This window comes from Gymnogyps californianus, chromosome 12 (genome assembly GCF_018139145.2).
Source record: "Gymnogyps californianus isolate 813 chromosome 12, ASM1813914v2, whole genome shotgun sequence".
NCBI lineage: Eukaryota > Metazoa > Chordata > Aves > Accipitriformes > Cathartidae > Gymnogyps > Gymnogyps californianus.
Window position 1 is genome coordinate 19627880 of NC_059482.1, and position 60948 is coordinate 19688827.

General features: G+C 39.9%; 2 protein-coding genes across 2 annotated transcripts; both read left to right on the forward strand.

The window, feature by feature from the left end:
* The first annotated feature begins 15565 nt into the window (after positions 1 to 15565).
* On the forward strand, positions 15566 to 49004 carry LPCAT2 (lysophosphatidylcholine acyltransferase 2). The gene is made up of 14 exons (XM_050904162.1): positions 15566 to 15673; positions 21937 to 22076; positions 23162 to 23379; positions 24670 to 24782; positions 27892 to 27952; positions 28966 to 29024; positions 30307 to 30341; positions 32725 to 32779; positions 36057 to 36139; positions 36691 to 36816; positions 37980 to 38133; positions 45058 to 45156; positions 46945 to 47086; positions 47374 to 49004. The coding sequence occupies exons 1-14, from the start codon at positions 15566 to 15568 to the stop codon at positions 47619 to 47621; spliced, it is 1641 nt and encodes a 546-aa protein (XP_050760119.1). The 3' UTR covers positions 47622 to 49004.
* Positions 39674 to 40736, forward strand: CAPNS2 (calpain small subunit 2). Its single transcript, XM_050904163.1, has one exon. It carries the CDS (start codon positions 39689 to 39691, stop codon positions 40433 to 40435), a length of 747 nt encoding a protein of 248 aa, XP_050760120.1. The 5' UTR covers positions 39674 to 39688; the 3' UTR covers positions 40436 to 40736.
* Positions 49005 to 60948: the final 11944 nt, after the last annotated feature.

Below are 60948 nucleotides of genomic sequence, written 5' to 3' on the forward strand. Positions count from 1 at the left end.
TTGATTTACACTTTTTTTTCTTATAATTATTTGGGAAGTCAGCAGCATTTTCTTTCCAAAGTTTCTACACCAGATTTACTCTAAAAAACAACAGCAACAAAAAGCTGTTTTCATTAAGTGCATTATAGCCAAGCAACAGAGACAGACAAGCAATTTCCTGAAGACCTGAGCACAAATACAAATACAGCCTACTGGCACAGGTTTCGTCAGTCTAAATATTTTCAATCAAAGCAGCTCTGTACGCAATTAAAAATAAAATCAGAATAAATCTAAATATTTTAACATCAAGAAACCTCAATTTTAAATAAAAAAATTAAGAAATCACATGTTCTTAAAAGTCAACTGGATGGCAACAGGAAACCACAAAGAAAAACTCACTGGAATTCTGACAATGGGATTGTGTTTCTCAGCATACATATTTTTGGTAATTAAAACCTATTAGTCTTGCATCTCTACACCAAGGAGCAGTTCAAGAGCTTTAAGTAATAATAACAACACTTTCTACATCAAGGCACATTATAAAAGTGAACTAATTAATCCATAGGGCACTCCTGGGAACTGGGGAGTTTGCTGTGGAGCTGGGGCGTCTGAACTGCCACAGGAAGAGGCATCAGATCCAGAACACCACCTTCTCTGAAGAACTGCAGAGCAACCACAGGCATCTGCTAATCCCTCCCCCTTGAAGATTTGTATGGCGAGCAACAGGCAGGGTACGGTAGAAGAAAGCATGACTGTACTCCTCATAATTATGGAGCTTCTTAATTTTGGTGCAATTATGGGCAGCTAGTGGTAGACTACTAGTGCTAGTCCAAAAGCCAGCAGCTTTCCAATCCAGCAGCACTAAAGAATTTAGCTGGTGTCATGACTGCCTTTGCAGAACGTGTAAGAACGACAGAATACAGTGTCCCTTTCAGAAAGACAACGTCAGAGTACTCAGCATTCAGAGTTATCGATAGAATTTGCACAATTATTTATTGGACTTCTCTCCAGAAAACGTGATAGGAACTTCTGCACCTGTGGCAGTATGTTCTAGCTTATTATGTAAGACATTCCCAAATGGATAAGGCAATCAACCCAGCATGCAACAGTGCGGCCCAAAATAGCAATTAGCTTTTTCTTTATTTCAGTAAGACTTCAACCCATGCTGTACCAAGGATCTGCTCAGTGGCATTTGATTAGACCACTGTGTCACAGGACATCGGTAATTCTTTACATTGTTTTTTCTCTTTAATGAAGCACAACAAGCTGGAACGCTGTTGCACAACTGTGCATGCTAAAATCCCCGGCCTTTTGTCTCGGAGTTCCTTAAACATGTTTATTCTCCCCTCAGAAGCATTTAAACTTGGCCAGAAACTTTGTGCTCAACCATGCTATGACATAGCCTCTTCATTTTAAGCTATACAAGCATATTCAGAGGTCTTAACATACCATTCAACTTATTCACGCAAAGACAGAATGTTTACTTTGAGATAGAGAACAGGAAGACAGAATCTCAAAAAAATGCTGAAGGATTTTCCAATGTTTCCATTCTTCCTTCATTAAACTACTTTCTTCTACGACATTATCTCCAAGGGACATGTGCCTTAGGTCTGTGTAAAAGCAAGCAACTTTGCTTTCATGGATAACCATTGCGATTGCCGGTTTTAGCCACAGTGAAACAGATCTCCTAAACCAGCTTGAGAACCAATCCACCCTCACCAAACAAACCACCAGCAGACTTAAGAACACTGCAACTCTAGCCTTTTTCTAGTCCGTGCAAAAACTAAGCAATCACCACAGCGCTCAATGTAATACAGGTAGCAATATTATTATTATACTACTCCCTTACAATGTTCCTCTTTGGAAAGAAGGAGGAGAAAAAGAGAAAGCTCTGCATGACAGATAACAGTTGCCTCACCTGAAAAACTACACAAAAGCTCTCGGATGTTATGTGGAAGACAGTAGTACAAAAGCATAAGCAGAATATAAAACTGAAGTGGAGGCTCTGCCTTCCATTCTGAAACTATTATTCAAGTGATATTTCTGCAAAGGATGGGGACACAAACTGGGCCTGTTACACCCTACCCTTTTTACTTGTCTTCCCGCTTGGTTCCTAAATTGGCCCTCAAGAGATACAAAAGAAACATGTTGAAATGACCACCAAGGAAAACCAGTTATATTTGCAAACATTTGTAAAAACAATTACAGATACATTTTCAAACTTTCAAGGCTCTAAGCCTGATTTCTTGGGAAACTAAAAGTGGTGACTGGGAGAGTTAGTAGAGTTACTGAGGAAGACTTTGGACAAGGACAACGCTGGCCTTGCATTTAGGAAAGGAAGTCCTTTGACACCAGAGACAGCTAGCACTGAAACACAACTGGCAGCAAAGCATGAACACCTCCAGCATCCAACTTTAATGCATTAATGGTTACACTAACCCTTGACAACCTCTGAGTAGCGTTCTAAGTGATACTTCAGGGTAAAGTAAGCGGATAAAAATGCTATCAAGGAAGAGGTGAATAGAAAGCATTCTTATGGAGAAACATAAATGCTTTCTACTAAGGAGCGATAAGCGCTCAGAAATAAATCTTGTGACATACCATATCTGCTAAGAGTGAAGCTATAAAATCTGGAGCAAGACATAAAACAAGGAAGAGGCAAAATGAGCTTATTAGCACCCTTTTGAGGGTTTTCGCTTCCTCCCTTCTCTCTTAATTTCAAAACTTGAACGTACGTAAAAACATTGTGAAAATCAGTTCTCTAAGGCATTCTTGCTCTATGGCCACAAATGGCAATCCAACAAGCACAGAGAGAGGTTTCGGAGATTTTATTCCGTATCTCATGGCCTAAAATGTGTTTTAGCTTGTTTGTAGGATTTACCATTGTGGTGAGAATACATTTTTTAAAGAAAAGGCAAACACTGCTATTTACATAGAAAACACATTTCCCTGCCTACTGAAACACAAGCTCTTAAGAAAAGTGTTTATTGAAATTTAAGTATAATAAAGCAGTGGTTCAGTAGATTTCAGATATTCATGGCAGCACATTTTCCTTCAGAGGTTCTTTGTTTTGCTTTATCATTCTTGACATTTCATATAGCATGTTATGAGCTTTTGTAGAGGAACAGCACTTTTACCAGAGCAACAAATTGCAGGGGTGGGAGAGGTTGATGCTAAACATTATTAAAAGATCTTCCTTTCCAAAATAAGAAATGAATGCAAAGGCATAAAATCATCTGGAAGTACAAATCCTTTAGAAAAACATCAGAAATAAATGAGGGATATTCTGATTTTTAATAAGAAAGTCACCTGTGCACTTGTCTGTTAGCTCTACTTACTATACAGGTCTTCCATGGTCAGATGAAACACTGCATCGTGATTTAACAAGACAGTACATATAGTTTAGAAAACTTTTCCAGATTTCTGTCATTTATATGTTGAAAGACTCCAGCTGAGATGGCTAGAGCACAGTTTTCTAAGACCAATTCCAAGGAGTTCTAAGCCCCCATCCCAAAATCAAAATCAGATTTTATTTAAAATACAGACATTAATATTCACTTTTGTAGCAACACTGAGATTAACATTACTTTTAAATCCTGATAATGACAGCTTCTGGAAATGATTTGTTGCTCTGCCTCTCCAGCCCATTTGGTGACTGCTCTGATATATAAATTGTTAGCAGATCTATACACACTGAAATTCTTCAGAGCAAAAGCCATGCTTCTTGTTTGACTTCGTAACTGTCAGAGGCATCTCCCAAATATCAATACATTTTAAACTAGATTTATGTTGTGGTAAATCTCCACAAATCTCCACAAGGTCTTTTTTGGTTTGTTTTTGTGGAGTTTTTTCTTTCTGTTGGTTTCTCCCCATCTACTGTCACTTTTTGACTTCCACAACAGTGGTGCACTGTATTTATTTGTAACTTCTTTCATGGATCATATGATCCATTTTAATGGCACGCATCCTTTCAAATTACCTTCCTTTGTTCAATTAACATACTTTATCTTATGTTCACTTTCTGCCAAAATCCCTAGGCTATTCAAATGTTCTCCGCTCTGCATGTTTTGTTCATAGACAGCAAGGAAGCTAGCAGTTTCCTTAAAATTGCCAGTTAATAAATCCCTGAGCAATTAGTTGACATAAAGTGTCTATACTGAACCATTGGACTACCAGGGTGAGGACTGGCATAATTTAGCCTTCCAAAAATCCCAGATCTTTAGTTTTGGAAACCCCTGTATTTACCTAATGCTTCCCGATAAAGTGGCCTCATCCTCTTCCTGCTGAAATCAGTGACGGAATTGCCACTGACCTCAATAAGAACAAGGTTCCAACACCACTAACCCAAGGCTTTATTATTTCCAATTGTTTCAGTGCAAATCACAGGCATTAAGAAATGTGTCTCCACCTCAAAATTAAATCCTTCGGGTGTGCAGCAGTAGATAAAACCACTTTGCACTGAGATAGCACTTTCTGTTTCAATGCATTTTACAATTGATTATGCCTTTCAAACCCTTCAGTAAGATAACCGCATTGTACTACAGACTGGAAAACCAGCACAGAGTTGCTGTCATTTACCCAGTGAAGCACGGGTGAAATTCCAACACCCGGCCCCTGCAGGTCCGTGCCCCTCTGCTGCTGGGAAGAAGTAAGCTCACAAGTCTCTGTAACTAATCACCATTTCTCTTTATGAGAACTGAGCTACAGCTCCATAATCCTTTGTTAATATCCGCATATGTGATCTGATTCCACAGAAGAAAAAGAGGTTATTGTTTTACTGTTCAAGGCCCAATCCCAGTCTGTTGAACCTGTCTCACATATCAGTGTCCAAAAGCTTCTCCAAGCCAGCTGGGTAGAGCTTAGGCAGTGTTTCTAATCCTAAAGCACATTTCCAGACTCAAACCTTCTTTGAAATAAGGAGTTCCAATGCTTGGCCAAAGCACCTGTAATCAGCATCTGAAATCTCCCTGTTACATGCGTGCTCTTCCTCAGAGCTTCCCCTGCCTTTTGGCTTGCCACCAACTTTGGCTACAGTCAGCAGAAAAAGCAGACTGTTTATTCTTAATGCACAACTAGGAGCAGGTCCCTGAAAACCATCAAGTTATATCAAGCCTTTTCCCTAGCGTTAACTCCTTTTTTGCAAGGCTGTCATTGTTTCCACTCTTCCTGTCCTTTTCCTCTAAAAAAATATTTCTTTTAACCTGTACTCCAATGCTCACAATATGTCTCTGCTATGTGCTTCGTAGCAAAATTCTAGGCTGGTCCCTATGTCATATCAACCTTGTCTGTGAGTACCTGTGTAGAAGAGACACTGCCGTGGTCTTCATGGGTGCTGACTGCCAAACAGCATGAATACTTGGTCTTGCTTTAAATTACCTAGCTTTCTCACCATCAGCAACAAATCTGCAGCATTTGAAAAGCTGGTGTGGTTCAGGGCAGATTATATTAGCATTAATTGAGCTCACACACCTGAATTTTGCTGCTCTCCTTACAATCTTGCAGCCACACCTGTCTTATTGATGGCATTAGGATGGCTTCAGTGTTAGCACTGTAAAAGGCATCCAGAAACTTGTTTGAGCAAAGCAGCTATCTGTTAACACTACAGAATGGACAATCTTTGGTCATGTCCAGACTTACATCAACACACAGGGTAAAATGGACTTCATGGTTTGACACAACCCATGCTGTGTCCTGGGCTTCCCACTGGTTTTGTTCAGTCAGTGATACCACTGAATCTTCAGCTTTCTACTGTTAAAGCAAGTTCTTGATGATTTTCTCATCCTACCCACTGTAAGAAGCCCATAGACTTCAACGAAATTATCTAAAGTTGGAGGACATCTTCCTACAGTTGCTAGATAAAAAAGGTTTATTGCATGCCTTCCTTTCCCCCCTTAATTATAGTTACCAATGTCTTACTTTCCTCAGATACCTAAGCTGAGTCACAGTTAGTGAGTTGGTTGGAAATGCCTCACTTGCTCTTGCTTTTTCGCTCTCAACTCCTCTTTATTTCTTGCAAATATATAAAAAGAATTGGCCCATCTGCATACTTGCTCTCCTACTATTGTGGTGTACTTAAAACTTCAAATAATATGACAAAAATATGACTTGAGTATCTTTCTGACATATGGATGGAGTTCTGGAGGGCGCATAGTTGTGGTAAGAAGGGTTTGTTTTCCTTAGCTGGAAACACATGAGTTATACATTACCGTGAGGCATATCATATTTACAATTGAATTTGCCGTATTAAGACTTTCATACCCTCGGATGCATAGCAGAACTGGGGCTGCATCTGCCAAGTTAGGAGACGTCAATGAAGCACACAGAACTCTGCTGCTGTCTGGACGAAAGCTGATGGTAAACCAACAGACACAGTCACATGGCTTTGTTATATAATTTTGGTCTTAAGTAAAATAGCCAAAATGCCTGACTGTACTGAGAGAATCTCTGTGAAGGAGCTTGTGTTTAAAGTGGAGCTCCCAACCTAGGAACTACTGACTGTGGCAATACACCCATTAAAACCCTTTGGCTTTGGAGCAGAGAAAAAACAGCGAAGAGGCCATAGACCTTGTCTGGTGATTAGGAAAGGAACAGGGCAGACTCTAATTTCACTTAAACAGAGTAAGCAAGATAAAGCTTTTCTCCCCAAAACTCCAATCTGCATGTCTTCCAAGCTCCACTTGTTGCCCAGTCACGCTCCTGTTTGCATTACAGTTGCCAGCAGCACAGGAGAACTGGTGCTACTCTCAAGGACAACTCTGCCCTTGCGCTGGTGCAGCCCCTGCAGAAACCAGTGGTGAGGAGGGAGTAGAGGTGAATTGTGAAGGTTGTTACAGGCAAGATAGTATCAAAATAAATAAGCTAAGGGTAGCCCTGCTTTCTAACAGCTCCCTCCTACCACAGGCCTGAGGTAATTCGAGACTGGGCAAGGGGCCAGGCAAGACTGAATCTCTGCAACCAAAGACTGCTGAAATTGTCGAAAGACAATATAAAGGTGTTTTTGTCTCAGCTATCTGAGACAGCCCCAGAACTCCATTCAGATTGTAGAAAGAGCCTCAAGAGTCATGGACTTGTCTTATTATTTAAGGGATATATTGGAAGTCACATCATTTGAGGCTCTTAAACTCAGTTGGACGCTGTACTAACACCTTGAGCAAATGCCTCAGTGCATTGCTAGAGACTTTGGGCATTTATTTATTTTTCATATTAAGACACAGAGTGAAAACATTCTTCAGAGGCCATACTATACCGTAAATTATTCAGAATTTGTTCTAATACTGACAGCTTAAAAATTGCATGGGTTGGGTCGTGGAACTTTAGAGCTGGAAGGAATCCAGCTCCTTCAAACACAGGAGCTGGAATGAATTCAGGTAACATCAACAGAGACATAAAATAATTTAGTATACTGAACCAGTTGTTCTTTTTTCTTTACCTTATTCATTATTCCACGTAAAACTCCTGAAATTATTCTTACTATACAATGTAAAACAGAAACTATTTAAGAGAGACAATGGATGTGAAAGTGAATAAATCTAAATATTTTAAAACGTAATAGTGTACTAATAAATTATAAAATTGTCTACACAAATAGAGAAATCACAGTGCTAATGGCAGCTTCCCATACTGATATTATCACCACAAAAAGGCTTAAAGTTGTGGTCCTTATATTTAGATGAAATAACACTGCATTTAAAGGGGACGTTCAAGAGAAGAGATACTTTAATTGAAGCAAACAATTAAAGTTAAGAAATGGAAAATTCTGATTACCAAAGAAACAGTGTCACTATGAGGAAGAAATAAACATACACAACCTTTAGGCTATGGGAAATTCTCCCAAAGAGTATGCTGAAAATTGCATTATTTGAGGTACTTGACATTCATCTGAATTTAATACTTGTAAGTGTACCATGAAAAAAACACTTGCACTTGTAGTGGGGGGAATATTATAAATAACTTTACCACATCTAGTTTCTACTGACAATAGGATCTACAGTGGCATGAAATGAACAGAGCCTAGCCTAAACTTCCCATAAAACAAAAGAAAAGGAGTCACAATATTTTGTACAGATCACTGTATATATATATGAGTCATCTGACAGCAAGCTGCTTTTTATGACATTTTGCAGTAACGTACTGATCACTTAATAAAGAGGCTGGATAAAGATGACTAGGGATTTATCGCCCTCTTGTGAATAGGAAAAAAGTTGCAATCTTTCAGAAAATTAACTTGCAGTTTTTGCTGCTACTAAAGAATCCTGTAGTAAAAACTTATCTGTATAATTAATAAACATAAATTTTGATTAATAAATGTAGAACCACTAGTCACTGTAATAACCTATAAGAATTTTATCAGAAAAGGATAAATTGCAAAATTAAAAATAATTCAAATCAGACCAAACAAGGTTCTTTTTCCATTTATAGAATAGACAGCAATCTAACTTCCGCAAAATCACTGCCTACAGCACTGATGTCAAATGGCACAGACTAGCTCAAAGGTGTGCTAACCCTCCGCGACTGCAGTCCCACAATATCCTTCAATTTCAAAGGGAGCAGGAGGATGAAAACATCTACTTTTGCCATGCAGGAGAAGAGGTGGCCTTTCAGCTGCAATCAATAATCATGAGTCTAAGTCCAACTTTGTTTGCAGACCCCAGTGAAGTTCCCAGAGTCAGGACTAGGTGTGTCTTGGTCCAGCACTCCACAGCAACTCCAGAAGAAAACAGGCTAACTCAACACTGGGAAGCCATTAGACCTCTACTGAGTTATTTTTAAGGATCTTCCTCTTTGTGGCACTTCTATCTTCCCTGCTGCTCTGCACCCACTCAGGGTATTGCTGCTCCTTTCCTTCTCCTTCTCCCTCTACTGTCCCTCTCCTTTCCCAAAAGACCATTGAAATCATGGTAAAAGCCATAAAATGTTCAGGCAAAGCCATCACACCTCACCTCACAAAACTCCAAAGATGAGAGACAGCAAGGGTCAGCACCAGCTGTGGGACGCCAGGGTTTCCATTTCACAACTTGCCCTAAGTCTCTGACCAGCTACATCATCCCTTCCATCTGCTTTGCCCTTCTTCATGCACCCTTTACTAACATTTGGGGGGCTGGACTAAATGGTCTTAAGAGAACCCTTCCAACCTAAACAATTCTGTGATTTCTTACTCTCACATGCTTCTCTATGTCTCTTCATAAGACGAAGTGGGCACTATCCGCTACCAGCTTCTTCTTAGGCTCAGTCTATCACATAACTGTAGGCCTTCCCAGGCAGGCATAGGCCCTTTCTGGGTGCATGGACAGCACATCCACTGTGTTAATACAAATTAATTCTGTTCTTCTATCACCACCAACAAGACGGCTTTCTCCTGTACCTCTTCAACAAAGAAACTTTACCAAAACTCTCTCCTGAGATTATTATCAAGCCATAATATCAAGAAGCCAAGTGCCATTTGGTCATGAATAACAGAGGACTCTCATGATGAGAAGCAAGAATAACACTGTCTTACAGTAATCTGAGAGCTTCTGTCTTGCTTATGCTGCCCTCCCTAATTTATAATAAACAAAGCATAAAACCTATCCAAATGAAGGCATCACCAAGTCCTACTAGCACAACATAATAACCATTTCCATGAAAAGCTATGTATTAACACCACTTAGCATAATAAATATTTAAAACGATACTGCAGTAAAGAATACAAATTTACCTACGTCTTTCCTGTTCTGAGTAGTGACACTTAATAAACACAGCTTTATAGCTACTATATTTAAATGCAATTAGTTCCATACATTTCCAGCTTAATAAGAAATAATACATATTCATTTCTGCTCATTAACAGTCAGTATATAACTCTTAGCTAATGAACATTCAATTATGTTTCCTGAATACATTGTGGGATAAATTCTCTTTTTGTTGTTCATATCAGTTCACTTCAATTCAGTTGCTTCTAATTAAAATTCTTTTGCCTCATGTAGACAAAACTGGGTTTTTTGGAGTCCCTGGAGACTTCTTTAAGAGTTCTGTTTTATCTTTATGTACAGTCAGCTCCCTAATTAATGCTTTAAATAGGGTAAACTTTACTGAGGCTCCTGGGTTCAGTTCAAAGGAAAAAAAAAACAGTTAATTTTATATCTCATTCTCACACAATTCACTGGAGTCTCTCTTTTTCTTGTAAATCTACTTTTTTCTTTTGTTTTCAAGTGAATTCAATAGTCAGGGAAGGTGCCAGTTTGAGACCACTGGGAGTTGGAGATCCCCCATCATCAGTCTAGAGCTTCCCTTACCCAGAGAAACAGAAGAGAAATTCTTGTCAAGTTGTCCAGTTCCGCAGCCAGCTCAGGTGAGGAACTTTAACAGAAGGATTCTCCAAGGGGACGTACCCAGTGGATTCCTTGAGATAATACTACCTTTATTTTCACTCAGCATCAGCAAGACCCAATGCTATTTTTTCCTAATGTGTTAACAGAGCTAGCTCAGCAATCTATCTGCCTGTCTAGGACCAAAAATCTAACACAAGTCCTACTTACTCCACTGGGACTAATAACATGCAAGCTAAGCACTTACTTAAGTGCCTCCCTTTGTGGAGGTCATTATATCAGGTATGACTTGCCAATTGCAGTGACTAGGTTCTTGCCTCTGATTTTACTTGCCTTCCGTCTGTTAAGCAGTGCAAAGAGAAAGGAGTTCAGCAGAAGCAGCTTCAGGGAACTCTTAGCATGAGGTTTTCCTCTCTGGCGCAGCATCCCAGGACATATTCTTGGACTATTTTACCTACACATATGGGCTGGATTCTCATACTTAACAGACTGGGGACAGCAACTTCCCTCTAATAAAAACAGCTACAAACAACTCTCAAATGGAGCAAATCATTTGCAAACTTACCAGGCAAACACTGTGTCAACCCTATGTGCACCAACATAAGGGATGCAACACTAGCACAGAAAGTCTAACATTTAAGGAAGAAGGAAAAGAGGCAGAGAAAGGAATTTCTGTAAGAGGAAACATCTAGGAATACTCAGGAGAAAGCTTAGCTTTAGGGGTGTTTCAGTTCTATTTAACATTAAATGAAAACTCCAAGATACACTTATCTCTGCAACTGTCTTAGAAAGAAAGACAAAGTGTGTCTGGGTTTGTGCATAAATGTATGCACACGTGTGTGCCTGCTTGGATGGATACATGTATGCCAGTCAGCACATCCTCCAGTCCACAAGTACCTGAGCACTGTGAAACGAACAGTCCAGAACTGCTTTTCTTGTTTGGAGTCACACTAAAACAATAAATTCTAGTGAGGGATGTGCAGAGCTAGATTCCCAGCAGACTGAAATGGATTGATGGAGCCCTAACAAATTACATCATGTGTTATCTAGCCCATTGAACATTCCCATGGATGATATTTTTTATTCAATGCTAAAAAGATATTAGTTCTAAAGAGTGTTAAGTAATGCTTGTTTCAGTTACCTTCTATAATCAGATCTTTTTTTTTCCCTGAAGTCTGCCATTTAATTTGTCCTTTATCAGTCCGGATCTTGAAACAGTACAGGGCAATTCTAATTCCTCTTCCACGGTAAGTATTCTGTCTACTATTACAGCTGACATTGTCTGCACAACAGACCACGTTTATCCCTGTAGACTTCATCAAGGGGACAAGTGTGTTCACGCTGCTTAGCACTAAGCCTGCATCTCCTCAGAGCCTCACACAATGCCTTTCTGATTCTGAGATACAGCTATCAAAAATGTTTGTGGCTTTTTAATTCAAAATACCTGTGGCAGCATGCCACAGAGCCATTTACATAGCGTGATACTGAGGTTGTATGTTGTATGGCCAAGGTACAAAGACCTTTGAGGGTATATGGCTTACCAGGATAACACTAGAAGACTGTCCCAGGTGGACAGAGACAAACTTGATGTGACTTGCATTACACTTTTTGGCTGCACTGGTCCCTGGAGAGAGCACGCTGTCAGCCGCGCCCAGATTGCCTCTTGGAAGACCTTGGTCAGCATTGTTCCAGGAGGGAAGCAGAGACTGAACCAGCATTAGGGCACCATGGCCTGGAAAGAAAAAAAGAAAGAAAGAAAGAAGTTAAACTGACAATAGAAACACACTGAGAATCTATTTCTGTTCTCATACCCATTTTGCACAAGTAGTTCACATTTAATATCACAGAAGGAAAGAGGAAAATCAGAATGCTACTTTGCAGGAAGAAGTTTTGTAGCTAGTCCTTGAGAAAAGGTGGTTGTTTTCCTTACAAGCAGTTAACAGATGCTGCCCTAACTTTTCTGTGCAGCAGTATTACACGACTGTGGCCACAAGATGGCGGATTTTTGTCAAATGAAAGCAGGGAGCAATTCAAACACAAAGCAGGTTTTCAATTTCTGTACCAAAAAATGCCTTTGTGAGCGTGTTTTATAAAGGTAAGACAAACAGCCCTAATCAGAGGAGTTAAATAGGGAAATGCTAAAAAGGGCAACTTCTTTTAGCTTCTGGTTCAGCTAGGAATTACTGACAGAAGATTTTAAAAAAAAGTTTGCAAGGATTTCATATTCTGCAATACATGATTTTGTCTACCCCACATTTTATAGAATTGATATATACTGGAATTACTTTGAAATTACTATAGCTTTATTAAAATCATTATGATAAGAAGATATGTTGGAGTATATTTTTACAAATGCCAGGAAGAGAAAGTAAACTATCCCAAAGGCAACTATGATGGGCAAAGATCTCAGTCCAATTTAAACTGTATACGTAATTTATATTAAAAACTATAAAGCTGTCTCTGTTTATATGAGAGAAGAATCCCTGTCTTACACTACAGAAATGTTTACTGGGTTTTCATGTATCTCTAATATGATTCACCTGGATTGTATATGGAAGCTACACCTGCTCCAGAGCCACTATTCCTACAGTTTCTAGGCAGAATCAAGACAATATAGTGTAAAGCTCTTCAGGGAAAGCATACATCTTTCCAGTGACCTGCACAACTAAAGCTGTAGCTTCAACCTAGAAAAATAATTAGTAGCAAGCTAATGCTACTGTTCCTCAATGCCTGTCTCTAGCACCATATGCGCCTTCTGGTGAAGGAAAGATATTGAGGTGATTCCAGACATCAGTTTCACAAAAGCTTGCTCGTGTTTTGTGTTAGTGGACCATTGATCAAGGTTCATTTACCATAGACTCACAGATTAAAAAGGAATTATTATTCAAAAGAGATGCTGACATCAATTTAGACAAAAGAATTACATGTGATCACACCTTCTTACGTGTTCTGAACATTAAAACTTTTTTTGCAGTTTGTTGTATCTTGGTGCCTGTGATGTTCAGCCTTTTTGATGGTGCTGTGGCTAATCGGCCTTAGAAGAGTAAAATATTTATAATCAATGTCATTGTTTTTAACAAATGTACAAGTCACCAGAAACATTCTTCTACATAATAAAAGCATCATGTCTGTAGAGCCAGATGTTTTAGTATTTCCCAGTTCTAGAGGTAGGATCACTATCACCATTTGATATGCAGTGTTTCTTAGAACTCTGTATTGTAAATGACAAGTAATTGTTCAGAAGTGGATCTAAGTGTTATCGTGAATCACAGTGTGAGTCACAGGGTCAGGCTAGCGACAAAAAAGCAGAGACTATATAGGGATTTATAAATATTATGTATTAGACACAAATTAATCCTTCCTGCCCGCTCAGTAGCACTGGTCAGTCCTCCTAGGGAGTAGTATTTCCAGTTTGGGTACTTCAATAAAGGTGTGGACTCACTGGAGAAAGGCCAGAGGAAAGCATTAAGAATGATCAGATATCTAGAAACTATGACCTCGGAGAAAAGAACTGAAAACACTAGCTTGTTTAGTCTAGCAAAGGCTTGAGAGAATTATAACACTCTACAAGCGTGCAAAAAGTAGCTGCAAAGAGGAAAGCCAACAGTTCTTGCATCTACTGAGAATGGATATAAATTGCAATGAGAAAGACTCTGCTCAGATACAGAAAAAATTGTCTCATGATATCACCAGAGAAGTGCTGCAACAGATCAGCTAGGGAAGTCGTGGGGTTTTAAGAAATGCTTGTACATCATCTGTCAAGAATGATGGAGGTAGAATTGATCTTTCTCCTCTGGAGTCCCCCCCAGCCCTACTTTCTGTGACAATTGTGCTCATCTGGTTTATACACAGCTCTTGGGTTTTTCAGAGCACAGTGCTGCCTGCAAGGACTGGCAGTCACAGGGAGACCCTGGAAACCAGCCAAGGGAAATCCTACACTTCTCAAGCTTCCATTATAGGCAGGCTTCAGTTAGCCCAAATATATCATTATGATTACTCCTTAAGCACCTGCAGTTGCAAAACACAAATAATATTTTATAATAATTAGTTTTATTAATTCTGATTATATCTTTGTGGAAGCAGTCGCGTCAAACTGGGAACTGAACTATGAGACATTTGTAATTATTTTCGTTACAGCAATACAAAGAGTCCAGCAATATACAGACTAATGTTGTGTTAGGAAGTACCAATATTTTCACGTGAAGGACAGATATGAGAAAGGGAAAAGCACCATAACAAAACAAAGCATCTGAACCAATGTCATGTAAAAGGCCAGGAGCCAGCGGTCTCAGACCAGCGCTCTCTGTGCACAGAGACTGGTGGCTCACCCCCACCGGTGTAGCAGATTACCGTGAGAAGCTAAAAGCATGTTTCCTAAATATGGTCAGGTTGAAACTTCCTTTTGGGTTGAAACCAGAAGCAGCAGCATTTGCGTTCGAAGGCACATGACTGGCAGAAGGCGCTGGAGAACAGCGTGTTTTACAGCACTCCTCAGCCTGAACTGCCCCCCGCACCCGGCCTGTGGCCTGCCCGCCTGAGGCGACCCTCAGGCAGCAGCTGTCCTTGCAGAGGCAGCTCGTGGTGCATCCCTACGGGGCAGGCGTGCGGGAAGAGATCCCGTGTGAACCCAGCACATAGGGAAAGGCTGCGGCAGATCTCTAGACCTCACCTACTCCAGACCAGACTCTCCATATCAGCTTTCCGCAGTGGTGGAAATGCATCTTTCTCCTGGAAACAACTTCAGTTGCATGCTATGACCACCTTTGCCTCTTTTCTCTCTCAGATAACAGACCACATTGATCCCGAGTACGACCAGCGCTTACAAACAACGCACTCGCGACACCGCTCAGCAAACATCGCCTCAGCGACCGGCGTTGTAGTGTTTATAGGAGGTGTACATGACTACGGTCAGCGCAGAGCAGCCGCGGAGGGGGAGGAGAGGGCGGGCAGGGCTCCCGGGGCTGCCTGGCCATCGCAGCGGGCAGGAACCCCCAGCGCCTCCCTCGGGTTTCCGCCTGGCAGCTCCCGCCTCAGCACCGTCTCCTCAGGAGGCCGGCGGCGCGGCCGGCGCGCGGCCGCCTGCAGCCGAGCGCCGAGGCGGACAGGCTGTCCCGCCCTCACCTGCCCTGAGGGGGCCTGCCCCGAGGCGGGGCTCCCCGCGGTGGGCCGGGCCGCGCCGGGCCGCGCCGGGCCGGGCCGGGCCGGGGTGCCGCGGCCCCCCGGCGGCTCATGCGCAATCGCCCGGGGTGGCGGCGCGCGGCGGCGGCGGGAGCGGCGGGAGCATGGCGCAGCGTGTGCTGCCGCTGCCCAGGCAGCAGTCCTTCTGCCCGCCCACCGTCCCCAACCCCTTCGTCCACCCGGGGCGCCTGAGCGCCGGGGACAAGCTGCGGGTAAGGCTGGCGGCGCGGGCGTGAGAGGGCGCCGGGGCGCGCCCTGCCCGGCGGGCCGGGGCCGGGCCGGGGCCGGGGCTGCCCGGCGTTCGGATGCGCATCAGTGCGGACGGGAGCCCGGCCGGCAGAGCGGCGGGGAGGCTGTCACCCCCAGCGCACGCTGGCTGTGCTGCGCCGGGCGCGGTTTTCTGCCTGCTTGTCTAAACCAGCGTTACTTTGGCCGCTCTGAACCGAGGGATTGTCACCGATGCGGTGTGAAGGTTCAGTGGTCGCTTTAAAAAAACCTCCTTCCGATGGGAGAATGCGACTGTGTGAATAAATAGTGTTTAAAACTGCCGCTTGCTCCGCCGAAACCACTCTTCTGTCCGACAGGAGCACGGGCGCTGCTGGGGCCTGCCCTGCAGCCCGGGCCTGCCGCAGCACCGCGGTTACATCCCAGTGCCGAGCAGTGAAGGGACAGTCGCAAACCTAACACTCAATTAAACATCTATAGCTCCTATCTTTTCCAGGAAAAGGCATCTAGTAAGAATACCTCCTTCCCACGTATGGCATAGTTTGCTTCCTAATCTAGTGTAGTGATAGCAGAAAATGAATAGATCATGTAAATAAATGGTCAAAGCAAAGATGCAAAAGGTGTTCAGCATAAAGAAGTCACTGTTTTTTGAAATGAAGTTCTTCAAGCCATCACTCCTCAGAGTCCACAAACTGCATGCTTGCTCTACACACACACACAGGCTTATCGACTTCAAACTTAAACTTCTAACACAAGCTTTGCAGCAAGCTTTTGAAAAGATTTGCACGATCGTTACAGGTAACACATCACTCCTAGAGAAGACAGGAGTCCTGTTTGACTCCGGTTTGCATCCTGTTTGAATCGCAAGAATGAAATACTATCCATCGTGTCAGATGCCTCGGCTCTAGAGTGAAGATGATGATAACTTCTCTCAGATATGACAAGCTAAAAGAGAAAATAACTTTTTAAAATAATCCTGTTTCAGACGCTTAACTCACTTCAGGCTGATTTTAAGCCTGGGGGCGGGGGAGTTAATCTCTTGGTTCCATATTGCAGTGTGGATGGCAAAAAAGGTGTCCCCAGTTCCACTGGGTTACTGACTGGTGTCACTGGGTGAATTGAATTAGGTGAGCTGAATGCTGTCCCAGTACAGCTTGTGTACAAGCACACACAAGACTTAATAGGTACTTTTAGAATTAAGAAAGCAAACGGTATTTCTGGGCTTTGATTTTTAAAAACAATCTCTTTAAAGATTGAGCTGATGAACTGAATATGAACTGACATCTCAGCGAGGACAATGAGGACGTCAGCGTGTAGGTGAACTTACAGAATTTTCTGCTGATTGTTATAAATATCTGAGGCTGATGTGCAACTAAATATTTTATGTTTCATATAGCTCTTCCTCAAGTTATAAACAATGTTTGCCCTGAAGGTAAGCTGGGTGGAGGAAATGTGAGAAACCTGGAAAACAATTTCAAATCCTTTTATCCCCTGTGTTTTACTAGCAGCTTGAAACACATTTCAAGTGCATCTGAATCAGTAGCTGTAGGCGTGAACCCCGAGGTAAAGAAACCAGTTTCTTAATGAGGTTCCAGAAACGGACAGCTTTCTGTGCTGGCTCTTCTTTCTAGAGGATGCATAGACTACTTTCAAAAGCTTGCAATTTTAAGCTACAATTACCATTTTAGCTATAATGAATATATCCTACTTTTTCTCCTCCAGGAGGAAGGGATGAAAAACATGGTATGTCTTAAAGCAAGATACACTCCATATACAACTCCACAATGCACCTGGAAGGAAAGGCACCCGGCTGGGTCAGGGCCTGCTGCTAGTGAGCTTTGAAGCAAAACTGCAGTAGTCACAGAATTTTAAAGCAGAAAGACACAAGAGAGACAACCTTTTTGTATTGCGTGTTGCTCCCTTCTGTTCTTGTTCCCCTGTAGTCATAGAGACTAGGATACTTCCTACTGTCTGCTTTATCCTGTAAACGTCTGCTCCTCTCTTGCCCCGCACTGGGTATTGGACCAGCTGGGAATCAGAGCCTTACCAGAGAGTGTGACTGTAAACTTTAAAAAAGGGAAGTGTCCCTTCTCTTTCCATTTAAATCAAGTGTGGGGTATCTCCATTCTTGCATGTTAAAGGATTGTTTTGTTATATTCCCCCTATTCTATACTATTCCTTTAACATACGCTGATAAAAACAGATAGAATTTCAAAACCCGCTCTGGGAGCCCAAAGCTGGATTTTCATATGTTGGTGAACTCCTTGAATGTAAAGGTTGCTGTCCCCTGATGAATGGAGCTTGCAAGTGAGACAGGCTAGCTGTTTGCATTTCATTCAGCTTCAAATATAAAAATAGGCTGTAGACAGACTGACGAGTGGAGTGAGAAGATTTTACCATTTTTTGCCAGTCCTTCTATTGCTAATAGTTTACCAGCCAGTGAGATTTTTATCTTTCTTTAGAATGTGCAAAACAAGGATCAGTTGTGCCGTGCTAAACATCTGCATGTGCCAAACAAGATTTTAAAACAGTTGTTCAAATATTTCTGGTTTCCATCCTCTGACTGAAGCTGGCTGCAATTAATTGTTGGGAATTTTTCTTTAGTTTTAGTTCTGTTTATCCTGATTGCTCACTTGCCCTCCTAACTTCTGAACTGCAACTGCAAAGCACAAGTACTAGTTAAGTTGTTACTAGATTCCACTTTATTCAGAAGAGATGCTCAGTGGATTTATGTAATGGTGAACTATGTAATGGCACAACCAGCATGCTAAAAGCATTATTTTTAACTCTGTGCTTGGAAGCAAGCAGCTAGACTGCTTGGCAGAGCTGTCATGTACTCTGGATGCTCGTGGAAGACCCTGTCTTGCTATGCATGTACTGCTTTGGGAGACAGTCCATCTGATCACAGTTGCAGATGTCGGAGGAGTTCAGTTGGAGTGGGGCTTCATTCTGGTCCCCAGCCTGCTCTTCTGCTGCTTCCTAGATAACTGGTCAGCAGCTGAAGTTGAACAAAATTTCAAACTGAATTCTGTGGCTTTCTGATAGACCTGCTTTTCCCCTTCCCCAGTTCCTAACATCACTGACGGTATAATCCTGTGTATTGCTCAAGGGTCAGTCAGCTGTGGGAGTGTGACCTGGACTGCAAGGACTACTGCAGGTGTCTGCAACAACTGCAGTCACGGGCTGTGCAGTTGTTGCAGACACCTTAAATAGAAAGTAGACTGGTGATTCCAAATGTGGGAAAAGGTTCTTTGGATGGCTCAGAATAATTCTATCTTTGTGACTACTGTATACAGAAGCTGGAGTGGCTCTGATCCTACTCAGTAGTTACTGAACTTTGAACCTGTATTTTCTTCTGTATGTTTTTCTCCTATACTTTTTCTTTTCTAGCCTACCTTGACCTTTCTCTTTTCTGTCCTTTTCTTACCCTACTCTGCAGCTGATGGAGCAGAAATCAACTCTGCCTCATTACACAGTGACCTAGAAAGCCAATAGCTTGCATCAGCAAATCAGTACCACCTGCGCATCTGCCTAAAATAGATTCATGAATTTATTAAAGTTTTGAGGAAGGGATTGTTTTGCTTTTGCTACTGCATCCTTTATCCATTGTAGGTCAGTGCATAGATATTCTTTTTTTTCATAAAGAAAAAAGTTATTTTAAGTCAAAACACACTGATTTATGCTTATGCTGCCCGTTCTGGATAACTGAATGCAGCTGAAATGTTGAACTGGGACTACAGATGATAGTAAAAGAGGACACATATGGAGAAAAAAAGACACATCTGATTTTGGGAGACAAGCAAGGAGTCTTGGTTGGTTTAACTTGCTACCTGACTTTTTCAGATTTGCCATGACAGGCACTAAAGAGAGTGGGAGCAATAGATCTCCAGGGCCAAATCTCTCATACCCAGCTACTGAACCCATTTCTGTGATCCAGAGCAGTCCTTTTCCAGTTGTCCATGAAGTTATGGTTAAAATTCCATAGCTAGTTATATACAACTGTTACATAAAAGAAGGAAATAAGTGTACCTGAATGTTCAGATCTCTCCTGGAAGCATGTTATATGGCAGTGCTTACAGAACAGAAGCATCAACACCGGGTACCTGCTTCTCATGCTTATCCTAATTTACACTGTGTATCTGCTATCACGTTTGGTCTGTTGTCACTGTGCCTTTTATAACACAGAACTGAGTCCTGAAGGCCCAAAATTCCTGTTAATCCTCATCAGTATCACAGGGTTTAGAGCCAGAGGCCAGAGCCTCCCCTGAATATTGACAAGAGGACAGTAAGAGGACATTATGTGAAGATGGAAGGGATTTGGTGGGGAGGGAAAGGACCATGTTGATGAAAGGAAAATTAGAACCAACCTACTATATCAAAGAATTGGATAATACTCAAAGATGCTTATATTCCAAATGTACTACAAACACTTGTTCCTTTTTAAAGAAAAGAGGTAAATTAAAATCCACTGTGTTGCTTAATAATCATAGGTCAAGAATGTAAGTTGCAAACTATTTTGTAAAACTTACTTATTATTAAAAACCTTGCTTTTTCTGTACAGTAAGTAGCCATTGCTAAAGAGCTTACTAGAAAGGCTGATTTTGAGAGAGGAACAATGTTTTCAGTTGTAGATTTTCTTAAAAAATAGTAAAGCATAAAAAATAGTAAGCTCACAAGCATAAGTTAAACTAGCATAACTCTCCTTCAATAACTTCTACCATACTTCTGAACTGGTGGAGCTGTCAGTCTGTGACCAATGATGCACTCTCATATAAGTTTTGAAGGACTTTTAGAAACATAGCCCAAATAAAATAAAAACATTCACTATTACAGTTCTGCTTGGGTGTGTATTGTTTTGTGCCTATGTATGCCCACAGAGCTGATCTTCATCAGTGAATGGTAGCTGAGCTGGATTAGGTACCAAAAGGAGCTGAACTGTTTACTAGCTTACCAGGAATGCTAGGCTAACACAGCTCACCTGCCTCCCAGACCTGTGCTTGCTCAATCTGCATAGTGCTGTGTTGCGCCATAAAGGCCAGCCTTCAGGATATAGTTTCTAACCTAATTCACTGGGCTAAAACAATTAAGAATTTCTTCCTGCCCTGCCCTGTACCACAGCTGCCTGCTAACAACCTGGTGCCAATCCACCTGTTTCCTGGAGCTGTGCATGAAAAAATGCAAGCTAAAAATTCCTTAGGGCGGGGGCCGGGGATGATATTTGAGGATTATTTGCAACCAGGGCATGTTAGTGTTTCTCCTTCCCTCCACTACCCTTACAAACATACATGAAGTACTGAAGAAGCGGTGAACAGGCTTGGATCTGTTTTATACTGTTTTTGCTACCTAGCTTGGCTGTCTATGACCATAGAAGAACTCTCTCAATGGTTTCTTTTGCTTCAAGTTAAAGCAGGCTAATAACAGTTTCCTGATTGTGGGGAGGAAAGGGAACTAAGCCGTCTCAATTTATTCTGAAAAATTCAAGGAGGTCCTAGCACAGAGGTTAATATCCAAGAGGCTTCAAACAGGAGGCAACAAGTTAACCTTCATAATCAGAAGGGTTCTGCTGTATGTTTACAGCGAGCGGTGAGCAAACTACTTACAAAGGCAATGGGCCAAGAGCTGCTACAGCAGCTTCAACAGGACTGTAAAGTCTGAATCTTTGCCTTAAACCACAGGTTCAGTTTTACTGAAAACTCCCATTTCGCCTAAGTCCCAGCTAGGGGAAATGAAGTTGTGTTGCATATGCACTACTCCAAGTAGTAGTAGTGAGGATCGCTTGCAGCAATAGTGTAACTCAACACAAGATTTGTCATTTTGAAAGCGCACGAGTACATTTTAGTCATCTTAATCCCACTTGGCTTCCAGACAGGCAGCTAGTGACAGAAGGCTCTGTAGTGGAGGTAAGTATCAGCTGGGCAGACTCATCTGAGCTGGTTGTATGCTGCAGACCAAGTCTAAGTATAAACTAAAGCCAGCAAACTCTGTTTACCCTCTCTGTCTAACAACATGCAAGCCAAAACCTCAAATACTCAGATGTTCCAGTTCTACCTGAAATGGGAACCCAAAAGTGAAAAAGAAATGCTGTGAATGACTGACTTCCCATATGAACACTGGAATCATTAATGCTTTCCTTACTAAATCACATAGCAGTAATGTTAGTATTTTAAAGTCCATATAATGTAACTACAGAGATATCAGTGTCATTCCTGTTGATACCATTTCTTGAGATTTTTCCCCTCTTTTTTCCCAGACTGTTCTTCAGGGGATTATTTTGCTACCTCTCCGTGCCATATGCATTGCATTCATTGTACTGCTAGCATGGCTGTTTGCATCAATTGCAACTTTCCGTCACCCTGGAAAAGGATCTGTGCCACTGAAAGGATGGAGAAGGTAAAAAGTGACCGATATTTGTGAAAACTCTGTGCTTTTTTTTTTTTTAATAATAACACAAAGCCAGGGTCTAAAGCTTCCCCCCCCCCCCTTTCCTCCTTTTGATTAAAGAGGAGTCCTCAGTCAAATCTTAGTTTTACCGATTTAGGTGAAGCAACTTTTTGATGAGTGTATTTTACAACAATAGTGGAGCTTTTTAAATAGGTAGATTTTCACTTGTCTTGAGGCTAAAACAAATCTGTATAAAAATCTTTATAGACTATTTGTAAGTCAGAACTTATTTTAGTAATAATAATGATAGGAATATTTGAGAAAATAAACCCATTAAGAAAAGTATTTGGTAATGTTACATAGGCTGAGTTTCTGTGTAGCCTTTGTCATTCCTGCTATACTATAATTTATGACAAAATTAGCTTTGACAGCTCCTCTCTTAGCTATGTTGCCCTTGAAGGAGTATTTTACAGCTGCCTCTGTGGGTTCTGGGTTTCAGTTGCTCAGCTTCTGACCTCAGAGTACTGAAGTTCCCTTCTAGCTGCGATGCACTGCAGCTGCACGCAGGAGGAGGAGACACAGGAAGTGAATTCTAACAAGGCCGAGAGATTACGGAATGTCCCATGAAGGGAACATGTCCCTGCTGAGGGAACATGTTCCAGTAAGGGAACATTGTCATTTAATCTTACTTGTTTAAAACTGGTAGTAAAAGAACAGTATCAGTTACCTAAGTTCTTACAAAAAGGACACCGAATCTGCTCATTACCCACCCTCCCCTCACAATAGTGTTATGCTACAATGCTATAAAATATGGCAAGGGAAATAGCGTACCTGGGAGGAGGGTTTAGCAAGGTGCTGTACATTGCCTTGTCTTTAAAATTATAATCTAGTTTCAACATGAAAAGGTGATGTTCCCTTCCCTACTTCAACTTCTTCCCCTTTAGCCCTACACTCCCCCAGTAAGCAGTATTGCTACCCTGTGCCTGGCCCCAGTGCTGGTGAGAACCAGGAAATCTTTTATGGGCTTTTCTTTTAAAGTACAAAAGAAATACTAACTGTAAGATGGATGATATTTTTGTGTTTCTGTTTACAAGGAGGATGATCCAGACAACCCTCTCATGCCTAACTCGTACCTTGTTCTTCGTAATGGGTTTCCAAGTTAAAGTAAAAGGGAAAATAGCAAGTCTACTGGAAGCCCCAATCTTTGTTGCAGCTCCTCATTCAAGCTTTTTTGATGCCATTATTTCTGCCCTAACTGGAATGCCTTCAGTAGTGTCTAGAGCAGAGAACCTGTCAACTCCGGTATTTGGCAGTAAGTATTTATGAAAAAATAAAATGTTAGAAGTCAACAATTTGACATGAGGCCAAAAATCTTATCTCTGAAAGGGATTTAGGGGCAGACTTTATTAAATCCTTAGGTTCCAAAGATATTGACAGATTATTTCCAGTGAAATCCCTGTGACAAGTTATCTTTCTGAATTGGTCAAAATGTCTAAAAGTATGCTGTTTCTTTTCAGATATGAAATATACTATTACTTTAAATTTGCTTTATACTGAAAGCATGTTTCATAACTGCTCAGGCTAGAAGCTTTCTCTTAAAATTCTCCCAGTAGGTAGCTTGAGAAATCTGTTCGACTGCTGTCTTTTAACAGTGTGGCCCACAAATGTAGAACACGGATTAGCGAAGGTTATTTCAAAACAGACCCAAACTACTGTAGCCTGGAAAATACCATATTTATAAGTTTAGACTTGCAGGCACTGTTATGGATTTTTTTTAATGGGAGTCAAACCAGGAAAGATTAAAAGAGAAGTTACTCAAAAAGGAAATGCAGAGAATGGAAAAGATCAGATGACTCATGCTTCTATTATTTTCTCCTCCTTTTGGCACAAAAAGAATCCTCGTTTGCATTATTACTAGAATCAGCTGTAGACTTTCTGCTGGCTGTACAGTAATCCAAAACTAGACTCAGTAGGCAACATAGAAAAGTGTCTTTGTAGGAAACAAATTAACTAGTAGTATATTGATCTTCTCTTAAAAGCACAGGAGCGGGACATAGAAGATAATTCTTCCCCAAGTTTCTCATCACATCTTAATAGGTCCACACATTCTGATGTAGACTTCTGATTAAATGAGGGGTTTTTTTTCTGTAATTTACACAGAAGCTGTGCATGCTTTGTAACTGAAAAGGGACATCTTCTTCAGCATAGGCTCAAACTACTTGTTGGTTGCAGTCTGCATGAGTTAGGCCTGAGTGTGGCCCATGAGCAGAGACCTGATCAGGTCTGTTCCTTAGAATTGTGTGGAAATGCTCAGTGAAAAATAACAGCAATACTAGTAGAATGTGTTTGGGTGAATTTGGCATGTTTATACCTACTGTAAAGCTCCGCAGCTGGCAGTGTAGGTATGTCTTCTATGTCTTACTTCCCATTTTGCAGAATGAGGACAATAACAACATTCTTCTTATCTATTTAGTCTGAAAGCTGTTTGTGCACAGTCTGTCTCCTAGTATGAGAATAACAAGTTTTTGCCACAAGTGAGTCTTGAACTCGTGTTTTCTAAGCACTAGTATAAGACAAATAAAAATTTTTATCTGTTTCACAGCAATTTTAAGTTCTCTTCAGCCTGTATCAGTTTCTCGTCAAGACCCTGACTCACGGAAGAATACAGTCACTGAGATAACTAAGCGGGCATTATCAAGAGGCCAGTGGCCACAGGTAATGAATGTACTACTACTCTTCTGTCATGTGTTCATATTCCATATTCAGTGTGCATCATAATATCACGGGTGCCCAGCTGAATAGGATTCTGTTGATGTACGAAGATGAAGTCAGCTCTCAGGTATATGGCTGGTTTAGGAAAGGAAGATGAGAGGCTGGTGCCCAGAAAGTTTTGTTGTGACAAATGGGTCAGTTAAAATCCAGCCAGTACCAATTGCTGTTCGAAATGCAGATGCTCTTGACTTTCTCTTTTCCCTATTCAAGTCTTAACATGCTGTCTTCGGTGTAGCAGATGACTTGCACTGGTATATGTGAATCAGTATTCTCAAGCTAGCTCATGCGTGAGAAGCTATGTTGCAAAGCTGTGCTCACAGCAGTTGGGGGATGAGCAGTTGATGAGATGGGTAACCCAGGCTGTCCAAGCTCCAGCATGAACAGTACTTAAAATATCAATTTCACATGTGGAGAATAGCTGAGGTGAGGCTCAGTTTGCTCTGTAGGTTAATAATGCACTAAACCCAAGACTTTTAGATTAGTCTGAATTGCAGAAAGATTTTAACATGGAAGCAATAGTTACTGGTTCTGCACAGTGTTTCCCATGGTCATTCCTCAGCAGGAAGCTGCTGTTGTGCATCTAGGCCTTGGATGGCTTTCCATCCTGAAGAGCTAATGGGGCAGGGGTTGCTCAGGAGGGAGAAAAGTGTTGAGGCAGCAACTGTGCTGCTTTTACGACAGGCAGAGGGCTGGGATGGAGATCCGCATCCTTTGCCAGAAGAAAGACCTGGAGCAGTTGTGAACCTACTGACATCTCATTTGGCGGTGCCTCTCTGCTTTCTTCTGTTCCATTGACTCTGGTCTCATGTTGCCTTCAGGTACTACGAATACAGTATCATTGCCACACTGCTGGACAAATACAGTTAGTGATATAAGACCTTTCTCCAGAGATATCCTGTGCAGATTTGTGTATAAACTCATGCTTTGTGTTTTGAATTAGTAGTTCTTGACTTGTTTTCTTAGGAGTTAATTTACTTAAAATAAAAACTTAAAGAAGTGACTGGTTCAGCAGCTAGTCACAAGATCTCTTTAGTCATAGTTGGATACCTCCTAAATGACTGAGAAAAGTTAACTTTTCCTTCACTTTTGTTCCAGTGAATGGCTCTTGAGGAAAATTAAAAGAGGCAAGTGAAAATATAGACTTCAGTAGCAGGTCTCTCTATGACAGCTAGACCTGAATGCACTGCTCTACTTTCTGAATAGTCTCTAGAAACAGAACATTCAAGTAGGGAAGACCAACACTTGCCACGTTTTTTGAAATAGCATTATTTAGACATTGCATGCATCATTTTTACTTAGCAAGCACCTTACAAAAAGCTTTTTAGTTAGTGTTTAGGCTACTTTAATTTTACTCATAAATGCATTTTTCTAAGCTGCCGTAAATATTTTTAGAGCCTCCATTATTTTTTTCAATTTGTCAGTTATGGAAGATTTAAAATATGCACGTGTCAAAGCTAGGAAAGCTTTTTTTTTTTTTTTTTTTTTTTAATACTGTACTTACAATTTGCTAAACTGTTATGGATTAAGTGATTCCAGCAAAGCCCTGGTAGACCTAATCTCTGCTGAAAACGGCATAGGGAGGAAAGGGGAATTGGCTCTACACCAATACTGCACTTGGGATAAAAACTAGATATGTATTATGGCATAAATAGTCTATGAGTCAAGTAATCTGGGTATCTACCGAGACTGAATCAGCAGTACAACTGAGGGTGTCACTGGGTGATTCCTAGTCCTGTGCCCTGGCCACACCTTCCTCCTACTCTTTTTTTTTTTTTTTTTTTTGAGAAACTTGACCACAAGATGATGTCTGTCATATCCTCTTCAGAATGCCTGGGCTGCATTCTCTTAGCACAATAGAAAAGAAGGAGTAGCTGGATTCCCCATTCCCTCCTCCTAAAACCAGAACACAACAGGCTAGGCAGTACTTGTGCTTATTAATAGCATGAGGTTCTGATTAGTGCTTCTCCTAACCCTGTACCAAAACAAAGGGTAAGGAGGGAATGATTACGTACTCTTTGATCAGTCAATAATATGTTTTCTGAGGCTTATCACATATGCTAAGCAAAAACATACCCATTTTTATGTCCATAGCACCAGTGAACAATTTCTGATTACCGAATGTGTAGTTGAGGACCAACTGTAAATCAGTATGTGCAGCTGTCTCTATCATACCTTAGAACAGCCTGTGTCTCTTGGGTGTGACCTAATGATGCCCTCTTTCATCTAGCCTTGACCTGTTCATTCGGACTGAAGTGGGAGCACACCTTGAACACTCTTTTGATGCAGACCAGTTCTTGTGCTGAGGATTTTTTTGGAATGCTGCTTATGATCCTGTAGTGATATAAGAAACACAAAGCTTCCTGGTGTTCCATAGAGGGCTGGATTCAGTGTGTCACACTGCAGCTCACTGTGCATCTGATCTAGTTATCTTTCAGACACTAATTCAGAAACCTTCTGGGTATTTGGTGTGCCTGAGTCATTCTGGTTCAGAAGCTATGTAGTGGTGTGTAATGCCTTCAGAGCTCTGTATCACAGATGCACATGCTCTCTCTGCCTTTTGCTGCTACCCCTCAAGCTGTGATCTTCTCATCACAGCTGGCATCTCACTCATGTTGATAGCATCTGTGCCTGTAAACACTCAAGTACCTTATGCACTTCATGTCAGCCCAGACTCTTGATGTTTATACACCCAGCAGTTCAATAAGGAGCTGCCGGTAGAGGAACAATTCTCATATCATTACCAACACTAAACATTTCAAGTGAAACTCTTAAAGCCTTTTGTACCATATTTATGACCTGATAAAGGCCTTTCCCCAGAACTCCTCTCTTTGAAAGCATTTGTTTCCAAATTAAGATGGATCAGGTTAATATTACTGTGAGCATCCTTCTCTTCCTTGTTCATTTCCTTTTGAAACAGTAATGATATTCTTGTAATGCAGTGTAACATGTCACAGAGCTTGCATAAGAAGTCAGCCTTTATGTAACTGATGCTGAAGTATAATCTTTTTATGAAATGTGTGTGTATATGTATTTCTTTCTTTTTAAATCCAAGATACTGATTTTCCCAGAAGGCACCTGCACAAACCGATCTTGCCTGATCACATTTAAACAAGGTGAGAGATTTTGTCACATCATTGTTGGAAAATAACGTGTGAAATATTAATTTGGTAGTCCTAGTAAGGCCTATACTTCTGCAGGTACGTCATCCACAACAGCACTGTAGTAATGTCTTACATCATTAAAGTTTCTTTGGCGCTAAACCCACTATTTTATACTAGTCAGTTTACTTTTCTGAGTTTTGGTATTTTGTAGGACACAAAATACCTATGATGTATACGGTTAGTTGGTTGCGTTTTTTCCTGGGTACAGTTTTCATCTAATTTATTTACCCAGAAACTTGACTGGGATTATTATGAGATGAACTACTAAAATACATGCTACTTACGGTGTTCTTTTAGTTCAACTTACAGTCATGCCATCTTAGATTCCTGTAAATTTTGCCATGCAAGACTTAGCAACCAAGTTATGAAATCTCTTTGCATAGCGCTTAGCAAGGCAGGCCAATAGGTTCTTTTTAACACAGAAAGGTACTTGATAGCATCACTGATCATTAGATTGTTGTGCTGCACTTCAGTTAAAGCCATGTTGCTCTCCTTTCTTACTGTTGTACAGTGTCTTGGGTAGCAAAGTTACAAAACCAGTACTACATGCTCAGATCCGTATCACTTACAAAGATGATCAGAACAGAGAAGGGTTCAGGAAATGTTCAACAGCCTTGTGAGCATCTAATCCTTTGAAATGAATGCCAATCAATGGGGAGATAATACACAGAAAATGAGTTTGAACAGTCCAGGAATCTTAGGCAGCTTTCTCCTTGAAATGGAGACCAACCCTTTTCTGTCCTGACATCTTGCTAGTTGCCCTGCTGATTTAAAAAAAAAAACAAACAACACCCCCCCTCCCCAAAAAAACAACAAAACAAAAACCCCACAACAATAAGAACACTCCCATTCTTCTCGCCTTTTTAGAAATTTCTCCTTCCAGATACCATGTCTTACATGAATCACTTAAAACTCCCAACTGCTGTATTAAGCTTAGTCTTAACAATTCTAATTTGTGGTTGCAGGTGCCTTTGTTCCACGAGTCCCTGTACAACCTGTGTTGCTCCGATACCCCAACAAGCTGGTAAGCAGAACATTCTTCTATCACTAACTAGTAATACGGAAGTCAAAATCCTGACTTAAACGGTACCTACGATAAATATTTTGCCTTGTCACTGAAGAATCTATTGTCCTGAGCTTTAGCATTGGAGAGCTCCTGGAAGCAGCCAGGCTTCCCAAGTGTCACCATGGTGTAGTTGCTATTCTGATTGTGAAAAACTTACTGCTGGGCTTCTTAGCTATAGTTACAAGTAAGAGGGAGCACGGGAAAGTATTGCAGCGGAAGTTAGAAACTTCCTGTAAAGCCACAGAGCCTGTACTTTGAAGTCTAAAATGCACACAACTTCCCTACTAGTCAGCATTTTTTGTTTAAGCTCAACATACTCTTACTGCAAAGGGGCTTGCAAAGTTTCTGAACAAAAGCAAAGCTGAGCCATGCAGTACCTGCAACAGCCCCTCCCTTCAGGCACCTCAGGAGGGCAGCTTTAGCAGATGGTTCTTTTGATGCAACTTTCCCTTGTTTTGCCAAGTAAGTATTTACATTTTCTGCCAAGTATAGGGGTACAGACCTATGGCTCTGCTTCACTGACAGGTGTAAGGCTGGGACATGAGTCTAGCAACTTGTTAACTTTTTTTAAATTATCTGGTCATCCAACAAATCCAGAAAAGACCAAACTTTTCATTCCCAATTGTTTTTAAGATGAAAAACAAGTGATTGTTATTGTTGTTGTTATTTACAAAGATTCCTTTGTAAAATCCTTTTACAGATCAATTTCAAAACTGAAGGGAACCACTAAAGGGTATTGTTATCGCATTTACTGATAGGATTTAAGGATCTGCAGTATACATTGTAAAAATTACGTATAAGAAGTAATAAACATAAAATAAGGGAAAAAAAGCAAAGAAAAAGCATGATAGATTACGTATGCAGAAATGTCCTTAAGTAAATCAAACATGTTTATGAGGGTGCCTTTCTAAAGGGACTGGTGACGTCCTCTGAAAAAGTCTTACTAGATTATTTTTTTCCGACTTCTGTTGTTTGGATCAGAATGCATGATTTAAAATATCTAAGTAACCATATAAATTTTATTCCCAATTGTTGATATTATCAAAAGTCTGCCATGCTTATTTCCAAATTTTTAAGGCAAGGAATCCTAGTTGCCTTGACACCATTTATTTTCACTACAGGACTATAAAACCGTCATCTGCTTTTACTAAACTTGTGCCTGTTTTATATTGTAACTTATCTGCTCTCTAACTTTCATCTGGTTTTGGCATACGTTTCTGTGTTTTATTTTTTTCCTTAGGATACTGTGACCTGGACATGGCAAGGCTATTCATTGTAAGTTTCTTAATCCTACTGAAAATTACATACAGAATTTTTTTTCCCCGTTGCTAAACAGTCTGCCAAACAGATTCAGCTAAGCCAAGACACATGTTCTTCTAGATCTGTTTTTATGAGGGGGAAATACTTGGGGATAATGCTGTCATGCAGTAGATTTCATATCTGAATGGCTACAGAAAGGGTTTGCAAATGGGGAAGCATTATTTCCAGCTCTGCCACCATTTTGTTTAATTTTCTCCTATGTTTTGCATGTTACACTAGAGCAAAAGAAAGATTTGAAGTTCTTTTTCTTTGGGAAACAATCATAGTCATCAAAATCCATAGATGTTTACAGTTTCCTACATGGTATACAAACAAGAAGAATAAATGTTATTTTATCCCCTCTGTTTATTCATTCCTCCATCTCATTTGAAGTCATATGAGAGTAAATGAAGAAGATGGGCAAAACAAGTATTAATTTTCTGCATCTTTCCCCATTCAGACATCTAGGATTCTTCTTTAGATCTTTATTTTTGCCTGACTCAACAAAAGCAATTTTTTGAGATCCCAGTGAAGAAGCTATATATATAGTATCTGACATTGAAATAATGAAAAATATTTCAATAAACCAGTTAGGCAATGGATCTGTGTTTATTTCTCAACACAGGTGGCCTTCTAATAAGCTAAAATATTTTATTAAAGTATTAAAAAACCTTTACGGCTGCACTGAAAATATGTCTGGAAAATACTTTTCACCTTATAAACATTCATTAAAATGTTGATTTGCAGAATCCATATACAACATTTTCATGTGGAATATGTAGTGTAAGTACAGTAGTACTGCTTTACTAAGTGACTAAAATTTTTAAGGCAACTAATTTTGAAACATGTCTGAACTAGTGGAGCAGATCATAAGCGCCTTTTAAGCTATCATTAGTTAATCCTAGCACCTGCGGACTTATAAAAAGGACATTATGAAAGCTGACCTAGATGAAAATGTCCATCTCAGTTTCCCAAGAGTTTTTTGCTATTATTGTTACTGCTGTTACAGTTATCAGCATACTGAGAGTAATGAACATTGCAAATTCAGTAGCATACTACATATTTCCCCTATGAAGGATTTATGCTGGAAGACTGAAAAGGAGCTATGTCTTCAGTTATGAGGGATGGTGTATAAATAGGTGAAGAAAGAAGTGAAGTCAGAGGTATTCCTGTGGAAGGGAAGAGGCTGCCCATTCACTAAAAAGTGAGAAATGCTCTAAGCCTGGTGGCTGGATGATGAAGGCTCAAATCGAAACCTGTGAGAAGATGAAAGACACAGCTTGGCAAAATCATGGGAAGAGAAGGGATGTATGGGGTAAAATCTAGAGATTCTTAACAAAAATAACCGGAACCGGGAGAAGAACATCCCCCATGCAAACCTGCAGATCACAAAACACAGAACTGTCACACTCTTTGTAAAACTTCCTGGATATCGCAGCCAGGATGGGACAGTACCGGTCTCCTCCTTAGAAACCTCCTGACCCAGTTTCTGCTTTCACTTACTACTTCTTTCTTACTTTTGTGCCTTACTGGGAGGAATACCTAATGTTATGTGTTAGAAAATCAAGCGTTAAGAGTGGATTCCTGCAGAAAGTAGAAAGGATCCCTTAGTTGTTCTCCTGCCTTTTCCTTTTCTCTTTTTTATTTTGTCCAAAACGAGAACAGAAGAAAGATTGCTTGAAGGTTTTCTATTATAATTTATTTGATTTAAAGTAAAGGGCAAATGTGCATTTCTGCTTAAAAATAACGGTGAGAAGAACAAGTCAGAAGTGGAAGTGATTATGCTTACACTCTTTCGCAGTTTCTTCCTCCCCCTACCTGTTGATACTAAAATTTGTGACTTCTTCTAAAAGCACTGAAGGTCCCGAACATACTGGCACTTCATTCACACATTTGTGTAAACACTACTATGATTTGCAAAATGGCTAGCAAATACTAACAAATCCTTGCTTCAGTTCTGCAGAAGGAAGTTACTGGTCCCATTTTGCAGATGAGAGAATAAAAGATAAAGTAAAGCTACTTCTCGGACTCAAAGCTCTTAAAGCTTTAAAATCCAGTATGTATTCACCTCTTTAAAGTAACATATATACATTTTGCTGGCCAAAGAAGTGTATAGTATTGTTAATATGCATGACAACAGACAATTGCCTGCCCAGTGAGCAAGCAGCAGGTATATACAGAAGCCCTGTAGAAAAAATGTCAAAAGCAACATTTCAGGGAACTTCACTGCAAGGTACTTAAAAACCTCGTCCAATATTGGCTGTGTGTTTGTCAATGCTTTAAAAACTTTCATCTACTGATGTGCAAATACTTTGTTTTTAAAGAAGTAAAATGTATTTTTCTTCCTCTTTGCCTGCAGAAAAGAGCTGTGCGTAATGACGCTGTGTCAGCTCTTCACGAGAGTAGAAGTTGAGGTAAGAATTAGAAATATTTTTGTACTAAGATTCAGCAACCAGGGAATTTATACTTTAATATAAATGCATTATTCACGTTATTAGTCACTGTTAGTAAACAATAAACAAATGTCTCAGAAACAAGAACAGAATCACGGTGAGTAATGTATTTAGATTTGTTGTCCATATCGATGTATCACTTAATCTGATGAGTTCCTAAAAGAAAGCTGTCAGAAATGCCTTTATTTTTAAAGCATTGTAAAATCATGGCTAATTATCACCACATGCATTTTACAGGTGTTAAAACTAAGAATTATAATACGTTCTGTTAAAGGTCACAACTTCTTTTTCCCATCTTCTCATTTCCCTGCTCCCTTCAAAGTATTCTTGTCTTCCTCACCATCTTCCCAGACTGAACTCTAAAAGGTTTCTGCAACTAAGAGCTTACTTAAGGACTCTAGTACTTGTACAGAGCCTTGTATAATGAACCAGTGCCCTTGATTATTAAAATCAGCTGCACAGCACAAAGACAGATGAATGACAACTGAAACAACATACACACTTCATAATATCAGTACGTTTACTCTTAACTGCTCCCTGTCAAAGAGTCAACATTGAAAACACAGTAGTGAGGAGCCAGATAACTGAGATGCAATCAGTTTGTTTAAGCGTTGTACTTCACGTTCCTTACCAGACCACAAAGGATTGTCAGTGTGGACTACGTTGGTTTAGGGACCTGAGGAATGGGAGAAATTCAGACAGGTTTTGCTGTTTATTTGCAAAACAGAATTTAGCAAAGTTGTGCAAAGCTTTGTGAATACAAGTTGCTACTACTAACAATTAGCAATATGGTCTTTGTTGTGAAACAATGAAATTCACTTTAAGGGCGCACCTTGTTACTGTATAGTACATGCAGTAGACACATACTTATAGGAGGTGTACTAAAGAGCTAATTCTCCTAATGATTTTGTACAGAAGGACATATCTATGTAATTTATATACATGGGAACAAGAAATAGTTAACATAGCCCTTCCAGTAGAAGGTTTATTTTCCCCTACTTCAGAACAGAACTCACACTTGCCTGTTAGAAAATCAATTTCATGTTCCAAAAGATGAAACTGAAACATGAAAAAATATGCAGCTTTCACAGCAGCATGTGTCCCCAAAGTGGAACTTATTTCTTAGCATCAATGCAAAAGTCCTTCCATTTCTAAAAAGAGAAGGAGCAGATTTGCCTGGGGAAGGAGGGAATCAGACCACTCCTTTTAGCAGTGGACATTCCTGTTGCTGTCCCATACTGTGAGCAAGTAGCCTCTCCACTCCCATCAGTCTTGTGCTGCCTCTACCTCCTGTGCATGAACAGTGATGTACTCCTATAGTCCAAGGGAGTATGTGTGTGCATGTCTCGTCGTATTCTAACAAACTGTGGCTATTGAAGATTAAACAGTGAACCTGGCAGTGAGTTTTAGGGCTGCAAAAGATACAGCATTAGGCAAATTCTGTAAGAAGAGAGACTAGGTCAAAAGCAGATCAAAGTATTTTTGCTACTGAAAGAGCTGTGAAGAATTTTTCTTGCAGGACTGCAATTTGACAGGGAAGGTATACTTCCTAGTCTTCACCAGATAAGCAGCTGGGTGTGTGTAAGATCATGCATGCCACCTCAGGAGGCCAAGAAACCAAATTCTTCATCCCCAGCTGTGGTTTCTGACAAACTGGTTTTATGAATAATTGTAGGTGGGTTTTTTGAAGGGGACGGAGGTGGTGTTTAATCTGCCAGAAATTTAGGTTGCTGTCTGAGCAAGACCTCAGCCTCAAATGGTGTAATGACCACTTTCAAGACTATGACCCATGTTTGCATAGCTAAACTTCTCAGAGTTATGACTTCGTCTCACCCAGTGACGACACAGTTTTCTGTGTCTGTACAGTGTGCCTGTGCTTCCTCAGTTTAAGAGTTATGTGACTTCTGAAGGGGAGTTGTAATAAACAGGGACATACGTCAGACCTTGAACAGAGCTGGCAACTGCTTATAGAAGGAATGAAATCTCAAACCTTCATGTGAACAGCTGGACCCCTACTGTCCTTACAGGAGAGAAAACTTTTAGCTATAAACAGAAAATTGTTACGGCTATTTGACAGATAACCGATTCCATAAACTTACTGGTTTTAATCATAAAGAGGCAGCATTCCTTAAAAAAAAAAACATAAAAAGGCTGTTCAGGATGGACTGCATTTATATGGGACAGTTACCACTATACTAGTGCATCACCAGCAAGTGCAATATCACTGAAGAAACATATTGACACATAATTAGCAACTGTGTCTTCCAATGAACCATTACACTTATTCTAGAATTGCTGCATTCTAGGATTTAAGGGCAAGATTGCAGGGTGGGGAGTAGCAGAACTCAGATAAATGATAACTATAACTGAGAAAAGGCATGGTAAACAGAGCTACAAGCGAACACTAGACTGAAGTAGAAAGAACAAAATACTCCTCCACACACACTACTTTGCAAACAAACAGATGCTGATTCATGCCATGTTAGATAATAATTCACCTATAGTACATTCTTAGTGTAATGCTACTTCAACTTCTTACATATTAAGATTGAATAAATCCTCAACAGTAAATGTGTTGCCATTTAGATATCTGGGGTGTTTGCTAGGTTCGGGAGGAGAGGGGGTTGTTTTGTTGGGGTTTTTTACTGTCTGCTTGGAGTTCCAAAATTTTACAGTATTTTTATCTGGTTAGTGCTCTACTTAACAATTCAGAACTAAGATTCCTTAACATTTTTATCATGGAGAAAAAATTTACAGGAAACTTATCAGTCACATGCTGACAGATACTGTTAACAGGTACGAGGTAGGACTGCAGTGTGTGTTTAAAAACATTAAAAATCTTACATATGCTATTCCAGTATATAACATCACTTATAAAGGATCTTTGAAAAGGAGTGTACAGTATTTCAGACTCACATTGTTACCAATGTAGCATTTAATTTTCTAACTAAGTATGCATTTATTATACTTTCCTTCTTTGGGGGTTTGATTTTTCATATTAAAGCAGCTTCTACCAATCTTTAAGAGGTAGTTTTGGACTAAATCTCATTTGTGTGGCTAGGGCAGAAGAGCCAGAGTGGTTTCTAAGTCAGTTGAGACCTCTAGTGTCCAGTTCCTTCACTGCATGGCTAATTTTTTTCCTCCTGTTTTTCCGCCATTCCAAACAATAACAAGAAATTGTTCATGTTGCTAATGAAGTGGTGACTATTGAATTGATTGGATAACTCATCTCTTTCAGTTTCTGCCTGTTCATGTTCCTACTGAGGAAGAAAAGAATGATCCCATTCTTTTTGCCAACAGAGTCCGACAAACTATGGCAACGTATGTAATCAATCATGAATAAAATATTTGAGAACTTTTCTTTTATATCCACCAATTCCATATATATCCTAGCCATAAAGTACAATTTAGTCAAGTCCCAGGTAGTATATATAGGAATTGCTCTAGATTTTCACTAAGAAGTATCAAATTCTTATACTAAAGCACCCTGATTGTTTTTACATGGAGCATAAAGAAGGTTGTCACATTGGAACATAGTATGTTCAATTCATGGAAAGCTGGAATAAATTGCTCCCTTATTTGCTTGGCAAGAGCAAGTGGGTGGTTTGTTCTCTAGGGTTACTGGGCTGCATTTACAAGATGTGAATCTTAAAACATCATGACGCTGCCATAATGTAGTTTCACAGTATGGTTTCAGAGTTTCACAAAATGGTATGTATTGCTTTATCCTACTTGCAGCAGTGCAAGAATGAATTATCATTTGTTTTGTATACTAGCATGAAAGCCAAACTGAGACAGAGAAGGGAAACAGTCAACTAAAAGTAATTTTAATGTAAGAAACTGACTTTTCTTTTTCCTTAATTTTGTTTCAGTGCTTTGAATGTGCCAGTCACTGATCACACTTTTGAAGATTGCAGACTGATGATTTCAGCAGGACAGCTGACTTTACCCATGGAAGCTGGGCTGGTGGAGTTCACCAAAATTAGCAAGAAACTCAAGTAAGGGAAATTTAGCTGTTGGTAACATAACTACTGCAGTGCTGCAGGTGTTGATGGCCATCTACAGAAGGATAAATTACCTGACAACTGACTTGGCCATGTGTAATATAGTGTATTTGTGTAATATCATGTATTTACGTATACAACTTACATACATAAACTATATGGAAATCAGAGATGAGGAAAATCCCAGTAAGAACTAATCCCAAGTAATTTTTGTGAGCAGTGTTACAAGAGGAGAAATGCATTTTTCTAATCTTTTATGGATTTGTCTCACCAAAAGGTGAGGAAGGTAGAGCAGTACCTATTTTAGGCACTTGATGGTAATCGTGGTGCCCAATTTAAATTGCTTTTGTGGAGATGCACAGGCAGTGTGTGGTAAGAAGTAAAAAACCTTTCCAGCCTAAGACTTCAGCCAGTGGCTTACTGTTCTTAGTTGTACTGTGCAGCCAGGTTTCAATAGTGGTGTGTTGACTTTTTCTGTCTGGATACAGTGGAATTTGAGGACTGAACCACTTAATCATACAGTAACTCCATCAAATAACCTGGCATGGCTGTGGTCAAATCTGAAGTACGTGCACAGTGAATCTTGACTTATTACATACATGCTATATATCCATTTATAGAACTCTCTCTGGAACAATCTTCAATAGTTACATGGCAATCCTAATTATTCTTACTGAGGTACAGTGGTGTATTTCTGCAGAGAGATCAGATACTTCTCAGGCCGTAGGGATACTAGTGTTTGGGTAGAGAGTTAGCTAATAGAGCTGAGATCTATTCCCTTCTGTTAAGGAAATATTCACCCTAGAGCATGATGCAGCAAAATAATGCTGCACCTGAATTTATGGTAATGAAAAGCTCTCTGCTAGAGTAGCCTAGTAACTGGACAGATGATTCTAGGTTTGGGAAGTTACTCTAAGGAATTCTGATATACCCAAGCATAGAACTGCCTGCTTTTAATATTAGTAACTGGGGGGAGCGGTCCTTAATTGCTGATTTCATATAAAATATCAAGTTGGAAGTACAGCATTTCTAATGCTGTACACACATGCTCTGTTTGGCTATTTTTCATCTTTGAACGCTGTAATAACTCCTACTGAAATTCCATCTGTCCAAGATCTGCTGTATAGAAATACCTCCTCTCCCTCATGTTTGCATAGCCTAAAATGGAGTCATGTCAGAGAGCAGTTGGATACTTTTGCTGCTATTGCAAGTGCTTCCAAAGGGGGAAGAATTGGAATTGAGGAGTTTGCGGAGTACTTGAAGCTGCCTATTTCAGATGTCCTCAAAGAGCTGTTTCTACTCTTTGACAGGGTGAGTAATTGGTTAACTGACTTGTTGACAATTTTTTGTTAAAAATCACATCCCCAAAGGATATTTAATTCATTATGTCCAGCTTAGTAAATGCTTCTTGGCTAGCAGTTCCTGTAGGCAAGATAGGTGACACTTACAGTTTCCTTCTTAAGTTTCAATGGAAAAAGGTTGGTCAGTTTGTAGCGGGTGAGATGACAGCCATCTCTTGGACCAAGTTGCTGCACCACCATCAGATGATAATCTTCATGCTGGTAATGGCTGCGTATTTCCTTTTGCCTACCCCAGATTTTGACCTTATGTACACTCTGACAGCTTAATTAACTGATGTAGTTGTAAGTAGATAATTTAAGGCAGACTGAAGCTGACTAGAGTGTATGTTCCTGCTGTGTTTGTGAAGGGTGCTGTTAGACGTTATAAGGACTCCTCTTGCCTATCTTCAGCCATAAAGGAGGCTATCTGACCGTTTAGGCTTTCCCCCACAGTCAGTGGTGAGCTCTTCCATTTTCTACTTCTCTCTGAAGATGAGAAAAATTGCTCTGTGGATGCACCCCTCTGACTATACCAGAAGCATCACTGACTAGAGCATAGCATAGAATTCATCTGACTTCTAGGCATCCAATATGTGCTACAGTGCAAGCAGCATGTTGTACTGCAAGTGCTTATGAACTGGAGTTTGTTTCTTATCGTAGGAGCTCTCCCAACTCAGCATCACTCTTCCTGATCACAATAGCTTTAGCAGTACACCTGTCCTTGGGAGGTCATTACGTTGTGTATGCAGATTAAAACTGTTTCAGGATTTTTCCAGATAAAAAGGTTTTACAAGCTCTAAAATAGAGAAGAATCAAATGTATTACCTTAATTGCTGAATGCATTGAAGCTCTAGCAGAGCTAGGTACTCATCCTTTCTTCATTCTTGCCTCCCCATCTTGGACCATTGGCTCCTATGAACATGTAGTCTGAGTCCTGAAGCACAGTACATAAAACAGAAATATGGTGTGGCAACCAAAATAATTAAGGGCAATCAAGACTCCTTTCACTTTCCCTATCTGGCACAACAGTGTCAGTGACTAGAATTAGCAATGTAATGCTCAATTCACTAAAAAGTTGAAGGCGTCAAAGATTGCAAGAACAGACAAGAGTCTAGTAAGCTTTCAGTGCATTCATCTTTAAGGAGATCAGCTTAACTGAGGAGCAGTCACACTAATGTGGCAGGGCTCTTTTCAAATTGCTTCAATTATGAGCACAGGTATCTTGAGACTTCTGCTCTGTGGCTTTCAGCCTCATAGTTTTGTTTTTTTTTTCTAAAAAGATTCCTCAAATCACATAAAGCTAACTATGCAGAGAAGAAAAAAAGAAATAGAGACGTATCCACAATTGACAGAAACTACTGAGGCCTGAGATAACTCTGGCACCTGGAGACATGCACAGACATGGTGAAGTCTAAGCATATGCAGATAAGCTGTGTTTTGCCCACGCCCAGCTCAGACACAGTACAGCTTCGGAGAGTTACAGAAGCACTGGATCTCTGAGTAACTCCCTTCAAAAAACCTTCGTGATGTTCCTTGCTAAAGCTTTGCTGAGTGGAGGAAGTGGTAGTGGTCGTGGAGGGAGCCTTGCACGTGGCCTTGGAGGTCTCCTAACAGGAGGTGGACGTGGAGGGAATCTCGGAGGACTTGTTGGAGGTCTTGTCGATCTTATAAGTGAAGCAGCAGCTCAGTATAATCCAGAGCCACCTCCACCTCCTCGCAATCATTTTACGAATGTGGAAGCTTATGAGAGCGAGGAGATCAGACAGTTTCGTCGTCTTTTTGTCCAGCTGGCTGGAGATGATATGGAAGTGTGTGCCACAGAGCTAAGGGACATCCTGAACAAAGTCGTTTCCAGACATCAAGACTTGAAGACAGATGGCTTCAGCTTAGACACATGCCGTAGCATGGTAGCCGTCATGGACAGTGATACAAATGGCAAACTGGGCTTTGAAGAGTTTAAGTATCTGTGGAACAACATCAAGAAATGGCAATATGTATACAAGCAGTATGATACTGATCAGTCAGGCACTGTTGGGAGAGCTCAGCTGCCAGACGCCTTGAAGGCTGCAGGGTTCCACCTGAACCAACAACTCTGCCAGGTAATCGTGCGCAGATATGCCGACGAGGACGGTAGCATGGATTTCAACAACTTCATTAGCTGCTTGGTACGACTGGACAGCATGTTCCGGGCCTTCAAGTCCCTGGACCGAGATGGAGATGGACAGATCAAAATGACCATTGAAGACTGGCTGCAGCTGACCATGTATTCGTGAAGGCATAGCAGAGAAGAGTAAGCTTTGTCTGGAAGATATACATGGAAGATGACAATCCTGTGCTATAGAACTGTAGTCTTTTCCTTGTTCTAAGGCAGATGTAGCTAGTGGTAGATAGCTCAGCTTAAAGCGTTGTGATTCCTCTTGTGCATGCATTAGTCTGCTTTTCTGAAGGGTTTGTGCAAGTTGTCAGTTGGACAGCTGCATAAGTCTGTCTCAGAAAACTATCTCTAGACTCTGAAGTGAGGGAATATGTTGAAGGATCAAAACTTAGTTATTTCTTCATGTAAAGTGGCTTGTATAGGAGTATAACTATTATATAAAAAGCTCGTAAGTTTGGTGTTGGTATTACTGTTCCGATTTGTGAGCATTGGGTAAGCTGGAATAAAGCTCTGTTTGCCTGAAGGCAATCACTAGTGAGAGTGAGTTGTGCAGTTATTTCTAACAAGGGGAAAACCATGAGAGTTGCAATAACTATAATGATCAATGAATTTACATAATCATATTTAATTTCCTTTCTACTTCTGCTTTTTCATGCTTGTCTGCTGAAGCAAAACCTGAGTGGTATTGTCAGTTCTAGCTGCTGGCCAGGACAAAATTCAAGACTTATATAAGGCTACTTTTACAACCTTTTTCTCCTTCCTACAATTCGATTAACTAGTCTTTTCTCTCTTTCCTTCAAGCCTTATTATAGTTATAATGAAAACAACTTAAAATACTACATTTATATTTAGAGAAGCTTGCTGTAATAATGCAGTCATACAGCAGACAGCCAGCCAAAATCAACCTCTGGCTATCTGAGTTAGATTTTATCAGGGTGCAGCGTCCCGCTCAAGCTAGTTATGCAGTTCTAAGATGTCAACTTTTGAGTATAAGAAAAAGGAATAACATGAACTGTCACAGGTACATTTCTTTGAATTAAGGATTACATAGTTGATGAAAACAGCTCTTGCACTGCAATGTAACAAGGCAGATTTCTCAGCAGGGCTCTGCTGCTTTAAAAGAAAATTGTCTAGGGTGTGTGCTAGCTGACTGGAATGTGAAAGGATGAGCAGGCAGTCTCCAGATGTAAGAGTCCACATGTCTCTGCCCCTCCCCAGGGAGACATCAGTGACTAACTGAGAAATACCACACAATACCTGCAGGGCATCTCAATGCTAATGGGGTACTGTGGTTTGGTTTTGTTTCTAAATTTCCATAGCTTTGATTTCTAAATCTTGCAGTTACACTTGGCAAATAGTATTTTCCAAACTGATGAAGTCTCCTCCCTGGTATACTTGCAGAAGCCTGTTACTTGCAACTTGGGAAAAAGTAACTTACAACTTTTGCCCAGACTTTTTACCTCCTGCGCTTTGTTTAATACCAAGCTGGGTGACAGAAACAGTAAAAATATTCATATTGGCCCAAATTGTGATGAAAGAGGTGAGTTCCTTCCTAATGGCATTCACCCCCTCCCAGCTATTCAATGGAAAAGCACACAGTTATCCACAGTGGCATTTGGGCTCTGAGTAATAGAAAAGTGAGCACGAGGGAAAGTGTGATACCTCCAGGTGAGCACCAGCCTACCAAGTTTGTTTCAGAATTTCCCTTTCTGACTAGTTAGAACTTGCATGTAGCAACAGGCGGTGGGAATTTTCGAGTTGCAGAAATAGCCTCTTACATGATGAGCCTGGATATGAACACAAGAGGTGCATCTGCAGTTCCTCCCCAAATGGTCCAGTTGTAGCTTCTCTGTGGTAGCCCTCTAAGTGACTCAGGGTCTACTTAGCTAAACATGAATGACTAGCGCACACACATACACACCTGATTTTTCCCATTGCCTTACACAGTGAGAAAAAAGTTTTGAGGCAGTAGTACTTCAAACTTTATTGACTGCATCTGTCTTGCAGTCCTTGTGCAACTCTAAATGGAGACTGCTTATGACAATGCAAACTTGTTTCCCAAAGCGTAAGATTTACTGTATTATATAAAAAAACAACAACAAAACCCTAGTTACCATAGCATGTTGTAGTGAAAATAGTAGCAGAAAACTAGTTTCCTTAAGGAAGACAAGAGCTGTTGAGGTTACACTGTGTTTTGATTATTTTATGTAACATAAATACAAATATCTAAATATTGATGTTCTACTTTGCTATTTAGAGAACTGGAGCTCAGCTCACATGTTGCTTCCTTAAAATATTCTTGGGTGCATAAGCTGCAAACACAGCTAGATACAGTGTAGAAAGACTACTGCAAGTGCTTGTTTGCAGTGGTGCTACACAAGCACTGAAGGTTTTCCTGCATTTTCAGTTTAACTCCCATCTCTTCTTCCAGGCAACAACCCTATCATTTCTCCTTAACCAAAATGCCAGAGCATTTGGAAGTTAGCCAGCATCCTAGGGTTTAGTAGAGCTAGTCACAACATGATCTTGCAAGTATAGCAGCTCTATTTCCTACTCAAAAGGCTGGAGTTGTGTGTATCAGATTGCACTCAGCTTTGATTACTGGGTTTTAGCACTTTAATGAAAGTAATATGACCCTTATTAGCTCTTGTCATTTTTCCATATGCAGCCACAGCTGTGTTAACTTATTTCAGAAGTTGTTTTTTAATGAGACTATTTTATTTAAAGTTTCCTTCCCAATTCTTTTCCTGATACATATTCTTATCTTTAAAAATAAAACTAAAAAAATATTCAAATCACATCAAACAATCCTTTGCTAAGAATACAGTCTATAAAACTGTCCAAAAATATTCCATGGAACTTTGAACAATTATTATCTACACTCTTGCTTCAGTTGTTTTAAGAGTCTAGGTTTATAATGATACATTTTAAAGTTAGATCTGTTATCTCTATTATGAGAACTATGATGTAGCCAAAATATTTAAAGTCAAACTCTGCAGCACGAGAGCACAGATTTGTAAATAAAACAGCATTTATGAGAGAACATTGTCCTTTTGTAATGATTAAAAACTGTCAAAAGTTATATACCTTAGACACACACTAAAGTAACTTAAAGACTATTCATATCTTTGTAAAAAGCTTCCCTAAAATTCACAAGTTTTTAAAGTACAAGATGTTTAAAGGTTGCATGTCTTCAAAAAAGATTGGTTAGACCATCAATATAAAGAAAATAAGTCATCTGTGCAAAACAGTCCTGAATTGGTTTTGAAGGCTACATAAAATTGTATCTTAGCAGTTTTAAATCCTGTCAAATGTATAGCTTGATAAAGAAAAGTTAGTACTGAACACGTTATTACACATATTTTGTTAATCAAGAACTATCTTAAAACCTAAATTCAATAACAGAAATCCCTATTTCATAGAACCCAAGATTTTCAAAGCGCTCTACAGAGCAGCCTTAGCATTTCTGTACTGGCAAGCTCCATATTCCACTATTCAGCAGCAGAAAACCAAGAACAGAAAGGCTCAGGTTGGTATGCTCAAGTGGGCATTAGAAGTTGGTAAGGAGAGCCAGAAATACAGTCTAGATCTGGCTGTTCACTACCGATTTACCCAGGAGACCACCCCTCTCTTGCTTGGCTGAAAGTTTTGTGCTGTTCTCAGACTTCGGGAGTCCGCTTTTTAAGAAAATCTTGTTCTTCCTGAAACGTACAACACATCATCCACAAAGGGAACTCCGCCTCACACTTCTGTTTGCTTTTAAAATGTTTTTGATGAGTGCCCTTATTGTGAATGTTCCAAACTATGAGCTACTAGTCATCTCTACTATTCCTTCATTAACTACTCTGTGTCCCATCACCTAACGCTTATATATGGCTTTTCCCCAGACAGGATGTTTCCCAAAACCCTCAAGAAACTTTCAGTGTGGTCACAGGAACACTATTGACTTAAGCATGTATTTCAGCAGGCATCTGCCATTTTCCCTATCTGCAAATACAATGCCACTTACATAGAATTAATCACGAATCCCATTCAAAGCAAGCTTCAAATGTTTTGTTGATGAAGCTTTGTAGTTAACACATTGAAATGTTCGTTCTGATCAAAACTGGAATTATCAGAGAGGCTGTTACAATGAATTAATTGCATTTCTGGCTTAAAAGGTAGGACAGTGTATTGGCTTCAAAATAGCACGTAGGGCAATGCATTTGCTTCAAAGAAAGGCTTAAAGATAGACCATGTAGATTTACTGCATCATCAGGCTGTACTTTTGCTGGCATATATTTTATTGCTGAAGGTTCCTAGGAAGAATTAACTCAAGACAACAGCCTCACTGTTGGCCTGTTTATTCTAGGATGTTGCATTGGTCTCTGAACTTTAGCAAGTGCCAGTGCTACATAAACTGTTACAGTTACCTTAAACACACGTATTCCAATTCTTGTTAGAGGCTTCTCAGAGGTCATATACTACAGAAAAACTGTAAGTTGTTTTAAATCTTTTTTGTTTGGGTGTTTATAAGATAGAAATTGATACCTAGTTTCTAGCTATTGAAAATATGTATATTGCTACTTCAGCCCTAGTATTACATATATTAATGAGCTGTTACTATTTTTCCCAGGAAGAACAAATACCTCTAGTGTTGTAAACTGTCTTAGTGCACATTGTATAGTTGATTTATACAACAGCTTTGAAAGTGATTTGCAATATTAACTATAACTACTTCCATGTGTATTTTGGTTACAGAATGGAGATGGCACCATTGACTTCAGAGAATATGTAATTGGTTTGTCTATTCTTTGTAACCCAGCCAACACAGAAGAGACTATTCGGATGGCATTTAAGGTAAGTTCAATTTAGTGTAAATCTACAAACGTGACAAATCAAGACTGACTGTAAATCTATTAGCTTTCAAATCATAAGTTTATAGCTTCAATCTGTTATGCAAATGTGAGTAATACTCTTAAACCAATTGACATTTAGAGTGTGAAGGGGAGGGGGAGAATTGCAGGCATCAGCTTCACAGAAAAGGGTTTCAAAAGCCATGTGAAGGCACTAATGAGTATGTAACTTGGCAGGCTAACTCCAAAAATGATTCAGCAGCACTTGCAGTTTTTTCGCCTGAGGATTTTTCTGCTGTGATTCTTCAATGTCACAAGTAGACAATAGATGGAGTAGTATCTTCTTGTGGGTCAAGCGCTCAGTAGAGTCACTGTTGTTAACAAAGAGGAGGGGGGCAAAAATCAAGGAGGGCTATTCAGGACCGGCACATCCAAAATTGGGCTACGTCTAAGATCATGTATTGGCTTGTACTATGGTGTCCTGATAGTACAAGCAGTCAAGGAGCAGTAGGTCCTTTCAGATCTCAGGTACAAGCAGGCAATCTGTGACCAGGGATGCCCAGTCTGTGAATCCCTGAATAGGAAAATGCTCGAGTGACTTCTTTTTTAGTAGATCTTTGACACAGATTCAGTTATTTTACCCACTAATCTGTTCTTATGAACCATATTGAACAATATATTGAGATATGGATCATGTTCATCTTAAACTGGATACTTTTTAGTACTGATGTGTACTCGAGAAGTACCATAATTTTTGTGGCAATCCATTATATCCACTGGCTGCTTTACAGATAAGCACTACAGCTGTTAGAAGTGATTTGTGCTTTTTCACCGATGTTTTATCACTACATATTCCTATGAAGAAGCAAGCCTAGCAGCTACTGTTGCTGTTTCATTGTTTTGTTTTCTAGACTGTACTCTTCAGTATCTTAACAGTTGCACTGATTATAAAATTAGTAATTTGTTTTAATTCCCAGTTTCAGTGGGAAATGACTGGTTCAGCTGGTAAAAGCCTGTTTCAGTCTGAAATGGAACTATGGGTTTCCTTTTGCTACCTGTTTTCTCTGCCACTAAATGTACTTTCCTTCGCAATGGGAAAGTTTGCCTGGAGCAAGTACTTACGAATTACAGCCATCCATCCCTTGTATTTCTCAAGGGGTTGATTCATAGCAGATGCTTACTGTCACTGCACTGGGAAGGATGGGATGACCAGTGTACATCTACTGCCTGTATTCCAGTCACCAAAATTCCTTGTTAATTACAGTAATTCCTTAGTGGGTGACAGATCACATATACTAAAATTTAGGTATTTTATGTCAGAGCATAAACTATGGCAAGTTTAATCTGATGGCAGATGTGCTATAACTTAATGAAAATGAAGACTAAAACCTAAGATATTCCAGTATAGAGTGGCTGAATCCAGTAGACCCTTAGCATAGCTCATGATGACAATTAACATAAACCTTTGTTTATCTTTTGTTTTTATCAGTTTTGTATGAGTTTTATTACTGAATTAATGCTGTGAGGTTGGTTTGTTGTTGCAGAATGTTCTAATCCCAACTATAGCGTGTACATTGCTCTGCTAAGTGTCTGCTTAGTCTTATTCCAGAGAAAATACAGACAATCTTTTGCAAGAGAAAGTAGCTGAGTTGCAACCAGTCTCTTCAAATCCCAGGCATTGTTTGCAGATCACCTCTTGAATACTAGAAACCTAATATGGGTGGCTAATGTGCACAGAAGGTTCATAGGCAAACTGATGCTAAAGTATTTCTACATGTTACGTCTTTTCCAGCTCTTTGACATGGATGAGGATGGCACTATAACAGAAGATGAGTTTGCTTGTATCATTCAGTCAGCTCTGGGGGTGCCTGAGCTTGATGTTTCTATGCTCTTTAAAGAAATAGATGCAGATGAAACCGGGAAGCTGTCCTATGGTAAGCTACATCCTTTTGTAACAAAGAGCACTCTGATAGTCATATTGACAGTGAGAGTTTCCTACCTTTTTTCTCCCTGAAAATATCTGATGGTTCTCATACCCTGTTTCTGGGGAAAACTGTTGAAGCATTTCACGACAAGCACAGACCTAGATACTTTGTGTGATATGCCTGAGATGCTTCAGAGGAAAGTAACTGGAGATCAGCTTCAGTAAAAGGAGCAGGCACTGAATTTTTCTTTGATTCTGTTGCTGCACTATAGTATCTGTATTTTTTATATTTTTCAGATGAGTTCAAGGACTTTGCACTGAAGCATCCAGAATATGCCAAGTTGTTTACTACGTACCTAGAGCTACAGAGATACCAGTTAGATATGTTGGAGGAGGATGACATTGAGTCACCTGAAGTCAAACGCAGTCCAGTTAGAAAGACTACAGTCCCAGTCTCAGAAACAACACCAATTGCAAGAAATAAAGTCTGTCCCGAAAGCAATGAAGAGGATAACTCAAGTACCTCTGACAAAAAGGATGACTGAGAAGAGTTAAAGAATTCAGCTCTTGAATTCTACAGGGTTTTTTTCACTAGCTATTCATAAGCACAATTGATATAAAATAGAGATGGAAGTTACAATTAAAAAAAAAGTTTCTTTTTTTACTTTCCTATCAGGAGGAGTTGTTGCTGTTTGAGTGTAAGGGAAAAACCACTGTAACTATTCTGTCCTTGATGTCAGTATCACAATACTGGGAATGTTGTTCACTGTCTTCCAAGTTCAAGCTTCCACAAAAGTAACAGATGTGCTAAGAGGGGTAAGAGGCTCCAGCACTGCAGTGACCTCTCAGAATGGAGACTGAGGAGTCCACTTGTGTAAAAACAAGTGGAATTTTTGGTGCTGCTCAATTCCTCTACATCCTCAACATGTCTTAAGGGAAAAAAATTATGCCAGAGTGTTTTAATTTGCAATATCCCTTAGCCTTTCTCAAGTTTCTGAGAGACACAAATGAGTTACAAGAAGCTGAGAGTTGAAGCTGGTGCTTTCTTTTAGCTGTCCTTAGATTTCCCTCAACTAGTTGTGAAAACTATAAAGCCTAAGCTTCTGAAAAAGACACGCTGATTCACTGATGTTAACAGAAACAGCTTTAGGCTTAAAGGCGGAAATGGCTGCACTTCTAACAACAAACAACTAATTGGAATTCCAAGATAGCAGCTCACAGTCTACAGGAAAATGCAGACAATAAGACCCAAGAATTAATGGACTATTTCAAAATAAATAGAATGTTGTTTACAGTAACAACTGTTCAGGATCACATTAGGAGGAACATTTCAAACTTCAGCATATTTTTATTCTAGTAATTATGAACAGAGGAATGTGACCTTGCTCTGCAAAACTTAAAAGGCAAATATGCTGTCAAGCCATAGTTCTAGTAGTTAGTATCTACGCTAAAGTTGTCTCCTAGAAACCATGTTTGCATTACTGTGCCATTACTCAATGTGTTCTTAGGGTTTGATTCGAAACCAAGCTCTTTCTAGTCAATGATTTGAGTATGTTTTGCCTCAGTCCCCTCTAGTGCCCTGGAAATTGGGCCTTTACCTTTTTCCATCCTTCATCTGAATGCACTTTATACAGTAGCTAAAATATATAGGTATTTACACAAATACTTCTAAATAAAAACTTGGAAGGGGTAGAGTGACAGGATATTTTCAAATTAAAACTGAGATGAGCAGTCTAGAATGTCTAGTACCAAAAATAACCAATTTTCAGCAGGTTTTCGTATGTGAAATGGTAACCTCTGCCTCTAAGTTATTGCTTGCATCGTCTGGCTGCAAGCTTATTGCCATATTTAATCTTTCTGTGTTTACATTTATGCCTATCCTGATGTTTCATGTGCTTAAAATAAATCTATATTTTTAAAAGACTTTACTTGAACAGCTAAGTCTTTTTAGTACAGTGGGAAGGGTACTCTGTCTACTTTAAGGGGCTGAGGGGATTTCCAGGAAATCATCCTTATGATGTTTTACCTTGATAAACACAATGCAACCTGAAGTTGGCATTTTTAGTTCTGAGTGTGATGGCACTTTTCTTCATGGTAAGACTAGAAAAGTAGGACAGGACTGATGCTCTTCCAAAGAGTTACTTCTGTTGACTGCCTCAGCAAGAGGGGATATGATACGAAGAAGATTTGCAGGTATGTGGAGAGATACCGCCGTTTTCTGATGGAAGATAAGGCGTCACCATTTACAGGTAAAATGAGTGACCTCAACCACAGTTGAGAAGTAACAATCGTGGCTTTGTGCAATATAAACATTAGGAGAGGATTTCTTTCACTTTAGAGAAGGAGAAGCAGGAGTTACCCTAACCTGGCTGTACAGTTAGCTGGAATACACGTTAATTCCTTGGTAAGGATGCTTTTACCTAGCATGTTAACCGAAGTCCTCAGCTTTTCAACCAGCAGTAATCTTTTCAAAGACGACTTCTATTCCAACCAATACAAAAAAGATGGGTGGGCAAAGATGACAAAGACAGACACTTCAAAGTCTTGGAATGCCAAGGGTGCCTTACATATGTGCCTGTTGAATCCAGCCACATTCAACAACTGGAGCACTATGCTGCCCAATAGCGTAGCACATTTAGGACTAGTGATTTTATAAAAACCTGCAAGTCACACAAGTGCTTTGCAATTAAAGTTAAAAATATTGTGTATATAAATCTACATATCCCAATAGTTTAAGGAGGAAAGGCCACAAATGGGTTTGGTACGTAACAGTGATTCAACTATGCTCTGAAAAGAAATCAGCTAAATGTTAGAGACACTAACTCAATATACACACATCTGCTTGATGTGCGGGAAGGGAATACATTAATTTCTAGGCATCATTGTGCCTCAGGGAGCTTTTAAAAGGACCAAACTAAAAGCAGTCTGCAATAAACGGGCATTACATTAAGTGGCAGAGCAGGAACTAAACAGGAGAAGGTTAAAAATACTAAACAGAAAATGGTTCTCAATCATGCATTGAGGGACAACACCTTTCTGCCTGAGACTTCCTGAGGTGTGAGTTCTTAAGTCTACGGGCTGCTTAAGGATCATTGAGTCCTGCACAGTAGAGCTAGTAGAAAGGTGTATTTGGTCCCATGTCACCATAGGAAACATCATTTATTTAATCAGTACTTCTCTGTCATGCTATAACATGGATTTCATGGTAAATCCTTCACAGATACCAAAATAAGACACTGTAAAGTATATGGAAACTCCAGCAATCTTAACTGAACAAGGGTGAGAATCGGACAAGGACAAGTCTATTACAAGAGGAAAACACAACTAATTCTCAAGAACAGAGGCCCATGGGCTGCTGTTTTTCATGTTTTCTGATAACTATGTACATACACTACGAATAAATCTCATTTACATTTTTTAAAAGCTAGGCTGCTGTTTCTGAACACATGAAAGGCAATGGCAGGTCACCTAGAAAAGTGGACCTTCCTCGTTCACCCTGGAACAAGGAAGATATTAATACTTTAAATCCTGATCAATTTGTTTAAGGAAGGTGAATCAACACGGTCTCCACTGGCCACACCAGAGGTTGATTTCTGAGAGAAAGATGTTCTGATCCAAGAAAATTAAAACTGTATTTGTACTTCCTTTGCTGTATCAGTGGCACTGCCTAAATAAATGCAGAGATAAACGTAACAAATCCAGGTTTCATGTCAGATCATACTGCTATAAGATCTGGTCCTAAACTACCAAAATCACATAATTCCTGGCTGGTTGCTGTCCATCAGAAGAACTATGAGGAGCAGTAACGCTTCGATGGAAAGCATCCGAAAATGGATCTCCTATTTACACAGTCACTAGCTGTGCAGCATCAGTCAGAGGTACCAAGCCAGGCAGTGGCTGCTGCTTCTGAGCTTTTGTACTCACCTACACCAGAACAAGTTCGGTGCCAAATTGCATTCCCACAATGTTCCTGTGGGTGTTACCTCCTCTTCCTCATCAGCTTGCTCCGTAACGTGGGGGGGAAAAAGTTCCGTGATCGATTCCCAAATGGTTTGCAAGGGAAATTTTGCAAGACAGCTGTGCCCTCGACCTGTTCAATCCCTCTCAAGAACCCGGCAGGACTAGGAGCCCTGGGAGTCCAAAGAAGGGTCATGTTGTGTGACAGGTCTAACAATTGTTCATAGGACTGCTGCAAAAGGTAAGGGCTGCTTGGCCACATCTGTCATCTACCTATCAATTCCCGTTTAAAACAAAGTGTTCCCGGGGTATCAGAAGTCTGAGAAACATTTGTTGAGATCTTTTATTCTATGGTGGTCAGCACACCAGGGCCCTATTCCTGGGTAATTCCTCAGGCGCTATGCCAGTGCAAATAAATACGCCATTCTGCCTGGGCAGGCTTCTGGTGGTGTTTGCATAGGTGCAAAGGGCTACTCAGAATGCATGGATGTGGAAAATCAGGGCCTGAAGCTTAGAAACCAAATGTAAAAAATGTCACTACATACACAAACACACCCACACTCCTCTGTGCACAGTCTGCCTATGACCTGTTTGACCACAGCCTTCAACGAGCAAAGCAGCCTGAGACTTCATGCTGAGAATTACGTAGCTCTCACTTTGAGAACGCCACAGGAAAAATTTCAAAATCAATTTTAAAGAAAGGCTTGGAAGGTTTGTAGTTACACTCTCTATGATTTGCTAGGAAGGTTGGACTCTGGTCAGTGGCCTTTGGCTTACATTTTTCCTATCGGTTTTGCATCCCTTGGAACAGCCTACCTTTCTCTCTACTTTCTCCCTCCACGTTTCCACCTAAAACATAGCTACTACCATTAAAAGATGTATTCCACAATGATTAAAGTTAAGAAATTGTAAGATTAAAGCATAAAAATTACTGAATTGGGTGGGATTCAGGGAGCACATGCAGTATTCAGGTAACTATTTTTACTGGTCTGCAGTAAGAGCAAACTTGTCAAAGGTTGCAAGGGATTTTAATGACATTTAATTAATTAATTTTAAATCTTTACTCAATGAAATAACATTTATTAGACTGACTAGCAGTAGGGAGACGTTTGTCAGCAGCGCTTAAGTTGGCAGACTCTCTGTTACTATACATAGCCAGAGAAGCAGAAAGTAAACATCTTATAGGATTAGCAGCTATGTTCATAGCTGAGATGAAATTTGGACATTTCATTAGTGTAAGATTGATTCTGACATTTCATAAAGCCAAAATGCAAACAAAAAAATGTGTCTGATATAAATACAGTATGCGGCACTTACTCAGATAAAGTTCAAGAAGCACAGCAGGTTTAGTGCCATGACAAAGGAAATACAGAAGGGTCATTTAAGGACCCAACTTCTGCTAAGCACTTAAGTGTATGCTTAATCCTGTGGGCATCAACCAGATACTTTGTACTTATTAAAAGCACACAATACTACTAATAATTAGAAAACAGCAAAAAATTTCCATGGCTAGCTATTGTTAACGGTGGTAAGAATTACACCACCCTCACCAAGGAAAACAATATCACAATTAATTAAATTTTATGAAAGTTTTCATTTATTGTGCCGTCCTTTTAGTTTAAGATATTCTGTAACAACCACAGCTTGACTGGTGAGACTTCAGAGACACATAACAATGTTATAATAGGAAATACTTCATTCCCTTAGCTAGGCACTACCTACGGTTGTCTTTTTTTAAGCTCCCTGCATTGCAACAGGTTGAAATCTAAACATATGCCCCTCCTCTATTCTCACATCATGATTATTCTACATTTTCATGCTATTACATGCTTTAATGTGCTGAAAGTAAATCAATGATATTAACTTTTTTCTTCAGTTACTTTTTCTGAGACTATCTAGAAAATATTCTATTGAAAATCTTCTTTTGCATGTTAAAATGAGGTTTAAGTGAGGTTCATCTTTAAAGCTACGCCTGCATGCACATTGCTTTGTTCTAAACTGGGCATAGGTAAGAGCATGTTTCCCTAGTTTCTACAAGTCTCCTTGAGTGTGTTATCTCTTGAGGTTATACAATGGCTGCATGAGACTCAATTTAGTAGTGTAACAGTACTACAACAGGAACCATTCAAACCAGTCATGGGTTTTATAAAGGAGATAAGGGAATTTGAATTTTCTAGGAATTGTGAGCAAAATTGAGGCATTTTAAGAATGTTACTTAGTTTATTTTTCATTGTGAATTTGGTATTAGCAAGAATACCCAATAAACACACGCAAAAAGTCATTCCCTTCCTATAAACCCAGCAAACAGAATTTGTTTGCAGAAGTGAGGATTCATTAGATTAAACCTGTCATTAAAGGCCTCCGCAGAGGAAGACTGCACAGCTTTGCCAGACAATCTAGTCCATTGCTTAACAATTTCTACTGTTAGAAAAGTTTTTCTCATGGTCTAACCTGAATACTTCTGCAGCTGAAGTCACTAGGTCTTGTGGTCACCTTGCTCAAGGAGGATTAACTTCTATTTCTCTGCAGGGTAACTATTTATATCTGTACATACCTATATCCAGACCTTATCATCACGCCTGTTTCACTCTTGCATCTCCCAGCCTGCCTTTCTTAAGCCAAAAAGCAAAACCTCTTTCTTTCTTTCCTCACAGGTTGCACTACTGATTATTTTCATTTAGGTTCTCTGGAGATAGCCCTTCAGCTCCAGCCCTACTATTCCTCAGCAGACTAGAAGGCTTTCTTTCCATAGTTTGCAGTCAATATTCCTGCTCATACACATCCAGCATAAGGCTTAGCTCTTCTAAAATAACACAGCAATGCCCACTCATATACAGGTATTGCCAGTCTGTAAGCCCTAGATCCTCTTCTAAAGAACTGCTCCTTAACCAGCTTCCCCCTTTCTCTCTTCCTACAACTGCTCGTTCCTGCCTACTGCAGTACCTTAGCTTTATCCTTACTGAACTTGAAAGACCAGTTTATCAAGAACATTTTGATCAGCTCAGATTATTGTTTAAAAGAGCTTTATTCTAAAAAAAAAAAAAAATTTAATTACTTCCCTTTTGTTAAGGACATTATCTTCCTAAAACTTCACTAAGCATCTGACAGTGCACTAGAAGCAAAGCACTACAAATTAGAGAGACATGATGAAAGCTCAGAGGCTATAATTGTTCAAAAAGAATAATTTCCTTTTCAAAGGTAAACATCAGCCTTGCAGACAAAGATAAGGTCAAGTGCACAATTAGATACGCAAGTCTGTGTTTCTGCTCATATCTCCTGATATCAAAGATTGCAGGAAAATTCAAAATGTTTTCTTAAAACGTAAAAAAGAAATGAACAGGAAAAAGTGTAGGAGACTAGAAGGAGTCATACCAGAACTGCCAGCAGCTTTTAGGAAAGCTGTTTTCCTCAATGCCGGAAGTCTTTGAAACAGGAGATAACCAGCCATGAACTACAGCAGCCATTCAAAGCAGAAATAATTTAAAATGTTTAGATTTTGTACGCTGGTCTTTTGAATGAAAGCATGCCAACCTCCGTAATGTTATTTAATTACATGTCTTTGACAGCCTGTCTCTTGTAAGCAGAAAAGTATACTGTCAATATACACTGGGGAGAGAGAAACTTTTTCACCTATGCAGTTTGAATGCAGTTTTGAACTATTATTAACTCAAAGCTACACTAAACCTAAAACAACCTTTGAAATAAATACGAGCAGGAGCCATTCTTTCTACCTTTGCTATCACCAATTTTAAAGGCAAAAGTCTATGCTTTATATAGTGGAAACTTCTCTTTTAGTAGAACAGATACTCTGTGGACCAAAGAGAACCAGCCCTTCAGACAATGACAAGTAATAGGAGACACCTTTGACAAAACTCTCCATTATTATTCATTTTATTACAATGGACTTTGCAGCTCTAGCAGAAGAAACAGCCATTGAACTAAGTATTGTATAAAGCACATAATAAGGGTTTCTACCTTTTCTGGATATTTAACAGTTTATAAATAGACAAGGCAAAAGGAAAGCGACTACCTTGCTAAAAGTTACACAGGAGGGGACCGCCATAGCAGACAGAGAAATACAAGAGTTCTTACTCCTGATTAAGAGAATTACCCATGGGTGCTTGTGGTGTCCCAAACCCCGTAATCAAATTTGACATTCTTTGCTTTAACACTCCCACTGATTTTTTTTTTTTTTCAGATGTGAGAAGGCAAACTCAGCATCAGATCATGAAAAGCACAGATTAAACAGATTTGATCATTTATGGCGAGATGGTGCATTTAGACTCTTTTAGCATCTTTTTCCCTATCAAAATACTTCTACTTCTTACCTGCAGCTATCTCTGACTTGCTTGCTGTCACTAGGCATTTTCAATGATATCAAGCCTGATTCTTTCCACCATGACTTAGTGCATGCTAAGGTGCAAAAAAGATCTCAGGTCTCCATACAGTTACACAGGGGTACATAGGCAAGCTCTGCCCTAGCAGACACTGGCCTGCCAGCACCAGTCAGTGTCTGACCTTCTGGTGGAGTCAGTCAGTCTCAATTTACTCTTCTTCCAGCCTAATGTGAACAACTTCACAGTAGACAAAAAAACCCTTCCCTCCCCCTAATCTCTTATTATTTTCCCAAGTGGAGTCCATCTAGCTTACATCAAAGAATTGGCCTCGTTAAGCCATTGTTTTATAAGTCTGCTAATATTTTTCCTGTCCATAATACAGAAGACACTGCTGATAGAAATATGTCAACAGGAAAACAAACAGGCAGCATTTGAAATGCTATTAGTCCAAGTCTGGGTGGATAAATAAATCATAGCTCAAATATTCATACGGGGGAAAACACTGTTTATTTCCACTGGATTCATTACGCACACATCTCTCATATAGCATGGTGACAAACACATCCCACAAAAAGGATGTCACAATGTACCCAAGAAAGGACTGTTTGATGCGACGAGGACAATGCATTCCCTCCTCAGAAAGTGCTTCAGTCTCTTCAGAATGTATCACACCAGTCATACAAAACAAAGCCAGCCAGAAGTGTCCCTCAGCTATATCACTGTGTAAGGCAGGGTAATTCATCAAGACTGAATCATTCCTAATCACTGGATGTTTCTCTGAAAGTAATTTGTGCTATAAGTGCAATAAATATTAAGTATTTCACCCCTTTCTTTAAAATATTGAAACTCCCATGCTATTCTTAGATGAAAAATATATTCTAACCCTACTCTGATCCTGCACCAGGCCTACCCATCAGGGTATCCCACCACCTTCTAACTGAGAAAATATAAAATAACTTAATGACATTAAGTTGTTAGCCATCTACATATATTTCAGCTCACAATGCTCTCCATAACAAATGATACTGATGCAGCAAAACTGAACCCAATTTATTTTGGTGATGCTTCCTAATTAAAAACATCAGTAAAGAAACCACCTTGGCAATTGTTTCAGATGCAACCTTAACTATAATAAAGCCAGGATGATAAGGTTAGCATCTCTTCTCTCCTAAAAACAGTGCTATTGCAATCAGGTCACTCAAACTCTAAGGAATAAAACACATATAGATGTGGAGTCTTCAGTTACTAGAACTCTATAGCTTATGTCTTTAGTGGTGAAATGAACCATCAAACAGGAATATTCATTTTGGGTTAGAAGTTTGCCACTAGACAGATGCCTGTGACCCACTGGTGGCACCCACTTTCAGACAGTGAGGAATGATTAAAAAAAAAAAAATAAAAAAAAAATCAAGAGCTCTTTTCTATTTCTTCAGAAGCAGTTACTTCAGAGGAAGCATCTCAGATAGGTAAAAATTTACCTTGATCTCTAGATAAATGCTGTGTGGAAGCACCCAGAGACAGAAGGTCACGTTGTTTAAAGCTCAAAGGTGCCTCTGTGCCTAAAGTACCATTTTCCAAAAGCCACCTACAGTTTAGAGGACCGAGTATCATTAAAATACATTTTCAGTCTGTTTCTTCAGAAAGCACAGCCCAACCAAGCGCAGGGCGCAAAGAGGGTGTGATAGAAGAGAAGAAAATCCCTATTAACTCCATTTTAATTGTGAAAATAAGCTCTTTGAAGGACCTAAGCATAGGACTGGTAAAAAAGCACAAGCCACTCTTCCCCCACTGCCTTCTTACAGCAAACAAAGACTGAGGAGAAGCCAGGCAGCATTCACAGTACTGGCAGAAGAATAACTCTCATCCTGGTAATTAGGCAACTGCAACTAGAGGCACAGCCGCAGCATGACACAGCCTTTTTGGCTTACAGTAGTAAGCCAAGTAATTTCCAGTCAGCATTGCTATGGGGATAATGGAAGGTGTTTGCCACCCAGTGCAACAAACCCCATGTATTTTCTTTGCTGAAAGCCTCATTTATGCACGAGGAAGCTCATCTCATTTATATGGCACAGTAGCACACTGACTTAGTTATTGCTACTGGAAGTCGGTGCCAGCTCACAAGGCAGGTCTGTGTGTGTAGGCTTTTTTCCAACAATGGCAACTTCTATTCAATTCTTTCATTAGTCAGGGCTGGGTGAGGGAACATTGCCACGGTGCCATATTTTGCTCTGGCCTCTTCTTGCTTACGAGCTTCTACTATAACTAGTCAATGTTCATCACCATACTCATTACAACTTTGGTTTCTCATTAATTGCGAAACGGTTCAAAAGCCAGTGCTGATTTTCTCTGAATCCACTCATCATGAGAGAGCATCTAATGAACAGTTTTAATTGAACACATTCAGTCCAGGGTTACACCGCAGACCATCTTCCACAGCTTTAGCCTTACTGACCACTCCTGCTACATGGTTGCAACCACATGGTGTGTCCCCTACTAATTGACTGGATAAAAATATTTTTTAGAATTCCAAACCATCCTGAAAAAGGAGGGGATACAAACCACTAACCTAAACCGCAGCCTGCCAGGAAATATTAATGCTCTTCCAAGCAATATTAACGCTAAAATCAAGGTAACTTCAGCTGCATAACTGTTTCAATGAATGTCTGGCAACTAGTAATCTGAATTTTATTTGTTCCTACAGAATATAATAAACTGAACTTAGTTCTTTTAATTGCTGAAACACTTCCCAAATGGGTCCTTATTCCTCCCAGATTTAGTCAGTGCTCAGTCTTAAGCCACGAAATAATTTAGATTGTACCACTTCTGCTTTACCTTCACTCTCTCCATTTCTGTCTCTTCTCTGTATAGAACATTAAACACTGCAAGTAACACAGATATATTTGCATTTCAAATAACTACACTTACTAACTGGAAGCAAAGAGACTGTATAGTCTCAATAAAAACTATTCAAATCAAGTCTGTACATCACAGTAGTGTGTGAAAAACAAAAAATCAATGAATCAAGAAATGCAGCAAAAGCTATGCCTAATGTTAAACAAATGAAAGTGTCCTATTACCCCCTCCTTGGGCCTTACTAAGTAAGTTTCTGGGAGAAGCACAGCAGCTGAGGCTTTCTCAGAGACAGATGAAATGAGATCTCCTCACTCCAGGAACAGGTCTCCCTCATTCGTTTGTTTTAAAAATCATTAAACAATCCTGAAACTCAACTGCGCCCCTCTAGAGAAACCTTAAGGGTGATTTTTTCACCTATTACAGGTAAATGCTCACCATTAAACAAAAATGTGTGGGTTTTTCCTAAGAAACTCCAAATCAAGTCATACAAGTATGTTATCAAGGTCATTCCCTTGCTGCAATTCAGTAAAGGATGCACTCCCCACACAAGATAACATAGCAGATTTTAACAAATTCAGCAAACTTCAAGTAAGATTCAAAGAATGGCTGCTTCGTTCCTGCAGAAGGAACCAATTAAAGATCCAGTGCTAAAAGGAATTTTGAATGTATTGCTCTTGAATGAAACAATGTTTGAAGAAGGAAATGAATTTGTTTATGACATACATTGTTGGCTTTGCTGAGTTTTACCACCACAGTTTTCCTCCAAGAGGAAATACATTATTAAACAAGAAGAAAGAAAGCCTCTATCAATCCCAGTAAGGCAGCCTAACGTTAATGTCAGCAATGACACGGTAAGGCTCCTACCAGAGTTTTATTTGGCATTTTTAATTATAAACCCTCCAGAGCTGCCAAGTTCCAATTTACATCCAAATTCCTTCCAAAAGGTTGGGATTTTGACTTGAGCCTATTACATAGTCTTATCTGTGGTTTTTTTTTTAAACTTGGATTCTTTAGGGCTTGGACTGCCCTTACATTAAACATTGTACAGAGCGTATCACAACAGGACCCCAAACCCCACAAAATACAAATAATAATTTATTCAGCACAGCAATCTGACCCTTTAATGTACATTTTTGGAAGCTGCATTATCAGGTAGATCTGCCAAGAAACAGGCCCCAGAAAATAGGTCCTACAAACTGTATACCAGAATCAGATAATTACATTGTATGATAATGAACTAGCACAGTTAAGGAAGCATCAGTACTGCCTGAGTGGTTCCTAAAAGTAAAAAAACTGAATTAGTGTGCCATCAGAGCTGTGTTATACCGCAGAAACACAGCACGAAGCTTCCAGCACTTCTCTGTTCCTGGCCTCATACTCATTCCAGTAAGAAGACTGTGCCCTGCTGCTGCCACTATAGCTCTGACCCATTTTCTCCTTCTCCCTGTAGGGGCTGCAGAGACTTGCCCAACAGCGGGGACTGGAACAAAGTTTTGCTGAGATCAACTCGGAAGAGAGAAAAACGAATGACGGTAAGAGAAAACAGGGAAAAGTATAAGATAAATAATATGGGAGTCAGTGGTCAATGTTAATGATTAATTTACTGAGAAAGAATACTGAAGTGCTGTTGCTGCATTAAGCCCTGCTTATGCCTCCTTACTGACACATAGATCAAGAGTTGCAGGGGCTGAAGCCCATAGGAAAGGACTATGTTGAAGACAACTGCAGCAATTCTAGAACTGAAATAAGCAGACGAACTAGTAACTGACCTAGATGTAGTAAAATATAGGTAGTTTTGCCTTCAGTAGCCCTCTCCCTGATGAAGTTATTGACCATACCAACTTAATTTGGTTCTATCTTCTTATTTTCTCTCTTCTAGTCTTGTTAAGTCAGCATATACTGACATAACGAAATACACAATATTCCTTCAAAGCAGAGTTAGCCTTCCAAATTTGACCTAGGGTCTCCTAGAGCACAGCCCTAATGAAAGAAAGATGCAGGAAACTTCAAAGAAGTCCCACACTCAAATAACTCATCCTCCCATCCTCAAAATTCCCCATAATTTCCTCCATACTTGTTAATTTGTTGAATTTATTGAATTTATTGAAAGGGCTCCTGTGCTAACCAGAGATCAGAGTCCAGCAAATACGCTAGCCTATTCCTTCTTGCAACCTAAATAAACAAACCAGCTCTTAGCTGCCAGCACATCCAAGCCCTAACCAAGCAGTACCTATACCTATCTCTTTTTTCTTCTTTTTTCTCTCTCATAAAGAAAAAAATAAAAGAAAAAAGGAGAAACCACATTTTCCAACTTCCTCTGAAAGTTCTGAGTCTAACTCAACTCATCTCCATCAGACTGCCTCAGCTCAGGGCCCTCGCTGGAAGGACTCTGAACTCCTGGCTGGAGTTGAACTCAAGGCAAACCACACTGCTGTGTGGCCCAACAGGAGTCTGAGCCCCTCAAAGAGGTACTGAATATATTCAACACGCCCTCCCTGAGAAAATCTGCAAACTGCTAATGAGATGCAGAAGCCATTAGGGGATGCTCATTAGGGGATGAGACAGGCCCTTTGATTTCCTTCTGCAGTATGTATGGAAGCTCAGACAGATCCTTGTCCAAACTTTGGAAATTAAAAAAAAAACAAAACCCCAAAACCAAAACAACAGAAAACACTAGGATCATAAGAATGTATTAAGAAATAGCACTGCCTACATTAATAATATG

Bases quoted from the DNA above. Each gene is read 5' to 3' on its own strand.
- LPCAT2 (XM_050904162.1), top strand. From the start codon at position 15,566: ATGGCGCAGCGTGTGCTGCCGCTGCCCAGGCAGCAGTCCTTCTGCCCG. The intron at 15,674-21,936 runs GTAAGGCTGGCG...CTTTTTTCCCAG, and splicing joins GCGCCGGGGACAAGCTGCGG to ACTGTTCTTCAGGGGATTAT. The intron at 47,087-47,373 runs GTAAGCTACATC...TATATTTTTCAG, and splicing joins AACCGGGAAGCTGTCCTATG to ATGAGTTCAAGGACTTTGCA.
- CAPNS2 (XM_050904163.1), top strand. From the start codon at position 39,689: ATGTTCCTTGCTAAAGCTTTGCTGAGTGGAGGAAGTGGTAGTGGTCGT.